This window comes from Thermobia domestica, chromosome 5 (genome assembly GCF_964235325.1).
Source record: "Thermobia domestica chromosome 5, izTheDome1.hap1.1, whole genome shotgun sequence".
In the NCBI taxonomy this organism is placed as follows: Eukaryota; Metazoa; Arthropoda; class Insecta; order Zygentoma; family Lepismatidae; genus Thermobia; species Thermobia domestica.
In genome coordinates this window covers 112,113,426-112,185,514 of record NC_137458.1, presented here as the reverse complement: position 1 = coordinate 112,185,514, position 72,089 = coordinate 112,113,426, and positions in this window count along the sequence as shown.

Here is a 72,089-nt window from a genome sequence, read left to right as displayed (position 1 = left end):
CACCATAACCTACATACCCACTACGACCCACCGACACACTCTGTTTAGTGCATTGTATATAGCACCCTCTGAACAGTGGTGAATTTGTCTACATTTTACTTTTAGAATCTCCATTTTCTTCTTCTTCTTCTTCTTCTTTTGCATTTGTTTCTATTTACTTACCTGAGATGAGTATATCAAACAAGGAAAAAGGAGACTTTGTTAAATGAACATCGGGGCCATCTATCGCGAGGTAGTAGTGCACATTTAAAGTGTTAATATTACAAACTGGGAGAGCGCAACAGCCAGAAATAGCCTAGAGAAACCGTCTTAAAGCTTCGACTCGCCGTATATATGATACGACGCGTAACATTATAAAGTGGCGGTGTGGCAGAGTGTGGAGCATTCACGACTCACGTGTAAAGGGTCCAGCGTTCGATACTCGCTCCAGTCAACTTGTTTTTGCTTTTTACCTATAAAGCAGTCATTTATAACTACAAGTAAAATATTAATTCACCATATGTTCATATATTCTAAACGATAGGAATTTTCAAATCAGTTGTAAAACTTTTCAATGTTTTACGTCAACTAGATACGAAATATAATCTATTTGATAAATATATTGATATCACTAGCTGTATTACGGTTACCACAGTCGTTGTTGAGTTGAGTTGATTTTGAGTTTAACTTCCCGTCCAGCAGCGAGGCTATATGAGACGTGGACCTAACCGCTTAGCCACGGATGAGCTCCACAGTCGTTGTGTCCGAAGTTTCGTGTCCATATCTGTGGAATTCTTGAGCCCAAGCAGAAGACCAACCCGGGTAGTGACCTCAACCGGCTCGGCTCGTTTCAACTTTGCGAACAGCTCGAGTCGGCTCGGTTGGGATGAGCCGTCGGCTCGGCCCAATTGAACCGATGACCTGAGTCGGCTCGGTTGGAACGAGCCATCGACTCGGCTCAATTGAGCCCATGGCTCGAGCTAGCTTGGTTGGTATGGGTCACCAAACATTGGTTTGAGCCACCTAAGTTGAAACTAGTCCATCGGCACGGTTCGACTCAACTAAGCCAATGCCTCGAACCGGCTCGGTTGTTTGAGCTGTCGGCGCGGCTCACTTCTTGGTTCGGTTCGGTAGTGAATGAGCTGTAAGCCGGGCCGCTCGAACCGTTCAGGACCTTAAACCAGGTTCCAGCAGTTTTGAACATGTTTGGCTGATGCCCATAACTTTTAACAATTTTTGGCTCGAGTCCGAATACTTACTCCTCCGGAAGTCAAACCCAGAACGTGACCGATGTCCTTGCCTCCTGAAGTCTTCTTGGCGACCGAGATCGACAGTCAATTAGCTTTTACTATTCAGATACAAACCGCTAATATTTTAATTATTATTATTATTATTATTATTATTATTATTATTATTATTATTATTATTATTATTATTATTATTACCAGCTTACCCGTGCGTATATTTTGCAGAATATAATTTTATTTTAATATGGGAAAATAGATAACGGTAAAATTTCGTTTTTCCAATGACTGTCCTCTGATACATACCCCTGATTAGATTACCTGCTTCCTCGTTTTCATTATTTCACTTCTCTAATAAAAGTCAACGGAATTTTCACCTCATTTTCACTTAACATATTAAACGATCTCATTTACCACCTCTCATGTGCACGACTTATTTGGAGAAGTAATACTCCAGAAGTAGAAACTAAATATACGGTTCTGATTGGTTGGTGTTATCCGTTTCTCGCCATGCAGCCTACGCATAGCAGCAAGGAAATAGTGAGGTCCTCTCGCCCTTCGTAGCTGAGTGTGCTAGTGTGTGCCCTATTGATGAATTTCCCTTTCTTTTAAATTTTCGTAATATTTTTTTTCTTCTCATACTCTCCACGCATACAATAATAATAATAATAATAATAATAATAATAATAATAATAATAATAATAATAATAATAATAATAATAATAATAATAATAATAATAATATACTATTGAACTTGCATGGCGAAATTACTGTATAATACGATATCATTTCTGTAATTTTCCTCCATTGAATGTTATTTAGTTTATTAGTGAGCACCAAATTGTCTGCTGCATTAACCTGAAAGAAGACCAACCTCGATGCTTAGCTTATATTACCCATCTTGCTTGACTCATCGCTCATGCGAATTATTCCTTCTACCATTATTGCACATATATATATCTTCAGCGGCTAAGGACATGAATACCTTCCACTGGGATATTAATGGCACGGAATTTCCTAGTTAAAATACTTTAAAACTAATTCTGTTATACTTGTCATGTATGTATTAGATCGTCTAATTGATGCATTAGGTGGACAATTGTAACAGACTTCCAGTGTGTAGTAAAACTTGTAGTGGAATTTTGTATTACACAAGAGATATTCGTCATGATATGCAATTCGATCAGAATTCTTTGTTTCCTCCAATACCAGGTATTTAAATAACAGTACGTTTTGTTGGTCATCCATGTGATTGGCTTAGGCCTCATTTGATTGACTTAATTGAACATGGATATTGAAGAAATTGAAACTCTGAAGCTAAAATACATTGGATATAATAGTTTATTCTTTTATATAATTTAAACCTTATATTTTGTTTCGTTAGATACCAAGGTGTTATTTCTGGAGCTGTACTTAGTCCAACCGCATTTCCTTATGTTGGATACAAGAGGGATGTGATATTCGGAAAGCTGGAAATATTAGGTAATATACAAACGTTTTTATAGTATACATAATAGTATTATAAGCGAAACAAATTGCAACTGCGTAGTTCTGCTATTCCAAATGCTATGTTTGAAAGAAACATTTCGCTGAGAAAATCAGTGTCGGAGATCTTACCATTCGGAGCCCAAGGTTTCAAGAAAATATTCTTGCGAGTGTGCAAAATCTCAGTGTTGAACTGATAGATGTGTCTGCTATAAAAACAGCAGTCAATGTCACTCCAAATGCCATTCAAGCTTACATTGCGTAAACAAATGGTTTCAGAATGTTTGTTATTTTTGGATCAAAAAATCCAATATATTTAAGGCAAAAATTTTCTTGTAGGCCTCATATCTCGAGAACTACATATAGTGTAGCCAAAATCAAACTATGACTTAACTCAGTATGATGTGCTTATTCCGTAAAAAATACGAAAATTCGGGTTAGGGACCGTTCAAAAATTGTGTGGTCCCTAATCCACAAAATTCAATATATTTCCTTCAAGCAAACATTTTCTTGTACGCCCCATATTTTGAGAACTACATATAATGTAGCCAAACCCAAACTAACACCTTACTCAGTATGATGTCGTTATTCCGAAAATAATCGATTTAGGTGCCATTCAAAATTTTGTGGCCCCTGGTCCAAGAAATCCTATATATTTCATTCAGAAACACATTTTTTTGTACGCCTTATATCTGGAGAACTACATTTAATGTAGCCAAACCCAAAATAAAAATTAACTCACTATGATGTGCTTTCTCCGTAAAAAAATATGAAAACTCGATTTAGGGCCCGTTCAACAATGTTGTGGCCTCTGATCCAAAAAATCCTATATATTTCATTCAGAAACACATTTTCTTGCACACCTTATATCTGGAGAACTACATATAATGTAGCCAAACGCAAAATAACATTTTACTCAGTATGATGTGCGTTTTCCGTAATAAAACTCGATTTAGGGCCCATTCAAAAATGTTGTGGTCCTGATCCACAAAATTCAATATATTTCATTCTATCAAACATTTTCTTGTACGCCCTATATTTTGAGAACTACATATAATGTAGCCAAACCAAAACTAACAATTTACCCAGTATGATATGCATATTCCGTAAAAAGTACGAAAACTCGATTTAGGGCAATTCAAAAATTTTGTGGACTTTCTTCCACAAAATTCAGTACATTTCATTCAATGATTTTTTGGTACACTCCATATTTTAAGAATTACATGCAGTGTAACCAAACCAAAACTAACAATTTTCTCAGTATGACGGGATCATTCCGCAAGAGATACAAAAACTTGATTTACGGGTCATTATAAAATACAATAAATAAAATAAAATACTGACATTCGTTTCTTCGTATAGTGCATTATGTCATGTCACGTGATAGGTGTGAAGTGTGATATCCATAGTATGGAGAGCTGTGAGTATTGTTATGTCTAACTAAATTAATATCCTGAAACCATCTGAAAACAGCTTACGATCCATTAATCGCTTTTTAAGCTGTTATATAAAGTTGTACTAAATTTGCATGAACAAACGTTAGAAATAAATTTGCCAATAAATACGAAAGGTCCAAACTTACAGACACATTTTTCTTCTGTTTATTTTAACTCTGATTAAATCAATTTAAGTACTATGGTAAAATAATACGGAAATATGTCAACTATAAGAAACGAATTTATCATATGATGAAGAATATGTATTATAAAATATTTAAGTATCACTAAGGGAATCATATTCTGTAAAAATGTATTTTATATTGTTATGAAATTTGGTATAAATTCTATAAAATTCCATTAATATAAATCATGTAGAAGAAAAAGTAATGTATAACATAATTCAAGTACGTTCTATGATTACTTAAAATTGCTGTTTTATTACAATATTTGTATATTTCTTTATTTAGAGTGCCATTTGTATTACGTTTACATACTATTTCAGTTGGCAGCAGGCCGGTAGCCAGCCCAAAAACGTTGGGAGGCCTGGATGAAGTTAGAGGAGGTCTATCCGACCATATTATGGTTCATCACCATATTATAGATCATTTGTAAGCCTACCGTGAAAATTTTAGGGGAGCCAGGAAAGATTAAGGGGGACCGTCCCCATAGACCTCCCTGGATACGGGTCTGGTTGGCAGGAAGTTAATGACAAGTAGTAGAACGTTCATTTACAAAGTTGTTATTGTAACGCATGATTCTAAATAAATATTACTTTCATGTTAACGGTCGATTCATGACACTTTAGTGTGTATGTAGCCGCAAGGATAAATAATAAGAGTATGTTTACAGTTTCTCATTTAGGTTACTACTATCCTAACATAACGAACAGGAGTTGGTTGATAGCTAAATAACAGTCAGAACGATATACTAAATCAATTTGAGATTTCAAATAATACAATACGGGACCTACTCTGATTATACCAATAAAATCGACAACTTTTGAATTTCAGTTACTTTTGGAGGTGTCGGAGGATTTTTCTTTGGTGTGAGCATCATATCTATTATGGAGGTGTTTTTCTATCTCGCTGTGGATGTAATACATTTTGTTGCTTGTAAGACAATGGCCGTAAGACAAGAAGCAAGATCATACTACCCTACAAGTTGCAAGGTGCCGTTCTGGAAAAGGATGAGTCTACAAACAAATCTTTGGAAATGTTTACAAATGCGAATTGGAGAAACGACTCGAGTTCAGAAGTTCACTAACCAAGATGTACATAAACGCGAAGAAAAGCAAGTGATGTTTCGTAGAATGTGCACGATGGAAGCTAGGTAAGAAAGTAGATGTTTCATTTGCAAAATAATGTTGAACAGTTTTTAGTTTATCCTTAGGTCGTAAATTTACTTCCCGATTTTAATGACCCAGCAACTTAGCTCTTAGACCGAACCACTTGGGGAAACATTTACCAAGGATCTTACATTTAAGAATAAGGTAGGCCTTTATTTTATGCTCCGTGTTTATTTTACACAAGGTGTCACGTCAGAAGGGCCCGGACAAAAGGGCGAGGACAAAAAGGTCCGAGTCAAAACGGCCCCACGCCAAAAGGGCCCCGGTCATAAGGGTCCGAGTTAAAACGGCCCCACGTCAAAAGGGCCCCGCGTGAAAAGGACCCGAGTCAAAAGGGCCCCGCAACAAAAGGGCCCCGGTCATAAGGGCCCGAGTTAAAAGGGCCCGCAACAAAACCCCCGAGTCTAAAGGACCCCGCGATAAAAGGGCCCACGTCAAAAAAAGCCTGGGATATAGGCTGAAAGCATGAGAAATATAAAAATGCTTATTACATTAAAAGTATTCAGTGGACACCACCTGATTTGTGTTGAGGGAACGTACATGTGGATCTGTATACAGTGTTAGTCAAATTTATTACGACAGCCCAGTTACGATTCATGTAAACAGAGAAAAGTGTTGCAGGTAGGTATTGATCAGTGCCGTGTCGTGGTGCGGGTGAGCGGGGCAACTACCCTGGCTGCCGAAGTAAGGTGGCGCAAAATGCGGGAGTCAGAAATAAAAGGAAAGAATGAAAAAAAAGAGGAAAAATTACTTGGAATATTGTAGATCAACAGCAGATAGTGTTACTCATGTTACGGAAATCTATGTACACCCAACCACAAAATTATCTCCCCCCTAAGTGCTCTAATTCCATAACTTGCGGTCCAGGTAATTTGCAGTTATGAGAACGCCTAGACAGATGGAACCCAATTTACACGTAACGTTTCTCGGCACTGACAACAGTAGGTAGCACTGAGTCCAGTCTTTATGCAAGTAAAATTGTGAGTAAATGACGCACGAAACATTTCCCCATTGTGAGATGAATCTCTCTGGTTCAGAGCGTGTTGTCCAATGAACATCATATGTTAATGTCAATATAGTTATGTACGTAATGTATTATTTCACTATATGCTGTATATTCAAAGAAATAAAAACACTGATCACGCATGAATCAGAAAATGCTTGAAAGTAGACGAAAATATCAAATCTAGAACAACTGCTGGAAATAAGTTAGTAAATGATTGCCTTCATTGAGAGACCTTCTCCAATTCTCCTCATTTCAACATCTTTCTCTTTCTGGAGGAGAGAAAATCTGGCTTGCCACATTGAGTATGTATTGAAATTGAAATTGAAACATTTGAAAAAGTTAGAACCTGACCAGGATTTGAACCCGGGTCCGCCGAATATAAGTTCAATGCGCTAAACACTTACCTACCTCGTCGCTTCATCTTCCGCCTAAACTACTAGCTAGTTAAAAGCATTGCATGTAAGACTATACACAACATACTCGTACTAATACTCGTATAAGGAGACGTTCCTTATGAGTGTTACAATGACTTACTCGAGGTTTCCTTCTTTAACTCAAGAAAATGATATAGACCTTCGTCAATGAGGAAAATATCGCGAAGCGTTCTTCAAGATGAGGCTACCTCATCGTTTTTAACAGGTCCCGATTTACATTAGTGCAATTCTTCCTCACCGTAACATCTAATTTCTGAAGAAGAAAAGCCGACAGACATTATTTCGGCATTCTTTGAGTTGCATCAACACGTGTAGAAATAGTGTGTGCAATGTTTATAACATAGCTACTAGTTTATTTTCTTATTTTTGTGTCAAGTGTGAAAGCAGAGATCTGTCATTTCAGTGACCCGGGTTCGAATCCCAGCGTGACATTTATTTTTTTCTTTATTCGAAGGTATTGTTTACGTAATTGATATTGTAATGTTATTATTATTATTATTATTATTATGCGTATAATTGTATGAATTTCGATGGCCACTGTCGCCGAATATTAGAAAGTGAATATGGGAGAGCTATGAAATAAAGTAAAGAGATGCGCGTAATTATATCATAAAATTATATGGCGAACGAATTTTCTTATCGCAAACGGTTATCGTCGAATATACATGGTTAGAGGAGCACTCTGTTGGTCAAATTAATAGAAGTTGCTAGACAAGTATTGGCCACCGGCAGAAAAAATACAAGTCGAGTACGTACTATTGTACAGGAGCAGGGCCGGCGCTGGCAGTTTTGCCGCCCTGGGCGGTACTATCACATGCCGCCCCTTTAATTATAATTATTCTGCCCCTTATTTTGACTGAAGACGTTCAAGTGTCATGAAAAAGTAAGATACCCCATTTAAAAACATGTATGAAATGGAAAAGTAAATAAAAAAATGAACTACCTCTCTCGAATGCCAGCGTAATATTTAGGACGACTCCGTATATGACACAATATTCAAATATGCTCGATTTCGCTGCATATCTGTGATATACAGAAACTCATACCAAAAACAAAATTTAAAAATATTCTTTAGTCACTAATAAGAGTTTTAATTTTAGAATTATTTTATATCAAAAGGTGTTTCCAATAGAGTAATGCAGCATGAGGATAATATAGTAAATCAGATATTACGTCAAAACTATAGCCTAAGTCTTTTAATGTACTAAAACACAATAGATATACATACATTTAACATACCTTAATTGAAAGAAACTTTTCTTGCTTTGATATGAGCAAATTCATTTATCACATTCGCGTAGTCCAATGTTTCAGTCAATTCGTGTTCTATTGATATTATCGCTAGACCACTCAAGCGTGTTTCAGACATGGAAGAATGCATATAGCTTTTAATAAGCTTAAGTTTCGAAAATCTTCTTTCTCCACTTGCCACTGTTGCTGATAAGGTTAACAAAATCCTAAGTGCAACACTGATATTAGGGACAAAGTCATTTTCCTTAATTAAAGTATATTTTGGTGAAGTTTTAGGCTTAATTATAGCGGATAACACTTTGAGTTCGTCTTTTAAATCACTGGGGTTAATATCTTTCAATTTTTCAAGTGTTAAAATTCTGGCAAGTTTAGTACACTTTTGAGATAAAAGTTCAGGTAGCATATCCTTAAAATTACTTATATAACAAAGAAAATCAAAATACTCGCTGTGATCCTTAAGTTGCTCAAACCTTTCTCCTAAAACTAACACAATCACGTCTAGAACTTTGTAATAAAAATCGATCTTGTATCCAAGGGCGCCAATTTCTCTGTAAATTTGGGAAAGGGAGGGCATTCAGATGCAGAAGGCATATATGAGGATGTTTTGACAAATTATGCATTCAAATTATGCCAAATATTGTATATTCATAAATACAATGCGGGAGCCCACATGAGCTTTGGGGTCCCCTGTCCCCCTGGAATCGGCGCCCTTGCTTGTATCTTGTTTGTGGATCTTCAACAGCTTCATCCTCCGTCTCGTACTGAAACTGTCTCTTCTTCTTTCGACTTCGAGCCTGCACTATAGTACCTATCCGTGGATCATCCATATCTAATGCTGATGCCAACTCCATCGCATCAACTAAGTAAAATTGAAACTTTTCATCATTTCTGCTTCTCTCAAAGTACTCAGATATATTTTCAAGAAACCCGACTGCTTCCAACACATAGGAATCAATGCTTTGGAGACTTTTGCTTACTATGTTTATGTGGAGTAAAAAGTCATACCAGATAACGAGTGAGCAAAGGAAAGTAAAGTCATGCAGCTGGTTTGCTATACAATCAAATCTTGTCGTTACTTATTTGAAGTAAGGCATCATAAACCTCCCCTATTTGTTATCTAAGTGGAGTCCCATAGTTGGAAATCTTATCTACGCTGCTGTAAGAAGAATATTGAACGAGATACCTGTGGCTAGTAGTTTGATAATTGAAAATGAGGGGAAATGCTCTGAATTTCCTGAATATGAGTAAAGTAAGTTCAATTATATTCTCTGGTGAGCGCAATTATATTTTTCCATACGACATATTATGAAGCATTATATTTTGGTAGTATTATTTTCTTTTTCAAATTTTGCCGCCCATTAGACTTGCCGCTCTGGGCGGTGGCACGGTTCGACCCCCCCCTCGCGCCGACCCTGTACAGGAGTATGCTCAAGGACCTTTAGTCAACTATCTTCGTGGTTTGACTCGCAATTTTAATTTTCAATCCACGCAAGCAGTTTCAGACAAATGTCAATCGTATTTGGCATTTGGAAAGTTAAGCAAAAATGATAATAATCTTATGTCCAATATAAGTTGGAAGAATTTGAAAACAGATGAAAGTAGCCAGAATTTTTCAATGTAAGTTCACATACTTTATATATCTGCGACTTGGGACTAAAACGGCTAATGTCAATACTCATATTAACATTTGCTTTTCTTGCAAAAGAAAATATCCATTTATAGGCGTTAAAATTTGACAAAAAAGTGACATTGGCCCTTTCAGACCCAAATCACACACACACACACACACACACACATACACACACACAGACACACACACACACATATATATATATATATATATATATATATATATATATATATATATAATTATATATATATATATATATATATATATATATATATATATATATATATATATATATATATATATATATAATTTAATGGACAAGATATGAAGATTTTTGTTTGCAAGGATTCGTGTTAGTAATGTTTGCCTTTTGTTTTTCAATCTTTTTGTCTTATTGTAAGGCTTTATGCAACATTGGTACTTTTAAAGTATAATGATCATAATGTAATGTTAATCAAAGTCAAGTTGTTCAAAAATATACTCTAATGTAAAATAATTATATACCTATAAAATCTGATCAGATGCAACAGAAAATATAAACAAATGCTATTTGTTTGTAATGTTTGTCATTTGTCTTTCAGCCGTTTTTAAAACCTTATTATAAGGCTTCGTGTTAGGTTAGCACCGTTAACATATTACAATAAGAATAAGGTAATGTTCACCGAAGTCAAGTTGTATTTTATATATATATATATATATATATATATATATATATATACACATTAGGGTGGTCCATAAATATCAATGGTGCCCCAAGCGACCTAAAATTTTGAATCCGATTACAGTACGTAGTATATGGGAATATCTGGAATAAACCCATGTAATTTAGAAACGGCTAAAGGTAATGCAAAGATACCCTGGATAATAGAAATAGAGGAAGAAACATATCTAATTTTGTATAGTACTGCCATTGCGGCCATCTTGAAATCCACCATCTTGGATTCAGGTCAAAATTTTTAAATAGAAAGAGGGTCGTGTGACATTGTTTTGAGGTATCGTTTTACCAGAAGCATAAATCTGGTACTATTTTTAAGATAGCTTTAGTCATGTAAGAATTATTACTGTGAATAGATTTCTCCTTTTCAGATTAATAATTCTTACACGACTAAAAGTAAAGACATGAGTTTGGCGTGAAAAGAACGAAAGGGATATGCACGGCTTGAAGAACGCGAAAGAAAATGCACTTCTGAAAATAATTTGTTTGAACTTTATACCCCAAAAGACATGGAGCAGTTCAAGTAATGAAGAGGAAAACCCAGTTGAGAATGTTAGAGAAATTGTAAATGCGAATGCGTGTGTGCCCGAACCGTCGAAGAGATGTAAAAGGGGGGGGGAACTAATTTTATTACTCAAAGACTGGTGTTGCTCTTAATCGATAAAAGATCACTCATAGAGCGGCAATACATATTCTGACAGCGACGGCAGAGGCATTACATTAGGTTATAATGTAGAGGAACTAGCAATAAATGGGTCTTCCATTCACCGATGCTGAGAGAAAACCTGTACTGAAGTTGCACAGAACTACAAGAAACAATTTCAGAGTGCATCAAGTGCGTTAGTTGTGCATTGGAACGAAAAAATATTGCTGAATTTGACTGGCAGAGAGACTGCAGTCAGGTTATCAATAATTATTACAGGAGATGGTCATGAGAGGCTAATTGGCATTCCCATTTTGTCGTCATCAAGAGAAGAACATATTGATTCTACTATAGTACATTCGCTTGAAGAATGGAACTTGGTAAAGTTCTTGCAGGCAGTTTATTGTGACACTATTACTTGCAATATGGATCTTGTCAACGGTGCTTGCATTCTGATAGAGCAGTAGTTCCAAAGTAACCTTCTATACCTTCCTTGTAGACACCACATGTACGAATTAGTTTTAAAATGTGTATTTGATAACTGTTGTGTTTCGTTTGCATCTGGACTGGACGTTCTCCTATTGAAGTGTTTTCAGAACAAGTGGTCTAGAATAAATTGCACTAACTTTATTCCAGGAATTAATGATGATGATTTAACAAACAATATTTCCAATGTAAGAAATGAAGTGTTGAATATTGTTATCAAACTTGTAGAAGCAGGGCACTGCAGAGAAGATTACAGGGAATTTTTAGCACTGACCATCATATTCTTGTGTGGTATACCCCCTTGAGGAGTTTTCTTTCGTTTGCCTGGAGCAATTCACCATGTAAGGTGGATGGAAAAGCAAGCTACTGTTCAAAATATTTCTCTTTCGCCAACAATTTCGTTTAACGAAGCAAATAGAAACAGGTCTTCGGAGAGTATGCACTATCTGATCCGACTATATGTTCACAGTTGGCTTAAATGTGATCAAACATTTCATTCACCATTACAAGATCTACAATTTTTGAAAGATCTACAATTTGTACAGTTAAAGACAAATAGATGCTGAATTATCTGAAGTGGCTCTTTCTAAATTTTCACGCCGACTCTGGTACTTGACGGAGGAACACATAGCATTGGGTTTTTTTGATAATGGAGTTACCATAATGGTTGAAAGAATTAAAGCTATAAGGGGAAACCGTGTAGCAGCAAAGAGGCTTGACGCAAGAGATGATACCATAAAAATTCTTGTGAAAAGAGAAATCAGTGAATTTGTTACAAGAAACAAATTTTCCTCGAGAGAATTGAAATACCCAAAGGGTTTCTTGAGTGTGATCCGACTTCATGGCCAAATAACAATGACTATCTTCAGGGAAAGACAATAGTTTAATACATCCACGTAACAAACGGTGTGCAGAAAGGGGAGTGTAACTAATAGAAGATTACAACAACGTTCTTTACGAAAAGTGAGGAGCACAAACAGTTTCTTTTGCAGATAATAAAGGCGCACAGACAATATTTTCCTATATGCGACAAAGTGAACTATGTAGCAAATAAGATTCATAACTTACCAAAAGATACTACATAAATAAGGGATATTTCAATTTCTTCCAAGTTATAATTTTTCTTTTTCCTCATAATGGTATATGAATCATCTTGATGGAAAAAACTTATTTGTAGTTCAAAGTGAAACAAACAGTTTGTTTCAGTTTATGTAAAAGACTTCCAAAATTCTTACATATCTGTGTTCCATAACTGCAATAAAATAACATTACATAAAGAATTTTGTTTTTCATACATAATAACTCTTACATGAATATAGGTAACTTGAAAATAATACCAGATTTGTGCATCTGGTGAAATACCACCTCAAAAAGATATGTCACATGACCCTTTTCCTTTTAAAAATTTTGGCCTGAATTCAAGATGGCGGACTTCAAGACGGCTGCCATGATTACGTATACAAGATTAGGTTTCTTTCTTCCTCTAGTTCCATTGTCCAAATTATCTTTTCATTCCCTTGAGCCGTTTCTAAATTACGAGAGTTTATTCCAGCTTTTCCCAATACACTATGTATTGTAAACGCATTCAAAATTTTAGGTCGTTTGGGGCACCATTTAAAATTATTCAATAGATCTAATTTTTCTCCTGGCTTAATTTGGTTCCATATGGAACCATTTTAGGGGGTGAATCTAAAGAAATTCCTAAATTTATTTTTCCCCATATAATTGAGTTGATATTAGTTTAACGTCCCTTTCAGCAGCGAGGCTATATGAGACGTGAACCTACTGATTAACGTGGAATCCGAACCACATGAGCTCCCGCCGGGAATCGAACCCGGGTCTCCCACGCCAAAGGCGCGTACGCTAACCGCTTAGCCACGGAGGAACTCTTTCCCCATATAAATTTGGACCACCCTAATATCACCCTAATATATATATATATATATATATATATATATATATATATATATATATATATATATTGATAAGATTTAATGGAGAAAATATATATAATAGTTTTTACTAAAGATTTTTTGTTTATAATATACTTCTTGTTTCATTATTTTTTATTTGATTCCATGTCAATAAGGCCCAGACAAAGAACGACATGTACAGAAGGGGTTGTCCTCAATGCAATATCATATATCAGTGGCTCCCAATCATGTTTACCTGGCACCCTATTCGCAAGTCCTTAATACTTCACACATTTCTTACCGCTTTTTGGCTACTCGTGCTTTTTCTGATCTTTTACCTGATTTCAGATACACCATTGAATTTTCAATTCGATAATAATAATAATAATAATAATAATAATAATATTTGGTCTAGGAATTAATTCGTGCGGTTGGACAAGAGATGGCGCAACGAACGGAGCGTCCCACAGTTCCGTGTATCCACACATGTGTTGCAAACCCCTGTCGTCGCGTATCGTTCGTAGTATAGTGCAGTGGATTAAAGCGTCAACAACACCAGTTTGTAGTTAAGTGAACATGGCGCAATTTGTGCCTGATAAAGTGTTTTTGCGGGGTGTCCTGTTGCATTACTTTAACATGCAGAAAAGTGCGACTGAAAGTCATCGTATTTTGGTGGAAGTGTATGGTGACCATGCTCTAGCTGAGCGAACGTGTCAGAAGTGGTTTGCACGATTTAGAAGTGGTGATTTCGGCTTGGCAGACCAAGAGCGAGCTGGACAGCCAAAAAATTTCAAGACGAAGAATTGACAGCATTGCTCGAGCAGGATTCGTGTCAAACGCAGGAACAACTTGCAGCAGCATTAGACGTTGATCAAACAACAGTCTCCAAACGCTTGAAAGCCATGGGAATGATTCAAAAGATGTCACATTGGGTTCCACATGAATTGAAAGACAGAGACGTTGAAAGACGAAAAACCATTTGCGAATTGCTGCTTCAACGACAGAGCAGAAAGAGGTTTCTGCATCGAATTATTACGGGTGATGAGAAGTGGATCCATTACGAGAACCCTAAACGAAAAAAGGCCTGGGTGAAACCAGGTGAACCAGGTCCATCACAACCAAAACGAGATATTCACTGTGCAAAGGTTATGCTGTGCATATGGTGGGATATGAAAGGTGTGGTGTACTATGAGCTGCTGCAACCGGGTGAAACTATGAATGGAGAACGTTATCGACAACAATTAATGCGTTTGAAGCAAGCTCTGGCCAGAACACGACCAGAATGGGAGAACAGACATGATAAACTTATTGTTCAACATGATAACGCTCGCCCACATGTCGCAAAACCGGTCAAAACCTATTTAGAAAATGTCGGATGGGAAGTTTTACCCCACCCGCCGTATTCACCAGACGTTGCTCCTTCGGACTACTACTTGTTCGATTGCATGAACAACGATTTGATTGGACACGGTTTACTTCTTCAGAAGATATCGAAACATGGGTCTCTGACTGGATCGCTTCCAAGGATGAGGACTTCTTTCGCCACGGAATCCGTACATTGCTTGACAGATGGGCGAAAGTGGTGGCTAGCGATGGACAATATTTTTCTTAAGATATTTATGTATTTTGTGTTTGTACTACAGCTTCAATGTGTGCGTACCAACCGCACGAATTAATTCCTAGACCAAATAATAATAATAATAATAATATATTTATATTTCCTCTTTGTAGTACAATATTATTATTTACCAGCTATATTCCTAATTAAACCACAGTTCGTATTCAAAAAATATTTTGTATTTCTACTTTTAATTTAACATCTCTCTTATATCATTCGTAATATATCTAATTAAAATTGTAGTTTATTTCTGTCAGTAGCTTCTGCACTTCTGTTCTTGGAAATAACATCCCATCAATGTGGGTTTTCGTTGCTCCAATAGTGATAATTTTTTCGGTTCACCAGACCATATAAGGTAAATATCGCTTCATCAAACAACACCGGAGGGAGGGGCACGGTGGTTCAGTGGTAGAACGCTTAGCTCTGGTGTGTAGGACTACTGATTCGATTCCCGGCCAAGTAAGTTCGTGGTGGACAATATTGTATCCGTGAGTTTTCCAGGCGTACCCTCGTTTCCTTTTGATTTCATCCGTTCTTTCATCGTCATTCACTTGCTTTAATCATCGTCATCCTAAAGGGCATAATGTGGAACGTCAAACTGAAAGTCTGAAAGTTACCAGAGAATACCATGTCATTTACGACAATATTGCTGTCATCGATATTTCATATCATTACTTCGCAAAATTCAATGCGGTGATCAAAGTCGTCTTCCGTTATTTCATGCACTAAACGCATTCTCCTAGGGTTTAAACTTATACCGCCTTATGCAGAGTGGTTTTGACGTATGATTAGCGTCATACTGAAGGTTTCACTACTGCAGGAAACATATGTTAATCGAACTCTTTAGTATGGTACTAATCATGCTTCAGAATGACTTTACATAAAGCCCATATCGTACAAAAATTCATTGTGCTGAACTCTGAGAAACACCTAGCTTGTTACCAACACTGGTTATCAATGAATGTGGAATTTCCACAAAAGATTGTAAATTCAAAGAAACTGCCAAATTGCTATATTATTTCGGCGTTCCTGATCGCATACGGTGCCTTTCTCCAAAACATTGAATGGTCTCTTAGGCAGTTGACTTCGAAATTGGGTTACGTTCGGAAAATGTAGCTTTAAATAACTGTTGTACCTCTGTATATGATCTCTTCCTATCCTATAACCGGTGTCACGTCAGAAGGGCCTGAACAAAAGGGCGAGGACAGAAAGACCGTAGTCAAAATGACCCTGGTCACAAGGGCCTCGGTCAAAAGGGCCCCGTGACAAAAAGGCCCCACGTCAAGAAATGTGAGATATAGCCTGCAAAACTTCAGAAGTATAAAAATACTTATTAGATGAAAAATATTACGTATACATACCTGTTTATTTGTGTTGAAAGAACATACATGTGGAAAAAAATATAGGGTTAGTAAAAATGTTACTAAAGACCAGTAATAACGATATGCGTGGACGAAAAAAAGTAAATATTGCAAATGGGTATTGATGCGAAAACTACATTGAATGGGGTATGGACTTCATGGCAAATACTTTAGATTCTGCGACATTTGATATCACACAATATCTTTTGAATTAAAAGAGGTGGGTTTGACACATCAATTTAGACTAGAATGTTCCCACAGATGAGAAAAAGAACTCTTTTTTTTTTTTTAAAAAAATCTATCTTCATTCGTTTGCGAGATAAGGTGCCACGTTTGACATCTGTATCTAGTAGACCAAAGTACCTGGACAGGCAAACAGATACGTAGACGTAGAAAAGTAAAAGGTTGCATGTGTGTTGATGCGAAAACTGCACTGAGGGCGTGGACATAATGACAGCCATCTTGGATTCCGCCATATTGGATATCACATAATATTTTTAAATGAAAAAGAGTATGTTTAACACATCAATTTAGAATTGAATTTTCCCACAAACGAGAAAATGATTCGTTCTTTACCAATTCGTATTCTTTTACGAGGAATGTGTGCTATGTTTGACATTAGTGTGTAGTAGACAAAAGTATCAGGACAATAAAATAATAATGTGGCGGAGGAAAAGCAAATGTTGCAAGTGTGTGTTGTTGCAAAAACTACATTGAATGGGGTTGTGGACACTGTTGATTACTTAAATATCAGATATTATTAAACAAACTACTATAAAATGTCCTCTAAAACTTTTTTATCCCTCCAAGTTAATACAGTTAGTATTTAATAGCAAACACACAACGATTTATGATTTTATTTAATCATTTCGGCATCGTTGTTTTAATTTTCCTGGTGTAGTTTGGGGAAATATTGTTCCAATCTGTACGTAATGCTTTTCTCAAACATTCTCTCACCGTAACTCGTATATATTGACCTTACGTCGCAATGCGTTCGAAAGATTCTCAATGGGATTAAAGCCGGCACTGTGGGGTGGGGTTTCGCGCACTTTTGGGCAGTTTTAAAGCAGTCTTTTCTTTACAACATATACTTTGTTTGGGATCAATATCTTGATAAAATTAGAAGTCCTAAGAAGGTTAAGATATATTTCTTTTATCAGAATCCCGTCAATACACACTAGCTCTCCAACGTCTGGTGAACATATTTAACCCAAACCATTACACTTCCTTCTCTGTATTTTACAGTAGGCTGGAAGTTCTTGACATTTATTTCTGTATTTACTTGTCGAAAAGCTATTATTCTACCATCATATTCATGCAGGTTTAACTTAAATTCGTCGATAAAACACATTCCCACTAGTTTTTTGGGTTTATTTTCAAAAGCTCCAGAAAATTTAAGTGTCTTATATTTCTTAATTTGGGTAATACATGGTTTCTTTCTAGCAATTCTACCATTAACTCTAGCAATTCCGTATTAACTCTACATGTTTCAATACACTGACCAGAAGAAACATCGTTATCACGCACTACTATTTGAACGAAGTTGTTGAGCTCTTCCAAATATTCGAAACTGCACATTAAAAGCATTCTATTGCTTTATAGTCGTAAAGTAAGAATTAATCACAAATATACTTACTATTAAAATATGTTATACGTATGTGGTAACTTCTCAATATTTTACAAACGCAAGCAAACGAACAGAAACGTTAAGAACACAATGAAGTTCTATTTATTAGTTGCCTGTCTTAATACTTTATTCTACAAGAAACAAATGTCAGACTTAGCACACACTATCGCGTAAATGAATAGAGATCGGTCAAAAGTCGACTCAGTTAGGGATGCGCACGAGACAAGTCAAGACAGAATTTTCCTGAGAAAACTCGAGTCGAGACACAGCTCTTCCAATAGAAAAATGCACATTTTTCGAGTCGAGACATCACATTTACAGCACATTTTTAGACGATACAACTTCAAATTTTGTCTCGTGTACATCCCTAATTCAGATTATCGTTTGTAGCAAGATTCTAGCCTAAATTCATGTGACACAAGTACCTATGTGTATTTGAAAATATTTTATGGTATATAATATGCGGAATTCAAGTTAGGTGCCATGATCATTTAACGCAGTTTTAAGACCAATACCAACCTGTAGCATTTACTTTTCCTTTGTTCATTTGTCTCTTTGTTACTGCCCTGTCATGATACTTTTTTCTATTAGATACATATGTCAAACACCCTGTCTCATAAACAAATGGTAATGTGTCAAAAATGAGTTCACATTCTCATTTGCGGAATAGGACTTGTGAAAACGTGTACTAAATATAGGTTAATGGAATATTACAAAAGAGGAAATAGGTAAATATACGCATATGAGTTACTAGTAACTCACACAACGTGAGAAAACTAATTAAAATAATTATCAAAATAGAAAAGATAAAACAAAAAATACCATGTCCAGACTACACATAGAATAATAAAGCAAGGGAGGTAAAAATTAAAACAGAATGATATCGAGAATACTTACTATTTCAATCTTCTAAGCACATAGGTGCCAAAAGCATGGACATGATTACCTGTTATTAGTTCATCATTGTTTACCGAACAGAAAGGGTTGAATGAAATTCTGGCCGTTTTCATGTGTAGAAATGGTAGAAGAACTTACTTTCAAACTGCTTTTATACAACACATTAAAATATATACACAAGTCATCCGACACTACAAACTTCAGAACTTTCCGGATAGTTGCATTGGAATTTGTGTGTGCCACTTTGCATCTCAGACTTTTCTTATTCAAGTCGTTTTATCTTAGCTGTGAGAAACAGTTTCTCCGTCACTATTCTTCGCAGCCTTTCTCCACCCATAAAGATGTCTGCCTTTTAATTTCGTTTGAAGGTTATCATTAATGTAATTTTCTGAAAGAACTAGTTAACAAAAATATATGAGAAAGCCACCACCGTTAGCAGTTGAACATGAGAGAAGGTCCTTATAGAAATATCCGCCAGATGGTAGTTAATATGAGTCAGCCATGCAACATGATTTCCTCATGTTTTAACAAAATATCTTGTGGAATTACTGTCAGAGCTACTCAGTCTGGGTTAGAAATATATAGCTACGAGCAATATCAATATCTGTCCTTACTTAAGGGTACTACACACTTCGATAAGTCAAGGATCCTATTTCTTATAACTACTGTATTTATTAATGACATATATATTATCGGAACATCTATTGTAGTAAATTTAAACTTTTCAGAAAACGGAGTATTACCAAGTTACTTAACCAATATAATCATATTTATCCCAAATATTTTCAAGATAGTCATATTCACCAGCAAAGTTTCAATCTGATATCTTCGTAAATGAAGATTATGATAATTTTCTGACGAAAACTAAAAGTTGTTATACAAGTTAAATTAGAAACTCTTAAATACTACAGCTTCTAACTGTCCGATTTTCAAAACTCTAACAGCACGCGATTCGTAATTTTTTGAGTAGCCAGATTTTCAATTCGTATTGCGTTTTACATAAGGCTAAGGACATTTTTCTTAAAAATCATTACTTTTATTTAATTTCCAAAAAAAAAAAAAAAACATACTAACGTATATTCTAAAACTTTTAAAGAATATTTCTTTTTGTAAAATCAAAAATAAACCTGTAAAAATTCAAAATCCCGATATATATGTTATGACAATTTGTTTCTAATCTTAGTTGAAAATAAAAAATACTAGCGTATGTAACACAAAATGGTAAACTTTCTACAAAATATCTTTTTTCAAAAATGAACAAATAAAGATTTAAAAATCCATAAATATCCGTTATAATATAGCGCAGTTTTTTATTATCTGATTTGAAAAATTGTATCGGCATTAAATATAAGGTTAAACCGAAGTGTCCTTCACTACATCACAGGTTCATACCGGCAAGGATAATGCTACAAAATTAGATGCATATTATGGCTCTTATAGCTATAAAAACCGTAAAAACGTTCTTAAATGTTTCATATTGCAAGTGAAATCCTTTATTTAATTCGTTCTCTTTTGTAAACAATAATTTCTAAAACTCAGTCCACTGACCTTGGTTCTATGAAAATAAACAGACATGGATATCAAATACAATTTATGTATTATCCTGGACATCTTTAACAATTACATTAAAACTACTTGTAGGCATAAACTTCTTTATTAGGTGCCATACTAATAACTCACTTTTCTTAAAACACTTAGAATTTAAATTTTTCATTGTTAGCTACATTTTTAAAGTATAATTGGTGGATTTTGTATCTATTATTTAATTCTTCTAGCCCTTGATATTTTACAAAGAGCTTCTTCGTTTTTTAAATGTTTAAGAATGATCTCAGTATCTTCAAAATATCTCTGCAGTAATAATGTCTTATATTTTCCATCTAAATGTACTAAAACTCTTTTCCCTGTATATTGTGTTTGAATTCATTTTTATGTTCTTTTGCAAGTTTTACCTTTCACTATATCTTGGAATTTAACAGGTTTTGAAGCATTAATATTATTGTTATCGTTTAAAATAAAATCCATTTCTTATTTGATTATATGGAAAATCTTTCAATAATTTCTTCATTTTCCTTTACACAGAATTCAACAGTTGGATTATTATCCTTTAGTCCTTATATTTAATTCTTAATCTAGCTTTAAGTATCTCGTTAATCATTTTGTCTGATATGTTCTGTAATAAAAGGTGAAATAAATATCTCAATCTACTAATTCAACTAAAATACGCCTACCATCATTAGTCTTTAAGTTTTCTATCTATACAATATCATATTCTGTATTCCAATCTAATTCTTGTAAACTAATAACTTGTTTCTTTTCTAAGTTGTCAAGTTTAATTGAAGATTCAATACAACTGGCATCTTTTGTTTTATAAAAAGGTCTTTAAAAACAACTGTTATGGATAATAATCCATAAAAATGCATACATATAAACACATTACAATGTAACTTACTTAAAATTCTTCAATCACTTTCATTTTTGAATCTTAATTAAATCTTTTGACCAACTAAAACCTTGTAACACCTAGAGCTTTTGTGAAGTTTTTCTTTCATTTACAGATACATTCTTTCTTGTACTGCAATTAACGTAATACATTGATTTATTTTTAATGAATTTATCTGAATAATAGTACATATCCGTATTTCCTTATGTTATTCTCTGAAATGCAATACAATTTACATATATCTTAAAATATTTTTTCTAAGTTCCTATTTTCCTTTGGAAAGATGTGATGAAAATCTGATTTGGACTAATCTTTTTATATATATATATATATATATATATATATATATATATATATATATATATATATATATATATATTCAGGCATATTAAAGTGTCTTAAGCTTAATTCGTCATTTTATCCAACTCAAAGAATGAAGCAGGTACAACATTTTGGATGTGTTGATGCATGTTAAATATATATATATATATATATATATATATATATATATATATATTCCTTTTAATATGTATAGTTTTAATTTACCCTCATAATTAGATTCATATTCTATTATTGGCATTCTTAGCTCCATATTCTTTGTTTGTAATTTATAATCATGAGGAATACTTCAACCTGCTCCTTTCTGCTGTTCACTTACAAAATCATCATTAATATCATTAGCATTTGTAGAGGTAAGTATCAATTCTACTTTCCACATTATGTATTTACAATAACATAAAACTCCTGGTATCAAACTTAATGGAAATAAAATACTAAATTTCTTTCGTGGGAACAGTTTATTATCTGATACAAAGTTAGCTTGTTTCAAGTATGATGCTTCAGGTTTAGATACTCTTGAAGTTCCAATTAGCGTTCAAGTTATTCTTGGTAATTAAATGTTATATATGCTGTGTGTGTTGGTTTTCTCGAGGCTTTAGCGTTTCCTCCCACATTCATCATTCAACAATTTCATTCATTCTCATCTTCACCGTCTCCTGTAGCCTCACTAAATGACAGTGGTACGTAAAACTAGAAGAGTTCATTTCATTTCTATTTTATCTATAAGAACTACATGCTTTCTAATTTCTTTTTGCAAGAAGAATAGAAATAAATTATATATCATGTTGTATTTTTAAACCAATTGTTCCTTCAGCTTTGGCACCCACTTGAAATTTTATATATCAATCTGCTCTGTGAGGGTAACTAAATGTTACTATATTACAAATTCAGCATCCACACCAAAATCAAATTCAATATCTTTGTTATGCCTATTCAAATTATTAAGTGCTCTTCTGTTGCGAAACTTTGCAACTCGTAACTTTCAATAGTCTACACTTATTGTAGAGAAAATCTTTGTAGAATTATGATTGTAGTCGCTTCACCAAAATCAATCAATTATCATCCTCAGCTGTTATAAAATTCAATTTGATCTGTCTTATGTCTTGTTGCAGGAAAACCTAAAGGGCAGATTTCTTATATACAATTTTATGTGCAAATGTTACATTTGCCGTAAATGATTCTAACACGTCTTTCCTTATGCCTATATTAATCATCATTAACAAACATTCCATCTGCTACAATTGCAGTGAATATTAATTATCAGAAGGATGAAATTTTGTATGATTATGATATACTTTTAACTCAGTATTTTGTAATACTTTTCAAAATCAAAAACTTACTTTATCTAATTGTTACATCTTTACAATCTGTTTTTATTTCACTCGATTTTTCAGTTGATTTTCTGATGGTGGTACATTTATAGATTGAAATTTTAAGTCATCATTAAGATCTTTAGAACTGTGTTGTACTTCTGAAATAACGATGTCTATAATCATATTTAAATTAATTTTCACTTCTCTAGTGTTTCGGTTAAATAACTGCTATAAAACATACTATTTTTATACGTAAATCATAATTTTTACGTATTTGGACATGCTTGTGTCATTTCCGCTATGTTAAATTAGGGGTTGGGAACGAATGTTTCTATGTAATCAGTGCTATGTTAAATAGTTGTGTATTCACACCCCCTTTGCTATGTTACATAGGTATTCATTATCTGCTTTGTTTATAGTTAAAAATAGGGGTTGAAAAAATGCTCATAAAAGGGAATGAATACACCCCTGCTATGTTACGTAGTCTTATGTATTATCTGCTATGTTAAAATAGGGGTTGAAAATTGATCATAAAAGGGAACGAATACACCCCTAAAAATGCTCATAAAAGGAAACGAATACATCCCTGCTATGTTTCGCAGTCTTATGTATTATCTGCTATGTACAAATAGAGGTTGGAAACGAATACATCCCTGCTATGTTAAAACAGGGGTTGAAAAAAGTGCTCATAAAAGAGAACGAATACACCCCTAAAATGGGCTCATAAAGGGGAACGAAGTGTTATATAATTTCTATTATGTTAAACTAGGGGTTGGAAAATAAGTCATACTCTTTTACTAGTTTTTCTATGTTTAAATAGGGGTGGAACGAATACACCCCCTTTGCTATGTTACATAGGTATTCATTGTCAGCTATGTTGAAAAAAATACACCCCTGCTATGTTTCGTAGTCTTATGTATTATCTGCTATGTTAAAATAGGGGTTGAAAAATAAGCCATACTCTTGTATTAGCTCTGCTATGTTACATAGTCTTATGTAATATCTGCTATGTTCAAATAGGGGTTGAAAAGGTGATCATAAAAGAGAACGAATACACCCCTAAAAATGCTCATAAAGGGAATGAATACACCCCTGCTATGTTACGTAGTCTTATGTATTATCTGCTCTGCTATGTGTTCGTAGTCTCAGTGTAATTTCTGCTATGGTAAAATAAGGGATGAAACTGCTATGTTACGTAGTCTTATGTATTATCTGCTATGTTCAAATAGGGGTTGAAAAAGTGATCATAAAAGAGAACGATTACACCCCTTAAAGATTATCTATGTGTTCGTGTATTCTCTGCTATGGGGTGGAAAAAGTGACTATAAAAGAGAACGAGTCCACCCCTAAAATGTGCTCATAAAAGAGAACGAGTACACCCCCTAAAAAGTGCTCATAAAAGGGAACAAATACACTCCTAAAATGGAGGTCGTAAAAGACCGTGGGTGGACGGTCCAAGGTGGTCGATTTCCCATATGCCCCCTGTGTCCCCCGGCATAGTGTGTCAGGCGGCACTGGGAAATTCATTGTCTGCTTCAGGAGGGACTGAGAAAGTGGGTAGAAGGTCAGTGGCGCAGAACTGGCATTCTTCTACTACTTCTAGGGTGTACAATAGACGCTCAAGGAATGTGCTTCAGTGAATAAAAAATTCAATGTATAAAGGATCTGCAAACTCCAACAAATTTGAAAGAAACTGGACAAGGTTTAGGGTTATTCAATTGGTTCAGAAAATTCATACCTCGTTTTGCAGAATTAGTTCAGCCTTTATTCTCTACAATTAAAAAGGGAATTCCATGTCAATGAGGTGTTCTACAAGAAAGGAATTTCTACAAACTGAGAGCTTCTATTATGGAAAATATTCGTTTGAATCACCCTAGGGTTGATCGACTTTTTTATATACAATACGACGGATCGTTGTCTGGAATTTCTGGCTTTTTGTAGCAACCTAATCCTACTGTAGATGAACCAGCAGTAATACATTGTGTTAGCTGTGCACCGAAAAATTCAGAGAAAAGGTATACGACCACCGAAATTAAGTTACTTGCGGTACGCATTTCTCTCCAAATGTTTGCTCCTTATGTAAGTGGTCATCATTTTATAGTTTTGACTGAACATAGTTCTTTACTGCGTCTTAAGAAAGTTCAAGGATACAACAGTCGTTTATTGCGAGGGTCACTGGAACTTCAATCTTTTGACTTTTAAGTACAACATAGTAAGGAGTGTAAGTAATGTTCCGGTAGACACGTTTTCAAGATTGTTACCAGACGGTAATCACCGAGTGTTATCTGTAAATGCCTTTAAAATTTTACAGGATGAGATAGCCAAAATATCCATAGATGAATGAAAAGAACATCAAAAGAATTATAATGATTATTCCAAAATCATGTATCATTTAACATCTTGCCCTCAGGATTACGGTTGTACTCGTAATTGGAATTCACTGTATCAAATATCTAATGAAGTACTTTTCATTAAAAATTTCACATTTAAGAGTAGGAAGAAAATTTGTATTCCCCGTCGTTGGTGCCTCGTATATTAAAAGCATTTCATTAAGATTTTGGTCATTTTGGATACTTAATGGTGTATTTATTAATTAGTAAATCATTTTATTAGAAGTCACTTATGGCGAAAGTTAAGTTATATTAATGATTGCGAGGAATGCATGAGAATTAAGCATAATTTCCAATCTATGTACAAACCAATGATGTCAATTGTGCCTGAAAGATCTCACTCTTTCATTGCAATTGATTTGTACGAACCTCTTCTTCAAGCACATACTGGTTGATATTTTTCTTTTGTCTGTCATGGATGTTTTTACAAGATATTTAGTGGCGTACCCTTTACTAAAAACAACTTCTTCTGCAATTGTGCATCGAATTTTGAATGTGAACATACCAGATTGTGGACCAATTGAACATATTTTGTGTGATAATTTGGACAATTTGATAGCAATGCATTCACCCGTGCGGTGAATAATGCCAACATTAAAGTACATTTTGTTACTCCATACCATCCAAGTAGCTCTATTGTTGGAAACGCTTATCGAAATCTTGGTATGTTATATCGACACCCTTGCAAAAATAAACACATAGACTGGATTAAGTACGTCACGGAAATTACTTACTTTTTAAATTATTCAGTTTTCGATACCTTGCGAGTTGCTCCGGTGGATATTCATAATGGTAATGGTTCAATAAAACTATTGAACAGCATTTTAATGTCAACCTTAATGAGAATGATGAATTGGATTATTCACACCTTGTCAGTATGGTACCTCTTCGTAGAACAAGGGAATTTCGCCTGAGGAACGAACAACAGACAGGTAAATCCAAAATTCAAATCAATGATCTGGTTTTTGTGAGGTTACATCCTGAAAGTGATGGGTCGTTGAAGATAATTTATAAGTTCTGTGATGTATATGCTGGACCTCATTTATGTATTAGACAACTTAACCCTAAGGTTTTCAAATTAAAGGATGTAAAGACTGGTAAACTTTTGGGTTTACAAAATATAGACGAACTAAAGTTACAGCGTCCGTCGAAGCTTACCAAAAGTAAACGGATGCAATTAGTAGAAAAGTTAGTGTAGATAATATCAAAGTTTCAGATTAATCCTTAGTGTAATCAATTATTTTTTTGTGATATCAGGTGGTTTTTGTATTGTTTCATTGCTTGAATGCTTTTAGGATTTTATTGCAATTTTTACCTCGTTCATATGCTGTGCATCAATACAAGTATTGTCTATCAAATTTATGCTAACTATGCCCGAAAATACAAATAAGTTATGTTGTATTTTTAACTCAAAGCAACTTTATTGTTAACAAGTATAAATGGCATTCAGTTAAAGAATCTATTTAGGACCTAAAAGTAATCAACAACTTATCCTATTTCTTTGAATATGTCCTTCTCGTCGTTAATTTTATAGAATTAAAATAAAATTGATTATTAAATAAATATAAGAATGATATTGAGATAAAATAAAAAATACTTTTTCTATGAATTGTAATTTTTGTATATACGAAGACTATTCAAAAAGTAGGGTAACTAGGTATAGGAAATGTCTAACGGTCCAGGATTATTTCTTTAATTGTAATCAATTTAAAGAAGTTCCGTAGTTCGAGAGCCATTATACAAAGATAGTGTCTGTTTTTGTATGTACTTACTAAGTATTGCTTATATTTACGGGAAAAGTGCTATTTTAAAGGCACAAGCAATTAAAGAGACGAAGAAAATTGTAAAGAAGTAATTGAAATATTTGTATCATACCTGTATATTTCTTAATTTCATTGCTAAGACAACTCTTTATCAGTTTGATGTCGTTGTTATGGTAACTAGAAGAAGATAATTAGAATGAAGAGCCATCTTGTATAGACTGAATGTATAATATTTTAATCTGACAAGTACGATATATGTTGGAAGTGAATATACATAGTCACAACTTCATAAGTGCGTTGTTTGATTCATGATAACTCGGGAACTATATAAATATATATTTCGAATCAGGGCATGCAACGTAACGAAAGTAAATAGTGTTAGAGAATTTATTCCTAATGATTTAAAAGGTGTAGGTCATATTCTAAAGGTAATAAACACATTAATACCAAGATTTTTGAATAACGAGAAATATGGGAAAGGATCAATTAATAATATTTTAAACATGAAATGAATCCCTGAGTTACATATTCCAGGATTTTAGACAGTGCACCATTTCCAAAGTTATAAGAGAGATTAGAAAAGTAGATAAAGGTATAAATTTACTAGATGAAACTTGCAAAGAACATGATATATATTACAGGGTTAATAAGGATACAAGTTTTAGACTCATTGCAGACAAAAAATTAGAAAGTAAAGCAAGGAATATAGTTTTTGCTAAGGATGCATAATTAATTTTTAAAAAATCACAAGCTTTATGGAGTGCACTAGCGAATGAAAGTCAAAGTAAATTTAGGCATGAGTTAAAAACAGAGTGAAATTTATAAAGATTTTTTTCTATAATAAAAATAGTGTGTGTTCAATTAAAGAATCTACTTTTTATATTCCTCACAACGAGTTAATTAGTTTTAAAATTAATCGCATCTTAACATAGAAGCAACTTAATGATAAAGACAGAAAATCAGAGAAGGCTAAAGAATGAATTTCGTTTTAAATAAATACAAACGATTAATATTGGAAATTCTCAAAAAAATCATATTTCTGGTTTTATATTTTGAATACCAGCTATTGTTGCAGCAGTTGCAGCTTCAGATCTTCTACCGGGAGGAACAGCAAGTGTTGTAAAAACTGTAGATCAAGCGTAAAATAATAAACAAGAATTAGAAGAACAAAAGACAAAAATTAACAATGGATGCAAAACAAGTAGGAGGAAGAAAATAAAAAAAAATCATCAAATAACTTCGACAGATAGGTTTAAACTAATTAAAAATAAAACATTTTAGAGGTGTGTTTATGAGTTATAAATTACATGAAATATTAAAGGTCAAGAATGTTGGTGTTGCAACCTTAGATAATTCTGAAAATATTGGAAAGCATTGGAAATGTTACTGAAAAGATGAAAGTGTTGAGTATATGTTTGAGTTTTGTGGATGTGTTTCAACAAAACCATTAACAAATATTTTGGAAATCAAAATCTCTTTTAAAATGATAATCGTATGCAGTTCTTTAATTCTGTTATTTGTTGTTATCTATGGGTTAAGGCTTTCAAGATAGTGAGTTATGGATAGTCTTTTAGTGATGTAATGTGCATAATAAAATGAATAAAAATATGTGTTCAATTGTTTTTGTGTATAATTACCATGAAAGTTTTTAAAGCGTGGAATATGAGTTTAGTAATCTAATACATTCGGAATCTATTACACATTTGTTCGATGAACGTTGGGCCAAAAGTTAGTTTACGTGATACGAGTAAAGAATTCGTTCTTAAATATCAATAGAAATATATAAATTTAAATTCACTAATATACTGTTATCATAGGAAGTTTTCTGAAGAATATATATTGAAAACTTAAGACAAACAGATATATTTAGTTTCTTCTGCGTAAATAAGCATATGAATAAATTAGTACATATGAATAACTAATATCAAGTTGTTCGGTGAAGACTTAAATCCAATATCCAATATCTAAGGAATTATATTCTGAAGTGTATAAAACTAATGGGAATCATATATTTTGTGTTGAACGCATAACTTGTGGTTAAGAGAATATAATTTTTATGCAATGTGTAGAAAGGCTTAACGTGATTTAACAAATAGAGAATAATGATAACGATCATATAAATACCGTTGAATTAGCTATAAGTGCTACTGATTATGATGTGCGAGAAACCGTTTGCGGAATAATTGAAATCAGCATGAATAAACAAATTTTTTTATTGATTTCTATCAGTTGGAAATATGTTGAAAATGAAATAGTTTTTGCACATGTATTAGTAATTTTGATGAGATCTACGCACAAAAGTCATGAACATATTATGTTCTTAATTTAAAGAAACTAAAATGAAATACATATTTTAAGAGCTTCTTTATAATAAATAAGATAAACTTACTCTAGTCATATTAAGAAAAGTATGTAAAGAGAACCGGATACAAAAGATATTCTCGGCTAAGAAAAGCAGAACTGATTGACTTCTATAAACAGCACGAAGATGAATATTACTATTTTAGAACACTACTTAAATACTTCTTAGCATTTTGAAAAGATGTATTTGAAGAAACAAAATAAAAAAGACATGAACTAAAAGTTAAATTAACACAAGTTTAATTTAAAAATAGATTACGAACACTTAAAAGAACTTTAGAAAATATAAATACTCTACTACGTTGTTAAATGCGAGAGGATGAGTTATTAAAAAATAAAGTTGTTTCAAACTTTTAAATACGCTTAAAATGAATGAGTACTCATTATTGTTGGATTGAAGAATTACGGAAGCTTGTATAACGGTATCCTGGTTCGCGTGTCAAGTAATACGAAAAAACTGGGATTCGAACCAATATGTCACAAAGCAGGAACATAGAGACATGAAGAATATAAGGGTTTATCTCCGTGTACCTGCCGTCACTGAGGAGACCACTCGATATAGTTACGAATGAACATTAAATTTCATTGTCCAATCGTCTTGGTCCGGGTAACGACCATGTCTCTCATAACCTCGGGAGAAATCCACAGAATAAAAACGTATTGAACTTGTTCACTCAATGGTTGTCTAGGAAGTAAGCACAATGTTGTACTATACTACATGAACTGCTCGACACACAAATCAATATAAAGTTCACACAATTATAATAAATTCTTATCTGAAATATTTTTCATTAATAAAACATCATAAACATATTTAAAATAATAAATATAAAATAAATTTCGTATCTAACACACCAACAACACTATTTATACAATTAAATGGATCTGACCTAATTGATTTTTATCGTAAATCTTGACTACAATGGGACCAAAGGAAAATTAACTGATGTAGGAATTATTGATTTATTATAACTCAACCTCAAATATAATTCTGCACTACAAATATGCACTATGTGGGTATTTACAATTATTTATTGACCCAATGATTACGGTCTAGATCCGCGCGCGATTATTATTCCCGGTTGCACTGTCCGCACTCAATAATTTCAGTATTGAGAATCGGTGATTGAAAATGTAAGCACAATTCTCTTATACTTCCATGATGAGAAAGTTAGAATCCTTTCTTCTGTTAAATAGTGTCTCTCTATAGATGACCATGCTGCTACAGAAGGGTTTTGCGACTAAGTAACATTCGTTTTATTTCATATCTTTTATGTGAATTTTGAACTGAAAGTGTATTGTTAAACGGTGCACAGCATCGAATAACATTAAAACACTAATTTTGTAGTATTTTCACTGTGCAAAATGGGTTAGAGTGGAATTAAGCGAAGACACTCATTACGGTCGTCGTTCTCTCATTAGATCGCTTGTCCCACTGTTCGCTCTCTTTTAAAGCGTCACAATTCTCTTTCGAAATGAAGGCGTATGAATACACTATTAGAACAAAAGATAGTTGCCACAAAACGTTAAGTTTTTAAAGAATTGCTTCACTAATAAGAATTGATTGATTAGAAATTGTACTATTTAGAGTGTATTAATTACTTTTAAACAAATGGTATTATGAATAATCAATTTTTATCGCAAAATATGCAAATTATAGAATATAGTCCGGTGCTGTCTTTTAGCCTCGTAATTCAGCTTGTGTAGGAGGGGGAAGAGAACTAAGCTAAATCAAATTCTTCTTCCAAATTAGACCGTACGAAGAGAAAAGTGGATGGGCAACCACAAACAGGTAGGAAGACTAGTGAGCGAGAAACTCCGCACCTTTTTGATTTCCAAGAATTTTGTCCTGCTTCGCGCAGGTTCTAAGAAATCCCGTTGTGTATACGAAGGTTGTCTAAAAGATGTATAACGATTAGTTTGTACTTGTAAGAAATAAAACAAATAAAAATTATCACAAATGATTCTTATGTGAAGGGTGTTTAGCTAATCATTTTGAATCAAGAGCTCCTCCGTGGTTAAGCGGTTAGCGTACGCGCCTTTGAAGTGGAAGACCCGGGTTTGATTCTCGGCGGGAGCTCATGTGGTTCTGATTCCACGTTAATCCGTAGGTCAACGTCTCATATAGCCTCGCTGCTGAACGGGACGTTAAACCCAAAATCAACTCAACTCAACTCATTTTGAATCAAGAAAGTTATTAAAAGAACAGCAAGATATTGTAGTTTCTATATGCTGCTGTTAATGTAACTTTATAAAACGAATAGAATAAAATAATGTAAGACTAATGTTTACAATAATCGCAGATATTGAATCACTACTTAAACAAATCATTACAGTTCAACCAGATCCAGAAAGGCCTTATTCTCACGCGTATCAAATGCATAAACCTAATAATTTTACTTATTACATAAAAAGTAGTGTACACTAATATAAAAACAAATTTATTTAATATACAGGGGGTGATGAAGAAAATGTATTTGTAGAAAAATTAAAACTACAAGCATTTAAAATTTGAAACATTTCTGACATATATTCCTAGAAACTCTCTTACTTCCTTGATTCTCTTTTCTAAACAGCTAATTATAATGTTTAAACTTTCTATTTTCTTTCCTAAACGAGTTACGAATTTCTTCAAATGTTCTTCCAGATATATGACAATTTTCAGCGGATGCATAATACTGTTTTCTTCTTCTCTAAGAGAGTTCATAGGAATATATGTCAAAAAGTTTTTGAAAATATAGTTGCTGTATATGTGTATAACACTAAAACCACTTTTAACAAGCATATTTATATTGGAACATCAATTATAGATACCTAAAATCTGCCTGTACGATTTTTTGGCAATATATTAAAAAATAAAAGCGAGCAAAGTGAAATTATTAAGGATAATTAAGATATTGATTAAGATATTTATTTATTAAGATAATGCTTAAAGATATGAAAGATATGTATAAACATTTAGATACATCTAATTGCAAAGAAAATAATGAATATGGATTGAAAGATGTTAACAAGGAAGTACAAGGAAAGTTTAAAGATGAGCTTAACGGTATTGTAATACAGAAGACTGTAGGTCACAAATACATCATGTATGCTAGAAGAAGAAATGGAGATAGAGAAAATGAAAAAGGAGAGAAAATGGAAGATTAAATAAAAAAAGGCATAAGTAGAGTGGCAACACCTGACACCCGGTAGCTGAAAAATCGCCTTTTTTCCAGGGTCTCCTGAGAAGAAGGACTCAATTTTCCAGTGTCTCACGATACGCTATGACCCACGCACAGTCCATCCATGGTCTTTTACGACCTCCATTTTAGGGGTGTATTTGTTAACTTTTATGAGCACTTTTTAGGGGGTGTACTCGTTCTCTTTTATGAGTACATTTTTAGGGGTGGACTCGTTCTCTTTTATGAGCATATTTTCTAACCCTTATTTTAACATAGCAGAAATTACATAAGAAAACGAACACATAGCAGAGCAGAGAATACATAAGACTACGAAACATGGCAGAGCTCTTTTATGAGCAAAATTACCAACCCCTATTTTAACATAGCAGAAATTACATAAGACTACGAAACATAGCAGGGGTGTACTCGTTCTGTTTTATGAGCATATTTTCCAATCCCTACTTTAACACAGCAGAAATTACACATGGCAGAGCAGAGAATACATAAGACTACAAAACATAGCAGGGATGTACGCGTTCTCTTTTATGAGCATATTTCCAACCCCTATTTTAGGAGACAATGAATACATAAGACTACGAACACACAACTGTATTCGTTCCACCCCTATTTGAACATAGCAGAACTAGTAAAAGAGTAAGGCTTATTTTCCAACTCCTATTTTAACATAGCAGAAATTACATAAGACTACGAAACATAGCAGGGGTATATTCATTCCCTTTTATGAGCATTTTTTCAACCCCTATTTTAGCGGACAATGAATACCTATGTAACATAGCAAAGGGGGTGTACATAAGATTACGAACACACACTGTATTCGTTCAACCCCTATTTTAACAAAGCAGAAATTACACAATCTCCATCTCTATTTTAACGTAGCACAGATTTCGTTCCCAACCCCTAATTTAACATAGCAGAAATGACACAAACATGTCCCCAAACTACGGACCATCGTGAACAAAGGTCAAACTCGTAAACGAAGCCACATTTAGTAATTGATCATCAAAGAGCACATGTCCCAAAAGTGTTGACCGTCGAGCTCAAAGCTACAAGTTCCAATATTAATGACCAACGAGGTCAAAGGTCAAAATCGAAAACGGAGCTACGTATTGAGGTGCTGTTATAACCGCCACCAGGTTATAGAAGGATTGTTTGTGGACACTTGTATATTTCGTAAAGACAGTGATCTTTATCTTCGATTTATACTTTATTCTGCAACGCACATAAGTTCTTTCTCTGGTGGGAATTGCTTCTTTGCCACACAATTGGACAAAGAAGTCTTTCATCGTTTTTTTCATATATATATTTAAAACGTTGCTTTTTTGTGAGAACATTTCAGCGAATGAGTAATTATTTCAGTGTTTCTTCCTGACTTATTATATACACAGTATATATTCTATAGTTATTGGGAACTGAATTAAGTGCTTTCTTTAATCGCTTATGGAAACATTATAATAGATTAGAGAAATACGGGCTGACCAGATGTTCAGCAACCAAAGTGGCACCAACTGCGTTGTTTCGTACTCGTTATCTGTACTTTCTCACACCAAAGGTATCGCCGTGTCTACTGCATTATGGGCAGTTGATTAAAATTAACATGAATTGTTTTCCGTGTTCTGTTTGTATATGCATACAGTTGAGTTAACTGAGTGATTTTTAAAATGAACTGCCAACACTTTCAGTTGACCATTGCAACCCGTTCCTTGAGTTTTGATGCTCAGGGAGTTTGACTCCAGGTCTGGAAGCCGTAACCACGCATCTCGCGTCGAGCTTCAAGTCTGACTTTTTGTTAAGGGGCACAAGCTATTTAGCCGGTGAAGGACATTTTTTACGGCTAGCCCCAACTAGTGAAGTCCAGTGTCCGCAGACCTTGTGCGTTTAAAGTGTTATACACGCGCCCTCCAACATCAGCATTCCACTTTGGAGACTATCTTGTTTAATTTGCTGAAGATTCATCTTTACGCTGCAGAATCGTTAGCGCAGCGACTGGATTCATCGTGGGACGATCCAGACAACTTTTCCCCAGTGCTTATCCCCCAAGTGTGTGAATGGTGTGAGAGAGGCATTTACAGTGAAATCTGAATTATAATCTTATATATTTAAAGGGCTATCGCGCACTGAAAAGGCAAAGTGTGATTTCAATGACAGAAAATTATTTTACATATTTAGTGTTCAGTGTTGTGTTTATTCCTCTTCGCTATTTTATTTTTTATATATATAATAGTGTTCTAATAAATAAGTATAGTGTCATTTAATCCAGTGTGTTTTCTTTGTTTGTATGAGTGATGTTTGTGTGCGTTATGGTCTGGATGAACGTCTGATCGTCCGTGAGGTTTTCGAGACGAGACACCCGAACCTCTCGGCGCCTAATGCTCATCTAATTATTGAGACCGTCGAGCGATTTGGGAACAGTTTGTAACTCTTCTTGGAGAGGTCCTTCATGGTCCTGTCCAGGTAAGTTCCAGTCTCAGGAGAATACTTATTGGTAGAACCACGAACCACGAACAACGACTCGAACTACCGGTTGGTTACAAATAAATGGCCGCCCGAACAGCGACACGAACTCAAACGGTTATACTGTTTCCACCCTCGGAGCAGACTACGTGCAACGAGTAGGTCGTAAAAGACTATGAGCTATTTTTCATTCTCTAAATAACATAGTATACACAGTTGTTTTGCGTATCCCAAATCCAATTTAGTAGAAATAATACGCATGCGCAGAAACATTTACATTTTCGATTCGATATGCCCTTTGAACCGATTTGGATAAAACTAGACATATGGGAGTTTTCGGACATGCTGATCACGAATACCATTTCTATTTTTACCTGGGTCTTATAGTTTATGTGGGATACGGCCTTTCTATGACAATTTTAACCAATTTGGATGAAACTCGGCTTATGGGGGTTTCCGGACATGCTGATCACGAATACCATTTCTATTTTTATCTGGGTCTTATAGTTTATGTGATATACGCCCTTTGTATGACACTTAAAACCCAATCACTCGTAAACGAAGCAACATATTGAGGTGGTGTTTCCACATTTAGTAATTGGTCATCAACTACTACAAGTTCCAAAAATAATGGCCATCGAAGTCAAAGGTCAAAATACTTAAAACCTAATAACTCGGAAACGTAGCCACATAGCGATATGGTGTTTCCACATTTAGTGATTGGTCATCAACTACTACAAGTTCAAAAAATAATTACCATCGAGGTCAAAGATCAAAATACTTAAAACCTATTAACTCGAAAACGGAGCCACATATTGAGATGGTGTTTCCACACTTAATAATTGGTCATCAACTACTACAAGTTCCAAAAACAATGACCACGAGGTCAAAGGTCAAAATACTTAAAACCTAATAACTCGAAAACGGAGCCACATATTGAGGTGCTGTTTCCACATTTAGTAATTGGTCATCAACTACTACAAGTTCCAAAACTAATGACCATCGAGGTCAAAGGTCAAACTCGTAAACGAAGCCACATATTGACATGACGTTTCCTCATTTAGTAACAGATCATCAGCTACTAGTTACAAAAATAATGACCATCGAGGTCAAAAGTTCAAATAACTCGTAACAGAGCAACGGATAAATTTGTGTGATCTATTCAATTTGGTACCAAGCAGAAGAAAAGCGAAGAAGGAATAAATTTTATTTGCTTATTTACTTTTGTATTAATGAGAAACAAATAAAAAAAAACACAATTTTAACTAGCGCAAAATTTCTGTGCCTTTTTGGGCTACTCAAATAAACGCAAAAAATAATTTTGATGGAGTATTTATTTTCTACTAACAAGAAAGAAAGCAAAGGTATGCCATTTTAACTAGCTGAGAATTTTATATCATCTCGTACTATTTAAACAAACGAAGGGATAAATGTAAGTGATCTATTCCATTTTGTACCAAGGAGAAATGCCCTTTTAACTAGCTCAGAATTTATGTATCTTTATGTGCTAACCTAAAAAAAAGCGAAGAAGGTTGTTGCGAAGAACCACAACATACATAATTCAGTGCAACATGCAAACCTATACCTCGGTGGACCAACCCTAGGTCCTACCTTCAAAATTTTTTTTCCAAGGAGGAACCACTGGACAACTCCACCGAAATACAAGTTTACTTTGGACTACGAGTAATGGAGCAATTTCTACTTTCCAAAAATATTACTATAATTCCTTTACCTTATTTCAAAAAAATGCTTTTTTCTGAATATCAAATCAGTGAGGTAAGGATCTAATCTACTTCCTGAAATTGTGAATTCCCAAAAATTTCAAGGTAGTTAACAATTTATTGTAACAAAATATGTATAGAAACAACAATAATAAATATATATCAAACAATTTAAGGTCCGTATTTGAAAATTGGTAACTTGAAAACTTTTATAGAACAAACAAATCCAGCCTTGAACTGGATACTTATTTCAATCAAATCAAAAGGTAGTTTTAGCACAATTTCTTACTTTTTTCACAAAAAATATTTAACAACTCCTTTCCCTGTTGTTTTATGAAATCCTCCTTCAAGGTTCCGATCAAAGAGAGGGCAAGTATGAATTCTATAAACTTAACCTGCCTTTTTTTTCAACTTTTAAAACTGACATGAAGCTTACCTTGAGAGAAACAGTGAACAGAGTCAGTGACTGAATCCTCTATAAATTTAGAATAAAAATGCCAAAAAGGATTGACATAGAGGATCCTTTCATTAACTCTCCCACCTCCTCTGTAAGTCACACATAATAGATCGACTTATGAAACTTTCAAAGATGGCAATAACTTACTCAAAATGATTTAAACAAATACTTGTTATTTTCACCTTCATTTGCAATATTTCAATCTTCCGAAGCCATAGTTTCAACCAGAAGTAATTCTCATAATCAAAAGTCACTGTAAATTACGTCCCACGTTCCCATTTCTTAAAAATACACAGAACTCTATTGTTCTACAGTACTATTACCATGTTTAGCAGTCAACAGGAAGCAGCCTCTCGTTTTGCACGTAGAGGAAGCCTTCCCAATGACGTCAGCTACTCCCTCGCGCAGCCTGACTCGGGAGCGAGGCATTACGCAGTAGCTTGACAAGGCAGGGTTGCCAGCCTACTTTGACGGAAACGTTGAAAGGGGGTTTCATTTACAATTAGATAACACAATAATAATAATTAATAGTAACATATATAGTTCCCTGGGGTCAGAGGGATAAATTTTCAAACCAAAACAAAGATTAATTATTAGAATTGTACATTACCCCAATTTCCATTTTTTTCCAAACCTCATGGTCGTTCCTTCTTTACAATTCATTCCCGTTCTCAGGAGTACATGCAGTTAACAGTGACGATTACAAAACAAGGACAAGCACAATGATGATGGATGATACTCTTTTCCTGCAGGAATAGAATGAGACAGAAAACACCAAAAGTTCCAACAATTATTTTTCAATTACATAAAATATTATTACTTAACACTTTAGTTGCTATTACTACCTATTTCTACATTTTCAGCTAGGACATACTTTTTACAAAACCTAACATGTCGTTTTATTCTTATTTGTGGGTTCTCAATGTTCTCTAACCGAACAGTATTGGGTGTTGGCTTGCTCAGGACACGGTAAGGCCCGCCATAAATTGGCGCAATTTTTGGATTAAAATGCTTTTCAGCAGACAACTTTAACATCTGTTTAACCAAAACTGAATCACCGATTCCAAGGTTTACTGGTACATGTTTTTGCGAATAAACTGTTCCACTATGTTTCCAGGATCTCTCAATGTTCTTACAGATATTTTGGAATTTCTGTTCTTTATTTTGATCTTCGTCTAAAATCTCAAGATCCATCAACCATTTAGCATCCAAAGGATGAAAAACCTTCCGTCCCATAAAAGCTTAACAAGGTGCGACTGCAATACTCTCACTTTGGCTCATGTTGATAATAAATGCTATTTTCGATAGTAAATGGGCCCAATTCCTTTGACTCTTATCAGCATATGCGTTGAGCAAATTTTTCACCGAACGCACCGTTCTCTCTGATTGATTCGGAGAAGGGTTATATGGAGAGGTCTTTATACCCTGAATACCACACGTATATAAGAATTGGCTGAAGTATTCTGAGGCAAAATAGGAAGCATTATCATGAAGAACCTTCCCTGGACACCCGTAGCGCAAAAACAGTTCAAGTAATTTAGAACTAATAATTTTAGACGTTAAACGCCTCAAACGTTCTAACATAACAAATCTACTGAAAGAATCAGTTACTACTAAGATATATTCGTAACCTGAGCTTTTAGGAAGACGCCCCGCCGTGTCAATATGCCAGACATAATTTGGATGTTTAATTTTCCTGGAGTAATAAATTCCCATTGTTTTGAACCACTTTCTTTACAGGTTTGGCAAATATGGCACTTTTTTATATATTCTTTTATATGTTCAACGATATTAGGCCATGTATAACGAGAAGATACCTTCGCTATAGTTTTTGTTACACCCATATGACCACCATTAAATAAGGGCTGGTGAGCATACTCAATTATGGAATTTATTAAATTTGGAGGAATAACAACTCGAAAACCATTTCCACCTTTCCCTTTTGTTTTCTTCAACAGAATATTTTGTTGAAGTTTATATTGGCTTACCTCTTCCTTTCGTTTTAGCTTATCAATAATCTCTTTCAGATGTGGATCTTTTCGCTGTTGTTCTGCTAAAGGTTCACTGAAATTAGGATACTTCCAGAAATTTAAAAATGAAACATTTACATTTTTCCCTCGATCATTTACCACTTCTACTACATTTTCATCTTTTGTATATAACTCTAAATGATTTCCAACCTTGGACAGAAAATCTGCTACTGAGTTTATCATACTCCTTAAGTGAACAATTAGGAATTTAAATCGAGCTATTTTCTCGAGTAATGTTCCATAACGTCTCTGGCGCTTATGATTGGTTAAAAGCCAAGTTAAACTTTTAGAGTCAGAATAAACTATAAAAGGATTATGCAAATAGTATTCAAATTTTTCCAAACAAAGACACAAAGATTTCATCTCCAATTTGTATATGTTCTTACTCCAGTCTGATGGAGGAATAGCTTTTGAAAACAAGAAAACTGGTCGTAAGTTTCCATTTTCATCATATTGTGAAAGGACCCCAGAAAAATGACGAAGACTAGAATCGCATAAATTACGAAACTAGAGTTCATATCAGGGACTCTTAATATCACATGCTCACAAAAGGCTTGCTTTAAATTTTGAAGAGCTTGATCATGAATCTTTGTCCATTTAAAAGGATGTTTAGTGGATTTAAGTTCTTGTAGTGGTGCTATTCATTCTGAATACTTATATATAAATTTAGAAAAGAAATTAAAGAATGAACAAATTCTATTGACTCCTTTGCGATTCCTTGGCCGTGGTATATCTTGTATCACCTTCATTCGCTCAGGATCTATACTCATATTACCGTTTTCAAAACGGAAGCCCAAATACTTAATGCTAGTTTGAAACAAATGCGTTTTCTTGGGAGAAATTGTAATACCCCATTTCCTAAGGCGAGATAATACATCTTCAACCAGTTTTTTATGGGTTTCTAGATCCGAACTGAACAATAAAATGTCATCAAAAAATATTTCAAGATTTTTACCAACAAGATCATGGAACACCTTATTCATTATATTACTTAGAACGAATGGAGAAACTGTCAAACCCATGGGACAAGGTGTAAAACGATAAGCCTTATTCTTGGTTATAAAGCAGTATAATTTCTGCATTTCTTAGACAAGGATAACTGATAGAAGCTACTTCGAATATCAAAAATTGAAAACATCGAATGATTTGAAATGCTAGAAATCACATTTTCCATATTCGGAGACGGAAAGCTCTGTGCAATTATTCTCTTATTGATTTCCCCATACGCCACAAAGAGTCTCCTACTCTTATCAGCATTTGTAACCAAGAAACAGGGAGGTGTAAAAGGGGAATAATTAATTTCTTCTACAATTCCCTCTTTAACTAAATTCTGAATATATTCCTCAAGTTCCTTTTGTTTATTGGTGGGTATTTGGTACGGCTCTTGACGTATAGGAGTGTTATCTGACAATTCAACATTATATGTAAAGTTTTTCACTCTCCCTATATTCGTTGTAATAACATCATTATAACTTTCCACTAAGTTATCAACATATTTTTGTAATTCAGGGTTTTTCTGTAAAAGTTCTGATGAAACAGTGTAATTACCTTTTCTTTCTTCCCTTTCGGACGCCTTCGGATGTAAAACTGAATGGTCAAACTGTACCTCCAATTCCGGATCAAAGGAAACTCCAACTGCGGCATCTCTCCTACAGACACCTGGAGCCACAGATGTCGGAAGAGTAGACGTTGACATCCCAATCGTGCTCGAAAAATTTTGAGTAAGCCTAGGGCAAGGTAAAGTTTTCGGCGAACCAAAGGAGCGTACTGGTTGCTGTCCACTGGCCTCTTCCCTAGAAGTAGATAGGGAAGAGGGAGGAGTAACTGCTAATAACGAAGTCTCTCGAATAGGAACAACTAATTTTCGAGATTGGACCTTATACACTCCATTGGAGATGTCAATAACGGCATTAAATTTAGAATGAAAACAGTTCCCTAGCAAAATGTGAAAGTCCGTGGCTTCAACTATGTAAAAGTTTTCTGAGAATTGTTGTCTTCCCATTTTAAAGTAGATTCGAACACGTTGATTTACTGATACTTGGATGTTTCCTAATCCAGTAGTCTGAACACTAACATTTTCCACTTTAATTTTGCACTGTTTTTTCAATTGCTCAAAATACCGCTTACTAATGTAATTGCAAGTACTACCAGTGTCTACTAAGCAATCTACACACTTCCCTTTTATATAAACCGGTACAGTGATTAGTTTTTGAGAAAAGGGGGTATTTTTCAGTAAGTTCTCACTCTCCCTTGACCAATCACAGGGTGGAACACAATCCTTTACATATGTCTAACTATTCCCACCAATATGACCAACATTCTTACTTAATAATTGAGGGGGGTTATAATAACACCTCTGAGTGGGTTGCCTTGATTGCATAATTACTTGATCTCTAGTATTTTTAACATCGACCATAGCAGATGATTTCCGGGATGGTACCATATCCCGATTTCCCCTAACAGGTGTTCGCAGTTTATAATAATCAGCCTTATACTCATGCAACATATCATACCTAGCTGACAAAGACATTAATTGCTCAAACGTATGAGGCATCCCATGTTCTACCAAAAACATATGGGCAGAAGGACAGACCATGTTACATATAAGATCACAAACAGAATTTTCGCTAAAGGACATGTCAAGGATGTTAATAATGCTTAATTTAAAATCTGAAAATTCAAAAAGCGTTTGATCTTCACTCTGCATTTTGTAAAAATATTTTGCCATGAACTGGGTACGAGCAACAGTAGAGATAAATCTGAGCATAATTCTCCTACAAATAGTTTGCTACGAATAAGAACCACCGATAAGGACCTGTATCATTTCCTGAACTTCACCTCTAGAACGTGAAAGACAGGCAATGAGAACCAAATCTAAGGGTAAATTCTTACTTCTCACAATACTATCCAATTTCAGTAGAAATTTAAATATTAGTTCCGTATTAGAACTATCTATAATAGGAAGTGAATTTATTTCATTAATTAGAGCTCGATAAACACCATCCGAAGCTGGTTTACTGAAATTTAGAGTCAAATTATTTGAAAAGGAAGTATTTTGGATAGTACTCCTATTTTCATTACAGCCTCTGGCTCCGCCACTGAAATTTGGTTGGGTTAGTGGTTGACTAAATCCACCCCCATGTTCAAATATTGGGTTTTCAAATTCATATGAGTACCCCAAAAACTCATCACTACTTGTACTAGAGATTTCTCCCTCATTATTACGTCCCGAAGGAAAATTTAAATCTCTAACCCTCCTATCGTAATTCTGTGCCTTATTGCTAACGTCCTTCACAAGACAAAAATATATTAATAATACTAGAATAGTACAAAATGACCCCAATGTTAGGCGCATAAAATAGTTTTGCCTCTAACCAGCTGAATTCCAAACGTTACACAAAATGGGGGGGGGGCAATTCTTACAAGATCCTTCCCACATACAAAATTTTTGGAAAGTACCCTGTTGACTGCTAAACTTTTAAATTATATATGTTGCGCAGAACCACAACATACATAATTCAGTGCAACATGCAAACCTATACCTCGGTGGACCAACCCCAGCTCCTACCTTCAAAACTGTTTTTTCCAAGGAGGAACCACTGGACAACTCCACCGAAATACAAGTTTACTTTTGCACTACGAGTAATGGAGCAATTTCTACTTTCCAAAAATATTACTATAATTCCTTTACCTTATTTAAAAAAACAACAATAATAAATATATATTAGCAGTCCTGTTTAGCAGTCAACAGGAAGCAGCCTCTCGTTTTGCACGTAGAGGAAGCCTTCTAGATGACGTCAGCTACTCCCACGCGCAGCCTGACTCGGGAGCGAGGCATTACGCAGTAGCTTGACAAGGAAGGGTTGCCAGCCTGCTTTGACGGAAACATTGAATGGGGGTTTCATTTACAATCAGATAATAACACAATGAAAATAATTAATAGTAACAAGGCCCATTTTAACTAACTGAAAACTTATTATCATTTTGTACTATTTAAGTAAACGAAGGCATGTATTTGAGTGGTCTATTCAATTTTATACCAATGAGAAATGCCATTTTTATCTAGCTCAGAATTTCTAGTGCATGTTGTATTATTTAAACAAACGAAGGGATAAATTTGTACTAACCAGAAAAAGCGAAAACGGACTCAGAATTTATGTATAACCTTTGTACTGCTCAAATAAACGAACGAATAAAAAACGAAAAGTGCCAGTTTAACTAACTCAGCAGTTTATACCATTTTGAAATTTTTAATAAACATAGGTCCATTTTAACAAGCTCAATATTTTATACCTTTTGTGCCATTTAAAAAATGAATAAATGTATTGGAGTTTCATATTTCTTTTGTACCAACGAGAAAAAAAGCTTAGAAAAGCCACTTTTAACTGTCTTAGAATCTTATTCCTTTTGTAAAATTTGTACCAAACTGAAAAAAGCAAAGAAATACCATTTAACTAACTAATAATTTTTGTGCTACACAAATAAACATAGGAGTAAATTTGTACTAAGCAGAAAAAAGCGAGGACAGACCATTTTAGATAGCTCAGCATGTTATACATTTTTGTACTACTCAAACAAACGAAGCAATAAATTTGAGTGGTTTATTTAATTTCGTACGAACGAGAAATGACATTTTAACTATCTCAGAATTTTATAAATTTTGTATTACGCAATTAAAGAAAGGAATAAATTTATACCAACCAGAAAAAGTGAAGAAGGACCATTTTAACTAGCTGAGTATTTTATACCATTTTGTAATCCTCAAATAAACGAAGGAGCTAATTTGAGTGATCTATTCAATTTTGTACCCATCAGAAGAAAAGCAAAGAAGGGCAATTTTAACTAGCTGAGTATTTTTGTGCTAAACAAATCAACAAATGAATAAATTTGTTTCTAAGCAAAAAAACCGAATTTAGTTTTGGACCAACCACGAGAAAAAGCGAAGAAGGCCCATTTTAACTAGCTCAATTTTTTTGTCCTACTCAAGTAAACGAAAGAATACATTTGAGTGACCTATTCAATTTGGTACCAACGAGAAATGCCATTTTAACTAACAGCATTTTATACCTTTTTGTCCTATTTAAATAAACGAAGAAGGTGAAGAGGGGTCATTTTTAACTGGCTTAAAATTTTATACCATTTTGTAATATTTAATCAAACGAAGGGTTAAATTTCTGTGACCTACTTCGTTTTGTACCAAACAGAAAAAGCTACACAAGTAAACAAAGGAATCAATTTGTACTAACTAGAAAAAGCGAAGAAATGCCATTTTCAACTAGCTCAGAATTTCTAGACCATGTTGTACTATTTAAACAAATGAAGGGATAAATTTGAGTGGTTATTCAATTTTGTAGCAAAAAGAAAAAAGCGAAGAAGGGCATTTTAACTAACTCAGAAATTTATATAAATTTTGTAATACTCAGATAAACGAAGAAATAAATTTAGATGGAGTATTAGGTTTTGTGCCAAGCAGAAAAAGGAAAGAATTAATCAAGTAAACAAAGGAATAAATTTGTACTGACCAGAAAAGACGAAGAAGGATCGTTTTAACTAAATCAGCATTTTATACCTTTTTGTGCTATTCTAATAATAGAAGGAATAAATTTGAGTGATCTATTGAATTTTGTACCAATCAGAAGAAAAGCAAACAAGGGCCATTTTAATCAACAAATGAATAAATTTGTACTAAGCAAAAAAAGCTAATGTAGTTTTGTACCAACCACGAAAGAAGCGAAGAAGGTCCATTTTAACAAGCTTAATATTTCTGTACCGTTTTGTGCTACTCAAATAAACGAAAGAATAAATTTGAGTGACCTATTCAATTTGGTACCAACGAGAAATGCGATTTGAACTAACTAAGCATTTTATACCTTTTTGGGCTATTTAAATGAAGAAAGCGAAGAAGGACCATTTTAACTAACTCAGAATTTTATCTTTTATAGTTCTCAAATAAACGAAGGAATAAATTTGTGTGATCTATTCAGTTTTGTAGCTAGCAGAAAAAGGAAGGAATTTCCATTTTGTACTAATCATTTAAACGAAGGAATAAATTTGGGTGTCTCATTTAGTTTTATACCAACCAAGAAAAGAAGCGTAGAAAGTCCATTTCTATACCATTTTTGCTACTCAAATAAACGACGGACATTTGGGTGGCTCATTTATTTTTGTACCAATCAGAAGAAAAGCAAAGAAGTTTCTTTTTTTTCTGGCTTGAGAGGAAAGCGAAAACATTTATTCTTGCGTATGAATACGAGTTTCTTCTTTTTCTGATTAGTACAAAAATAAATGCAATTATAAAATAATATAGTTAACAGTTCAATTTTCTGTAACCATTTGTAATTTCTCAACTTACATCAAAGTATTTATCCCTAATATATATATGAGGATAAATATGTTCTTCTATTCATACACAATCAAATGAATATGCTACAGTGTCTCAGTCTTCATTTACAGAATTAAATAATTGTTTATCTTTCTCTAAAAACATTTCTACTATTTCTTTGATATAACAATCACACTCTGTAATGTATTCGTATACCAGATTAAATTTTTTCTCCAAAGTATAAGTGTTCTTAATACTACAACCTTTAAAATGCCTCTTTAAATAGAGTTTATATATTTTTTCTCTCATTTCATGTTTAATTAAGATCGTCCACACCTTTTGTAATAATTCGTAATCCTACTGCAGCAAACAGTTGTGATCTTTTTCATTTTCATTATGTTCAGAACATGCTTCACATAATAATACTGAATTTGGTGTGTACTCATTAAATAATTGTATAACACATGTATCACTAATACTTTCCCTAGTACACTCGCACTCATTAGCTTCCACTTCAAAACAGTTAATATTTAAAACACTGTCATCATCACTTTCCGGGAGTATTTCATCATTATATCTATTATAGAGTCTAAAATAATACACTTCTTCTATTTGTTGTGATCGATATATGATTCTCACTTTATCACGTAATTCATCTGGCAAATTGGGGTCAGACGGGTGAATTAACAGTATAGGTTTTTCGTTTTCACGCTGAATTTCTTTTTCTCTAGGTGAAACGTAAACAATCTCCATGCTAGTCATTTTTCTGATCCTCAGCAAAAACAAATCAAATAAATAATTTTTTCAAGTGTGATACATCTATTTATCTACCTACAATAAAAGCTTCTGCGCATGTGTAAAATACATTTTCCCCTACATTTAATAAAGTGTTCTATGCATTTTCCGTTTTATATTACAATCAAATAATATTTTATTCGAATTCTCTGTTTAATAACACTTTTGAAGGTAATACAAAATAAATCTTTTCCTAGAAACAATTGTTAATATAACATCATGATGTATGTTCTATTATTTTTAAAAAAATACTCTATATACTTATATTCCATTATAATAAAATACATAAATGCAAAAATATATATTTGTCTTATATTTACTATAATAAACGAACGAACTATCTAGTTGAATTATAGGTGGGCGATACAGGTTTGGATGAAACGTTTATCTGTTGTTTTTTGAACACAAGATGTGTGCGAGTGATTCAATTTTATTTAACTTTTAATATTAGAGATTATTTTATACAACCATTCAATATTCATTATTTCTTATACATATTCACTTTCATCATTTGTCCATTGTAATGTTAGTAGAAAAAATGTTTTATTCAACAACATGAGCACGAAAACCTACGAGAAAAATGTTAGACAACATTCTTAATTATCACTGTACGGAATACTTTTTTTTGAAGGGAAACAGTTTGATCCATTACTAGAGTGCACACATTTGGCACGAGAATCCCTTAGTTCAAAGCCAGATCATCACAATTTGTGATGAACAACACCCTATGAATTTTCTCAGGGTTCTCCATTTCCTGCCACTTTCTTCATATTGAACATTTTTACAATCATTAGCTATTCAATGTTGCTTATGTATAAAATATCTCAAGTAGATGAGTATATAAGACTCATGCCAGAATAAGTGTTTTCGATTTGTTCTCAAGATAGAAAAAAAAGAAACTCGAATCCATATGCCAGAATAAATGTTTTTTCTTTCCTCTCAAGCCAGAGAAAAGAAGAAACTCGCTGAGCTAGTTAAAATGGAACTTCTTTGCTTTTCTTCTGATTGGTACAAAAATAAATGAGCTACCCAAATTTCCTTCCTTTATTTGAGTTGCACAAAATGGTATAGAAATGGACCTTCTACGCTTTTTTCTTGGTTGGTACAAAATTAAATTTGCTTTTTGCTTAGTACAAGTTTATTCATTTGTTGATTAAAACGGTCCTTCTTTGCTTTTTTTCTGATTGTTACAAAATTGAATAGATCACTCAAATTTATACCTTCGATTATTTGAATAGCACAAAAAGGTATAAAATGCTGATTTAGTTAAATTGATCCTTCTCCGACTTTTCTGGTCAGTACAAATTTATTCCTTTGTTTACTTGATTATTGGCACAAAACCTAACACTCCATCCAAATTTATTACTTCGTTTATTTGAGTACTACAAAATTTATGTAAAATTCTGAGTTACTTAAAATGATCCTTCTTTGCTTTTTTCTTCTTCCTACAAAATTGAATAAGCACTCAAATTTATCCCTTCGTTCGATTAAATAGTACAACATGGTCTAGAAATTCTGAGCTAGTTGGCAATGGCATTTCTTCGCTTTTTCTAGTTAGTACAAATTGATTCCTTTGTTTACTTGTGTAGCTTTTTCTGTTTGGTACAAAACGAAATAGGTCACAGAAATTTAACCCTTCGTTTGATTAAATATTACAAAATGGTATAAAATTCTAAGCCAGTTAAAATGACCCTTCTTCGCTTTCTTCGTTTATTTAAATAGCACAAAAAGTTATAAAATGCTGAGTTAGTTAAAATGGCATTTCTCGTTGGTACCAAATTGAATAGGTCACTCAAATGTATTCTTTCGTTTACTTGAGTAGCACAGAAATATTGAGCTAGTTAAAATGGGCCTTCTTCGCTTTTTTTCGTGGTTGGTCCAAAACTAAATTCGGTTTTTTTGCTTAGTACAAATTTATTCATTTGTTGATTTGTGTAGCACAAAAATACTCAGCTAGTTAAAATTGCCCTTCTTTGCTTTTCTTCTGATGGGTACAAAATTGAATAGATCACTCAAATTAGCTCCTTCGTTTATTTGAGGATTACAAAATGGTATAAAATACTCAGCTAGTTAAAATGGTCCTTCTTAGTTTTTTTCTGGTTTGATACAAAAACAGAACATTCAAATTTGTTCTTTTGTTTATTTGAGTAGTACAAAAGGTACATAAATACTAAGCTAATTAAAATTGTCATTTTTCTTTTGTTTAAATAGTACATAATTATATAAAATTCGGCCAACATAACCAGGATAGTTGAATTGGGTCTTCTTTACTTTTCCAGTTGGTACAAAAGAGAATAGACCTCCCAAATTTTATTCATTCATTACTTCTTTTTTCTGGTTGGTACAAAACTAAATACTCTATCCAAATGTATTCTTTCGTTTATTTGAATGGCATAAAAGGGTACAAAATTCTTAATTTGTTAAAATGCTATTTCTTTGCTTTTCCTTGGTGTACAAATTTATTCCTATGTTTATTTAAATAGTACAAAATGTTATAACAATACTCAGCTAGTTAATATGGTCTTGCTTCGGTCTTTTTTCTAGTTGGTACAAAACTGAATACTTCATTCAAATTTATTACTTCGTTTATTGGAGCAGTACAACATGGAATAAAAGTCTGGTTTAGTTAAAATGGTCCTTCTTCGCTTTCTTCGTTTATTTTAGTAGTACAAAATGATATAAAATTCTGAGTTAATTAAAATGGGCCCTTTCGCTTTTCTTAGGTAAGTACAAATTTATTCCTTCGTTTATTTGAGTAGTACAAAATGATATAAAATTCTGAGCTAATTAAAAATTGCATTCCTCGTTGGTACAATTTTGAATAGTCACTCAAATTTATCTTTTTTGTTTGAATCGTACAAGATTATATGCCATTTTAACTAGCTGAGAATTTTGTATCTTTGGTTGATTTCTCGTTAGTACAATAGCAAATAAGCCCACTCAAATTTATTCATTCTTCACTTTTTTCTGCCTGGTACAAAACTGAATAGTTCACACAAATTTAATCGACGCGCTGTTTACAAGTTATTAAGGCTTAAATATTTGACCTTTGACCTCGATGGTCAGTAAATTTTAACATGTACTAGTTGATGACCTATTACTATATTTGGAAACACCACCTCAATACTTTGCTCCGTTTAAGAGTTATTCGCGTTTAAGTATTTTGACCTTTGTCCTCGATGGTCATTAGTTTTGGAACTTGTAGTAGTTGATGACCAATTACTAAATGTGGAAACACCACCTCAATACGTTGCTCCGTTTAAGAGTTATACGCGTTTAAGTATTTTGACCTTTGACCTCGATTGTCATTATTTTTCTAACTTGTAGTAGTTGATGACCAATTACTAAATGTGGAAACACCACATCAATACGTTGCTTCGTTTAAGAGTTATTAGGTTTTAAGTATTTCTTCCTTTGACCTCGATGGTCATTATTTTGAAACTTGTAGTAGTTGATGACCAATTATTAAATGTGGAAACACCATCTCAATATGTGGCTCCGTTTTCGAGTTATTAGGTTTTAAGTATTTTGACCTTTGACTCCGATGGTCATTACTTTTGGAACTTGTAGAAGTTGATGACCAATTACTAAATTTGGAAACACAATCTCAATATGTGGCTCCATTTTCGAGTTATTAGGTTTTAAGTATTTTGACCTTTGACCTCGATGGTCATTATTTTTTGAACTTGTAGTAGTTGATGACCAATTACTAAATGTGGAAACACCATCTCAATGTGGCTTCGTTTTCGAGTTATTAGGTTTTAAGTATTTTGACTTTTGACCTCGATGGTCATTGTTTTTGGGACATGTGGTCTTTTATGACCTATTACTAAATGTGGCTCCGTTTTTTAGTTTGACCTCTCTTCTCGATGGTCTGTAGTTTGGGGACATGCTTGTGTCATTTCCGCTATGTTAAATTAGGGGTTGGGACGGAATGTTTTTATGTAATCAGTGCTATGTTAAATAGTTGTGTGTTCATACCCCTTTTGCTATGTTACATAGGTATTCATTGTCTGTTATGTTTATAGTTAAAAATAGGGGTTGAAAAATAATCATAAAAGGGAATGAATCTTATATATTATCTGCTCTGCTATGTGTTAGTAGTCTTATGTAATATGTGCTATGTTAAAATAGGGGTTTAAAAAATTGGTCATACTCTTGTATTAGGTCTGCTTTGTTACATAGTCTTATGTAATATGTACTATGTTACATAGGCCGTTGGATGACGTGTTATCGATCTGCTATGTTAAAATAGGGGTTGGAAAAAGTGCTCATAAAAGAGAACGAATACACCCCTTAAATGGGCTCATAAAAGGGAACGAAATGTTATAAAATTTCTATTATGTTAAAATAGGTGTTGGAAAATAAGACATACTCTTTTACTAGTTTTGCTATGTTTAAATAGGGGTGGAACGAACGTTCGTAGTCTTATGTACACCCCCTTTGCTATGTTACATAGGTATTCATTGTTTGGGATTGAAAAATGCTCATAAAAGGGAATGAGTCTTATGTATTATCCGCTCTGCTATGTGTTCGTAGTCTTATGTAATATGTGCTATGTTAAAATAGGGGTTGGAAAATATGCTCATAAAAGAGAATGAATACATCCCGTTAAAAAGTGCTCATAAAAGGGAACAAATACACCCCTAAATTGGAGGTCGTAAAAGACCGTGGATGGAGGGTGCCTGGGTCATAGCGTATCGTGAGACACTGGAAAATGGAGTCCTTGCTCTCAGGGGACCCTGGAAAAATGGCGATTTTTTAGCTACCGGGTGTAAGGTGCCGCCACTCTAACTAACTAACTAACTAACTAACTAACTCTATGGCCTATGGAACCCGGAGGTTCAGTGCCGCGTTCACGAAAGCTCTCCACTTACTTCTATCCTTAGCTAATTGGATCCAGTTTCTACTTTGTATTCCTAACTCTGCGAGATCCATCTTAATATTATCCTCCCATCTGCGCCTAGGTCTTCCTAATGGTCGTTTTCCTATGGGTCTACCAGTCAAGACTTTGAAAGCGTTTCTACTTTCTTCCATTCTAGCTACATGACCTGCCCACCTAAGCCTCCTAGACTTGACGACCCTAACAATGTTGGGTAAACCGTATAAACTATGTAGTTCCTCGTTATGAAGCTTCCGCCATTCCCCATTCTCGTTCCACTTGGGTCCGAATATTCTTCTCAGGATCCTGTTCTCAAATACTTTCAGTCTATGTTCTTCCCTCAGAGTAAGCGACCATGTTTCGCAACCATACAGAACAACAGGCATGATTATCGTTTTATATATTTTAAGCTTCAAATTCCTCGACAGAATTCGCGACGACAAGAGATTTTGAATCGAATAGTAACACGAATTCCCTGCTTTTAGTCGACATTTAATTTCTTCGTGAATATGATTTTCCTCTGCTAATATTGATCCTAAATATTTGAAAGTATCCACTTTATCAAAAGTATTATTTAATATTTTAGCGCCTCCACAATTTGCCGTATTACGGTCCCGACGCACTTCCATGTATTTAGTTTTCTCTGCATTTACTTCTAAACCCATGTCCCTGCAAGCGTTTAATAATATCTCTGCATTTATTTCTACTGTTCTCCTATCATCCCCTATTAAATTTACATCATCAGCATATGCCATAACCTGGTGAATGCCGTTCAACTCTAGGCCCTGGTTGCTATCTTTGATTTTCCTTATGGCGTATTCCAGCACAAAGTTAAATAATAATGGCGACAACGCATCTCCTTGTTTCAGGCCATTTTCGACGTGGAAGCTCGTGGACAAAAATTTTCCTACCCGGACTTTACTTTGGGATTCACTTAAACATATCTTAATTAATCTAATTAGCTTTCTCGGTATTCCAAGCTCTGTAAGAACGTTGTATAATGTTTCTCTCCTAACCGAGTCGTAAGCCTTTCTAAAATCAATAAATAGTTGATGTACCGGGGTATTGTATTCCCACTTTTTTTCGAGTATTTGGCGAATGGTAAATATTTGGTCGATAGTTGATCGATTTCGTCTAAATCCGCACTGATAATCTCCAATAATTTCATCTGCGTATGGGGTCAATCTTGCTAACAGAATATTTGAGGATTTTATAGGATGTTGACAGAAGAGAAATGCCTCGATAATTATTACAGTCAGTTTTGTCGCCTTTCTTGTGAATTGGAACAATGATTGACTCTTTCCACTCTTGTGGCAATTCTTCCTTGTTCCAGATAAGGAGAATGAGTTTGTGTATCTTGTTCCACAATTTTTCGCCTCCAGCTAAAATTAACTCAGCCGGAATTTCATCTACACCCGGAGATTTGTGTTTCTTTAATTTCTTTATAGCGGCTTCCACTTCTATTCGATTGGGTTCTGGAATATACGGTTCTGCGGTGTGTATCTCCTTTTCTCCACGCACATTAGTTTTTGGCTGCGTGTTCAGCAAATCGTCAAAGAAATCTTTCCATCTATTTAAGAGGCTATCCGTATCAGTGAGAACTGTTCCGTCAGATTTCTTTAATACACTGCTCCACAAAACTTAAGCAACTCGAAGAAAGTGGCAGAAAATAAAACGACACGATCACTGCACCAAGTATAATGAACAAGCAGACGGTCCAGATGCACAATGCAACACAAGTGAAGACGAACAATACAGTTAGGATGTACAGGGTGACCAAAAAGTGCAGCACTACGATCCCTCAACAGGTGACGCTGGGTTGTGCGAGGGCACAGGCAGTCAATATGGCATGTAACCACCACGAACAGCTATACAGGCACGACATCTGGCCTCCATGCTGCAAATCAGAGTGTTGATCAAGTCTTGCGGCAGATGGCGCCACTTCTCGAGGAGAGCTGTTTGCAGGTAAGGGAGAGTGTGTGCTGGTGAACTGCGCTGCGCTATTCGCCTCCCAAGAGCATCCCACACATACTCGATGAGATTCAAGTCCGGCAAATATGCAGACCATGAAATACGCGTAATGCCTTCGCTCTCCAGATACTCGGACACACGATGTGCACGGTATGGGTGGGCATTGTCATCCATGAACAGGAAGTCTGGGCCAAATGCTCCGCGGAAATTGCACATATGTGTATTGAGAATTTCATCCAGATACCGTTGTGCTGTCAAAGTGCCATGCTGCACAATATGGAGGTCCGTTTTCCCGTCCAGCATAATTCCACCTCACACCATAATGGAACCACCGCCATAGGAGGGCCGTTTAGCAATGAAGTTTGGATGATAGCGTGCTCCTGGCTCTCTCCACACTAAAGTTCGATCAGAATCTGACGACAGGCTGAATCTCGACTCATTGGAGAACATGACACGCGCCCACTGGTGTTCCCCCCATACAACATGTTCCTGACACCATGTGTAACGCGCACGTTTGTGCTCCAGTTTCATGGCACACACAGCGCAGGCCTTTTTGCATACAGTCCTGCTCTATTGAGTCGCCGACGAACAGTTTCACGACTCACGCGTTGTCCTGTAGCGTGAAACAACTCATTGGCCAGGTGAGAGCATGAAGCTTGACGGTTACGTTTGACAGAAATTGTGAGAAATCGGTCCTCGACGGCCGACATCTTCTTCGGACGGCCTCCTCCATGACGTCTACTGACTTCACCTCCATTTTGAAAGCGATTGCACAGCCTCGACACAACACGTTTGTTCACGTTGAATTCCTGCGCCACTTCCACTTGCGATCGGCCGAATTCCACGCCCAATTGTTTGCCCGCGGTCAAAGTCACTCAAATGTCGTCTACCAGCCATTGCAAGGTGTGTACCCCACACAAGAACCACTAACTCAATGCTTGGAGCCTCGGACACTACTAGGCTGTGGTGTACGGCTCATGGCATAAGTTGTTCACCGCGCTTGCAACGATGCTGCTTATGCGATAGAGTGGGTGCTCGACTTGCCTGTGTGTCTCTCTGTATGTGCATGCCACTAACCAGTGTTAAATGGGCCCCACACGTCACTTATACCACGTTCTCTCGGGTTGCTTAAGTTTTGTGGAGCAGTGTATATAAGCACGAGGTTGATAGCCTTTCTTAAATTCGCTGATCCCCTTATACATGTCCCGAATATTTTTATTTTTACTATTATCTTCAAGTTCCTTAATTTTAGCTTTCAAAAAATCCCGTTTCTTTGTTCTAAAAGTTTTGGAAGTTTCCCGTCTGATATCTGAGAAATTTTGTGTAGTTATTTCATTCGGATTTTGTAGCCACCGTAATTTTGCCTGTTTTCTCTTCTCTACTAGTTTAATGCATTCTTGGTCGAACCATGGTTTGTTCCTACGTATTTCCGCGTGTCCCAGTTTTTCTATTGCTGAACTTTTAATGCTATCTCTAATTTCAATCCAAGTATCCTCAACACTAGTGCACTCCGAGTCTTCTAAAACCGAGAATCTATTCGAAACTTCAATCTGGTATTCCTCTCTTACCTGGCTCTCTTCTAATTTCTTTAAATTAAATCTCTCCGTTTTCGGACATTGAGTATTACCTTTATTCAACGATAATCTCTCCCGTATTATCGCTGCTACTAGGTAGTGATCAGTGTCACAATCAGCCCCTCTAAACGACCGGACGTCAGTTATGCTAGATTGTCTTCTTCTATCTACTAAAACGTGATCAATTTGATTATGTGTTTTTCCGTCTGGTGATGTCCAAGTGTATTCATGAACGTCGCGATGTGGGAATTTTGTACTCTTCACGATTAGCTTTTTGGATGTTGCAAAGTTCACGAGTCTAACACCGTTGTCATTACTTTCCTTATGCAAACTTTCGTTCCCTATAATCGGTTTGAAAATATCCTCTCGTCCTACCTTCGCATTGAAATCCCCTAATAGAATCTTCATATGGTATCGCGGGAGTTGGTCAAATATCCGTTCCACTTCTTCGTAAAAACTATCTTTTATATCGTCACCCTTATCTTCAGTTGGAGCATGTACATTTAAAACAATAAATCACACCACCGTCCCTTAAGAGTAATAAAAGAAAGTCTGTCAGTAACAAATTCAACCCGTTTAATTGCTGGTAATATTCGTTTGTGAACGAAAAACCCTGTTCCTAACTGGTGATTTTTATTTCCTTCCCCGTAAAAGAACGTAAATTTTCAGGAATTCTCAGATCCATTTCCTTCCCACCTAACTTCCTGAACTCCTACTAAGTCCATCCTGTATTTCTCTAACTCACTCGTTACAGATTTTAACGCGCCTGCCCTATAAAGACTTCTAATATTCCATGTTCCAAATCTCATGTCCATTTTCTTTTGCTGATGTCGTGCCAAGTTATCAGTCCTTGTCCGAGGCTTTTGTGAATGTTTCTGAACAAGTACCTTTTTTACAGGATGAGGGTGTTAGCCTTACCCAAACCCCCAAGGTGGAGGACCACTCCTAGTCGTCTGTCCGCGACTGCTTATTCAGTATATTCGCAGCTAACCTCTATATCTAGAGGCCTTCTCCTCGATCCGCAACCTGAGGACGCGCCATGCTGTGGTGACAGGAACCCACGTTAAATTAAATATCTAATACATAAAATTGAAAATCATTTTGTTTGTGACTTCGTACCTCTTGAACCACCCGACCGATCTCGATCAAATTTTCGACAGTGATGAGGTTCGGATCTTGAATAGTTTTTATCTTTTCACTTGATGGTAGAACTTAGGGTGGGGGAGGACAGGAGGAGATATATAAACATAAAGTAAACTTAATAACCGTTGAACCACTCGACCGATCTCGATCAAATTTTCAACATAGATGAGGTTCGGGCCTGGGAAGATTTTTTAAAAAATAATTTGACATTGACAGTAGAACTTAGAAGAAGGGGAGGGGAGGAGAGGGTAAGATATATAAAATAAATAAAAGTTAATAACCACCCGACAGATTTCGATCAAATTTTCAGTATATATGAGGTTCGGGCCTAGGATATTTTTTATCATTTCAGTTTGATGGTGCAACTTAGGGGAGGGGCGGAGATATTTTAAAATGATCGAAAATGACCGATATTAGTGTCGAATCTATAGTTTTCGAGGTCTCCGAGATGAGCAGTGACACTTCCAATGCCATTTAAATCCAAATTTAGCCTTGCAACTTGGAACACAAGCAAAATCAAATATTGTTAAATCAGAAATATTTTTCAATGATTATGAGGATTGTGTCTTGAAAGATAAAGAATAATATAAAGTACAGAACGCAGTTCAAAGTAAAAAGCATAATATGTATTCAGAAGAAGAAATAAAATTACCATAAGCTCTTTCGATGATGGAAGACCCGTATTAGAAGGCTTTATATGTACTATAGCTTGTGGACATTATAAGTTAAGTTTAAAGAAAGAAGAATTACTAATAAATTGTAGGAATTAGAACACGGATAGAAGTTGAAAAGAGAAGAAAAATCAGAGAATAGAAGAGTTAAAGATGTATGTGATTAGTTTGAAAATAAATGTACGTGTTTCATAGTTCAAAGCTATAAAGTTGTAATTAACTAATTCAGCTTCTGGAAACGCGTTTGAGTTATGTTTTATATACTTTATGCAATAGTTATGTAATACCATATGCTGTATATATATGCTGGGCTGAATAATGTTGATCCAAGTGAAATTGCGGTTCAATTTCCTTATATTTACGTCATCGTAATATCGATTGTCAAAAATCAAGCTAATGTTTCAAGTTTGCGCTATGGTGCCTTAATGTAGTAATTTTAGTAAATATATTTACCTAGTTTTGTAAAGAAAAGAAAAAACTGAAATGTCGCTAAAACTGCTTTCAAACTGATATTTATACTACTGAAACTTTCGAGCACTGTTTCATAGTTTTAAATAGAAATTTCTAAAATATAAAGAATAAATAATTTTTGGAATTGGTATGAAGTGATTCGCATTTCTTTTTCGCATTACAGAGGTGGTCGCAAGAGAGGTTTCAATCAGCATCAATTTCACTATAATTTCACTTCTTTTCACTTAGCTCATAAAAATAAGTAAAACCACTGATAAGAACAAACTTTTTGTTAAACGGTATATTAAGGGAAACTTCTAATGCCACGTCCAATTATCGAGCCATAACACGATTCATTTCACTTAACACCACTACTACAGACAAACGGAAGAACAACCATGCCAAACAACAGCACAAAGACGTTCCCTCCTGAAGTCTAACCACGTGTTTATCTGAAGGGAACAGTTACAGTACCATGACCAGAGATAGGGTTGCCAGCTCTCAATTACGTAATACTCGTTCATTCTTTCCCTTTTCTTTTTTTAATCAACTTCTTCAAAAGTTAATTTTAAGGATCTTCTACTTCAAATTTTACGACATATTCTACCTCTAATTGCAAAGGCAATATTTCACTTATTTAGTACATAAATCTATATCCATAAAGCTTAATTTAACAAATTCTTTAATCTTAATCATCATACTACTTCATAAACAACATTGAGGGTAAGATACAGTGTTCTATGGTACATCTGTTGCAATATTTTCCATCATAGTTTGTGAGATTGTCGACATGGTCAAGATCTAATGTAACATATAGAGGTAACAATTTGAGAATAAACTAAATAAAAAACACAAACATCAGTAACCCAATTAAAAAACCCTAAATTACTGTAAAATATTAGGTCGTTACAATATTGTGTGTTTGGCCAAAGTACACGTTCAACTATACTGTTACTGCAATATTTCACAATTCTTACCTCATTAACTATGATCTTTTAGAATATGTATTGTAATTATTAACGAGAGAACAGAAGTGTAAATTATTTAGTAAGTAACAATATACTTGGATCCATATAACTGCCTCTATTAACTTTCACCTTCAGTTTCCTTCGATTAAGCTGAAATATATCTAATGCAATTATCAGTGAACCGTTCATATTTAACGATCATTACCCACAATGTCCGTCGTTCATGCATGTACAAAGTCCACCAAAATGAAGGCTACTACTGTACTCAGTCACATACATTCAGCAGGATAATAAATTTGGCAAAAATATAGAATATTAGGTTTTGATACGCTTAATAAGTTTTCAGTATACTCTATAATAGTTGTGGTAGGTCGAGATACACGTGTTACTTTATAATGGAATTACATTTAATGTACGTGTATTTTCAGACTGAAATCAACGAAGATATGCAATCTATTCTTTGCTTCTTTAGAGGAATTCAGGAAGCTCAGCACATTAGATGGACTGAAGACTATCGGAGAAACAGCTCTTCATTGGTTTGCACGGTAAATATCATTTACTAGAATTTCGTTCCTATGTAGTCAAGATATCACATTAGAATTAAAACTTTATGTGCGTATCGAGTATTACAGATATACTTATCCAAACAATATTGAAAATAGTTGTATCATTGTTTGTAATAATTGTGCAGGTCAAGTATAGATACACAAATTCAAAATAATTGTTGAAAAATCAAAATAATTTTACTAATTCACTTCTTAGCTTCCTCCAAAAGATTTGGGTTGGGGGACTTGATAATTCCCCAAGACAGCATGGACAAATTTTAGCAGACCGCGAAAATTAATTGTTGAAAAATGACAACTCTTTCATGCTAAATACAACGTTCGGACATATGACAAAAAATTGCAGTACTAAAACACAGAGCAACCTGCGCTTCGTGGTCACTAAAAGCGAGGATGCTCTCTACCCGAGTGAGACCAGAGCGATTCTGGCGGTCTACTGTTAAAGTGCATCGAAGGCAGCATCTGCATGAGCGACAGTTGATATGCATGTAAATAAAGATACGAAATACGTTAATTTTAGCAGTGACATCACTCCTACAGGACTTGTGATGGTTCAGCACTAGTAACGCTGCCCTTGTAAACAAAATATGTAGCTTTTATACACTGTACAGGATTATTCTGCAAGTGGAGAGTAGTATACAACTATTAAGTATATTAACCTTTAATATGTACTTATTTTAACCAACGTAAAGCACTTTTAATGATTTTGCACCAACGATCTACATCTGTACACATAAAAAGCAGCTGTATTACTTATTTTTTAATTCTGCCGCTTGTAAAAGTTGGTTCCCTTAAAAGATATCTTTTCATGTACAGTAATGTATTGAATTTTATCTGTAATTTTGCAAAAAGTAATATGACTAAACTTAACCTTCGCCATGATACTATCAAAAGATGGTTCATTTAACTATCTAGACTTCAATGTCGTATTGTTTACATGATTTGTTTACAATTTTTGTTCGTTTTGCGAGTAATAAACAGAAACGAACGTTTGGGAATCACATTTGGGTGTTCACGTATAAGCAAAATTGTGAATTATGGATTAGAAAGGAAGTGTTTAATATCCTTTTCTTTATTTGCATATTTGAGCTCTAAGGTGCTAAGACTACGATCTGAAAATATCCTAATCGAAGATCATTTTACAGAACTTAATCTAGTATATTGAACACGATCGTCGTCTATAAGATGATGCAGAAAACTTCATTTCCGTTTCCAGTTTAGGTATCTAGATATAAACAAAAGTTTAACTCGGTAGCTTAGGTTAGTTTCTTAGGCATAACCGAGAAGTGAAATCAAATTATTTAAAATATTAATGTGATATATAGTGCATATTTGTGCTATTAGTAACATCTGAGACTTTGAAAATGATTTTTTTATTTGCATGTAGTCATAATACTTTAGCAGAAACTTGAAAATACAGTTTCCTTTCATATTAAAGGTACTTCCTTGCCGCGGAAATTAAACAATTTTGTAAAATATAAAAGATAAAAAAGCAAAAAGAAGACCAATTTATTTTGTAATTATCAATAACGTGCGCGAACAAATGTCAATTGCTTGTATACCTTGTTTCTCTCTTGTTATTCAGCAGCTGTTAACAGATTTTTACATGAATCAATAGATAGATACTAAGTAAGAATACGGGATTGCCTCTTGGAAACTTTAGAGGCAAAATCTATTATTTTAGAAAGTAAGACAATCAACTTCCTTATGTAGGCATCAAGCCTGTAACTTATTTGTTAACACAGACATAATGCTAAAAATCATAGTTTATTACTAACTAATTATAGTGCAATAAAGTAGTTCAAATTAAAAGCTTAGGTAATATTGGTGAATTTGTACCATCTATATTCCTCTAGGTGCATTATCTTCTCTTACGTGCTCCTCCTCTGGTTGAGACGTATCGCCATACAGCATTTCCAGCTTCGCGCCTACAAAGGCTTCTAATGCATGCGGTGCAAGAGTGTAGTCATTACTAGCACAGGATGGTGTGTGCTTTTCGCACTTGTTTTCTTTTGCGTAAATTGCACTTCCCGCTAGCTCTTGTCAAAATATTCGTTTTCATGGAATAGTAGTCGAATGATCGGTTTTCGATAGGGGAGAGTTTTCGTCACTTCAGACAGGATACTAATGTATGCAACTAATATTCTATATAAGTTGTAATATACAAACATACTCCTCTTCTCATTATAAATAGGACAATGATTTTCGAGAAATTTGAGGTAAGTGTGCGCTTAATCTTAATTGTAATTTGATATTCCGAGTTTAATCTCCCTAACTTGAGAGGCTCTTGAAAAACTCTTTTAGACATACAATTTCACCTCATTTTGCCTCCACCCAATGAAGATACGAATTTTAATGATAATGAGATGATAAAAAAGAAGAGGAAAAGACAGCTCGAACCAATTGATATATTCAGTTTTATTTCACATTGTTCAATAATTTATTTCTTATCATGACGACATGATAAATGCTGTTGTTTAATTTTTATTTAGAAAGATAAGCTTGGAAGGATATAATAGATCTCTACGCAGTTGGTGGACAGGTGCCAAGAAAATAGAATTATATACGGTATCAGGATACTATTTCCATGAATAGACGTGATACATTCGTATTGACAATGTAGATGAGTTAGTATATAAAATAAAATTGTTTCTTATTACGGTAAATGCCCACTACTAGTTAAATCAGATCATTTTACTTATTAATATTGTTTAGAATTATTAATGACAACTTTATTATTCTCCAATACTTATCTGCTTGTTTGAAGTTCAACTTAGAAAATATTATTGTAGCTATCTTTTCAATTGTAACCAAGATGGATGCACCCACTGAAAATTAACACTATACAACTATCACAGTACAAAACTCATTAAGAAGCACGATATGTAATCAGTGTATGTATGCTAGTAAATAAAAACAGACTAGACTGTCTACCGAAGACTAAGTTGAAAAGGTTGACCCTAGATAATTATGTCCCTCGTGTCTGTTTACAAGGGAAATCTATTTTCCCTTTATGCTGATAGGAGCAACATGTGTATTCCTTAATGAAATTAGACCATCTGGATATTGCTCCCAAATAAATATATAAGTATCATGTAGAAAATAATCATAAAATATGGAGAGATGAAGGTAAAAACACTGACATACTGTATGATGCCAGATTCAAGGCTATGAAGAGTAGACAGTCAACTGAACAGTAACAGATACAAACCAGAGAGGAATCAGTCATGAGATTTGTTGTAATGGATATCGTCATGGAACTGTGTGCTACTGTTCATTTTGACGGGTTCGAATCCTGTAGACAAAATACTTTGAGTTTTATAGATAATTTTGTTACAAAGGATAATCCATATACGAATGTAAGAAATTTACAGCACAGCTATGTAATATAGTATATTAAAATATAATGTTAATCAAAATATGAACTTCTTCCCTATGCATTTAATATAGTCTTTAACATAGTGCAATGTGGAAACATGTTCATCTTAGAAACTAATTCTTTAGCATCTCTCGCATGAAGAATCACTGAAGAACAAACTAAAAACCCATTAAGTTCTACCAATATTATCACAAGTGTCCATTTGAGTAAGAAAATAATAATATATAATAAATATAAAGCGGAAATTTTGAATATTGTAGAAATTGTTAATTTTTCCCTTAAGATTCGAAATTTTCGTAAACGTTGAACTACGCATTTTCAATGCACATATTGTGTACCTAACGTCATACGGCCAACTTAAACGAATCCCGATGTTGTGCACTTTATGGTTAAAGAATGGTGATTTTGAATGATTTAGAAGTTTCCTTTTTTTTTCTTTAGGATCAGGCTGCTCGAAAAAGCTGAAACACACATTAATTTATTTTTAATTAATAGTTTATACGCCGAATTCAAGACCTTCAAAAATAGAATTATCTAAAATATGAGTGTGTTTCGTGTTAATCTGAGCGATCTTGCAAGTAGTTTAATAGAGAAAAGAAGTTAAGTATCTTGCATATTAATCTCAGAAAGGTGGGTAACATGATTTCTCCTACATTGGTGTTTGATACCTAGAAGGATAGAAGGATCAACAGAGTTCTCACTGATTCCTGAATTATTTATTTAGCTATGGTAGTCATATTTGCAGGAGTATATCTACTCTATTCTTTAAGTAGAGGCGGATATTTTGAGGATAATACTGTGTAAACAAATCTTGAGATATATTAATAATAACCAACTCGTTTGGTTTAACAGAGGATAGTATTGAATACAGAGATTTTACTTTTGTTGCGATACAGTAAAGCTAGGATTATGCGAGTTAATGTGGACCTGACTAATCTCGTATAATAAGGGATCAAATAATACACTTTCAGCAAAATAAGGGCAGCACTGTATTGCCTGTCACATAAGAAAATGCCTGTTTTTTTGTGGGATAGTATCTCTTGCTCATTTCGCTTAACAATGCAATTGACCTTAAAAAGCTTTTAAAGCTCTGGATCCTTGCAAACAACAAATATATTACGTTTCCTAATGCAATTTACACAATAAATAACATGAATAGTGTGACAAGCAGGGAAAGCAGAGAAACCGTTATATGATAAGACAACAGAAACAAAAATCACAACCTGAATGTTTAATGTGTATAGGAAGGAAACAAGCAGCTGAGTATGTGGTGTAGTGGGTAACGTTCTAATCTACTGATCCATGTTCGAATCTTTGTCAGTACTTTTTCTTTTCGGCGAAGGAACAGGCGAGTACCTGTAGTATTTACTTTTTACGTTTCGGCAAATAACAGCCATTATTTGTAGTATTTAGTTCTTTATTTTCCTAAAAGGAACAGCCATTATCTGTAGTATTAGAGTTCTACAATGGTTTCATTGTGTGTTATTTTTTCTTATTCTTGTCTAAGGTACAAATATAAGTCGGGAAGTCTGATTCTATCTAGGTAGATCAAAAGTAAGGGTGTTCTAGATTTATTTCCGTTAATAAAATATATAAATAAGCTTATATTCGAAATTAAATATACAACCAATGAAATGAAAGTAGCAAGTTGATGAGTCACAACTGGCCAACTTCAGGCTCTTTCAAGTGACTGTCTTTTCTATGTCCTAACTGTGAACTTTAACACACCTTTCTTTAAACACAATATTATCAATGAAATACTGGTCTGTGTGAAAACTTCAAGAGGAGAGGAAAGAAACAATATTAGTATATTTTGATTTTATCATTAGATATTTCAGTACGTTGAAAAAAGAGATCATGTTCATTATTTAATGAGAATATGATTAGTGTTCATGAAGAGCGGAAAGACAGCATGTACTCTGGAAGGACATATTCAATTTGGGAATACTCACGTGAGATGAAAAGAATGTAACATTCATGGAATTAATCATATTAAGAAATTGATTCCTGATGGGTGTTCATTTAACTTATTATCCCAAGTTAAGTTGTAGAAACATGTCTCATACAGTCTTGATGCTGAAAGAAATGTAACACTCGCAATGAACAAACAGATCAGTCGTAGAACTATCAGTTTGAGAAAAGATGATTGGTTTGTGAACTGTGAAGTTTCTCTATTAATCTACAAGCTATGCATGGAACAATTTCCACATAACCGAAAATAGATTAAAGTCACAAATCTGAATACAAAAGTTGATCGATCGCTGAACTAATGTGATCCATAGATAAACTTGATTTTTAGCTTCCTAAACTATGCTTCTAGGTTGCTAATACGGGTTCAAAAGACTCGTAAATATATTCTAAAAATAAAAAAATAGGATACACAATTCGTTTAAAAATAGAGGCTTGAGCAATTTTTAAAGGTTATTCACAAACTAGTTGAATTGCCCGTTCTTCGAATGAGCTTATGGAAATATTTTTTTGGGAAATATTAACACCTCTTTCCCTATAGAATAGCATATCAATAGAAGTGAAATGAAACCATCCAAGTGAATGAAACTGATAAATATCTTCTAGACTGATGTTAAACAGCTAATATGTCAACTCACTTTGGCCAGTTTATCTACACAAAATGGGAAATTAAGATATTGTAGCAGTTGCCTTTCTTTCTTTGCTAGAGTTGGAGTTTTCAAAAACGATGGATTGTGTGGTCATAGATTTGTAAGGAGGAGTTTAAATACCGAGTTTCATCTTCCTATGTTGAGAGATTCACTCTCCCGTTTGGAGTATATTTTTAGTACTCCTTTCCTCGGTTAGAACATGTCTTGTATGAAATAACATGAAAAAAGCCCGACCAGAATTAATTAACAATGGGAAAGCAGACTTTGGTAAATGAACTTCGCGGTTATCCTTCGCGAAGCAGTATTTCACATTTAAAGTGTTAATGTTACAAACTGGTACAGCACAATAGCTAGATATAGTGCGGGAAAAGCGTCTTAAAGATTCCAACTCTCCGCATGTAAAGTTATCAAGTAATGGTGTGGCAGAGGTAAGAGGATCCACGTCTACCGTGCAAAGGATCCTGGGTTCTATTTCTGCTCGAGTCTTTTTGTTTTTTTGCTTTAACCAATAAAGTTGTCACTTATAACTACAAGGAAAATATTAATTCATCATATGTTTATAATACAAGAAACAATAGAAATATTCAAATCAGTTGTAAAAAAACTTTCAATATTCCATGTTAACTAGCAATAAAATGTAGCCTACTCTGCGTTATATATTGATACCACGGGTTATATTATGGTTAGCACAGTCGTTGTGCAAAAATGTTCTTGATGATTCGTGCCTCTATCTGTAAACAGTGTGCCCATTGACCTGACTTTTGCAAGGGGGAATGAATTTTGCTTCTGACGTCAATAGCAAGGCAGTTGTAGCCAGGTGCGTCATTTAGGGAGAGCAGGAGGGGCAATGCCATTGAAGAGTTTGACGAACATATATACTTTAATCGATTGTCTACTAATATACTAGTACAAAACGTGACAGTCTTATGTTGGTGTTGCTCTTGCCCCTCTCAAGTGAAGTCTGAAATGAAGCCGCTGGTTATACTATAAATCCAGTGCTACCGCACTCTCCTTGTAATTCGCAACAACGCCCACATATATAGACACAAAGCGTCAAGAACATTTCTTTCACAACTGTGCTAACCATTATATAACACGTATTATCAATATACAACGCAGAATAGGTTACATTTTATTGCTAGTTAACATGGAACACTGAAAGATTTTATAATTGATTTGAACGTTTCTATTGTTTTCTGCATTATAAGCATATGGTGAATTAATATTTTATAGCTTCTTTATTGGTTAAAACAAAAGAAAAGTTGACTCGAGCGATAATCCAATCCGGGACACTTTGCACGGGGGTTGTAGATGCTCCTAACTCTGACACGCCATCACTTGATAACTTTACGCGTGGTATCATATACGCACGAGTCAGATGCTTTAAGATGCTTTTTCTCAACTATTACTGTCTATTGTCCTCTCTCAGTTTGTAATATAAAATGTGAACATGCACTATTACCTCACGAAGGATGAACCCTAAGTTCATTTACCAAAGTCTCCTTTCCCCTTGTAAGCAATGACCACCTGCGCCCGATGGCGAACTTTTAGAGAATGATCAATTATGCCTGAATGAAAAAAAATCAGGTAAACATACACATGAGGAGAAGTTATTATAATTGAAATGAAGTTTAGTAATGAAACTCAATACAAAACAAATTTCTCTGAAGCCGCAATCAGTCAGCACCAATTGATAGCGCAACTAAACACTTCAGGCAGAGTAAGAAATAGTCGATCCGTTGGAGTAAATAATCTATTAATCAAGGCTTATAAAAAGTTATGTTTTTTCGTTTGCACGCAACACACTCAGTTTTTCAATGACTTCGGATTCTAAACTTAAATCCGCTATTACTTCTTCCCTCGTGTTCACTTCCATCTGAAATGTTATACTTAGGCAAATTGACCATCCTGTAATTGTATCGTAGTTTTGCCAAGTTTCCAGTAGCCGTCAGCAAACCATTTTCTTCCAAGTAATAAATGTATTAAAATATTTATTCCAAACGGTTCGTTCAATTTTTTGTGATGATTGGACAATCACGATATCACTTTTACACATTGACTGCGTAATTAGAACTTTCCCCTTTTCCCCTCAAAGTCGGATTTTTAAGGAGAACGGAAGATGATATCATATAATTTAATATAAGGTACTTATGTCCATCTCTTCCTCTTATGATACGTGTTCATTAATTATAGAAATCCGACTGGACAAAATGCTAAATACAGTATCTTAAAAAGATAATTTTCAGTGCTTCATCCGTTATGCTTTGATGACAAGACACAATCTCGATGTCACCGATGAGCAAAAAGTGATACAAATTAGCCATATTTCGCACGTAATACCAACATTTCTCGTGCGCACTGGCACAGTTGTTTTAAATAAGGTTGTTTATATTTCAAGTTTCATGTCACAAACGTTAGATATTCTATTTTTAGCATAAGTTTTTAACCCTTTCTCCTCTGTTAGGATAAGCAATTTAATAAAAATGGCGTTACAACAACCCTGTCCGAGGTGTTAACTATGTTAATAAGATTTATTTCAAACGGTTCAGCCATTTTTCGTTATGATAGATAACGTATTTTTCATTTATATACTATGTAGATATAAATTAACAGTATTTTTACTATCTTGTTATTTACTTACAGAAATTATTTATTGACATAAACTGAGGTGTTATGTTTAATGTTTAACAATACATTCTTTATGTTATGAACAGTGAAGTATCGAATTTTGTGTGTAATAATTGTATTACATTGAATTAATGTGTCACTCTAGTAGCAAAGTAACCATGAATGCTAAAACATTGTTGTTCAGTTTCAAAGAGATTTTCTTTCCTGTGTTTTCTATTATTTTTTCAATAGATTACAAAACACTGACACCCAACTTTTGCATGTATTGTCTTTAACAATCTTTTTCATATACTTTTCTAAACGTTTAAGTCCTTTAGCCTAAAGGAGACCGATGACTAATGAAAATAAATTCCAGTTAAAGTAAAATTTTAATTGACATTTAACGGGAATCGAACATGAGACTACAAGAACCAAAAACGCAAATGTAACCACTAGACCAGCAGAAAGCATATAAGTTTTACTAACAGTATCATATAAATCTCCGTGTGTACGATGACGTTTCGTCTTCCCCAGGTCTGTTCCGGTAATAGCGGAACATGAGTCTGACTGCTTTCAGGTCGCTAAATTCTTAATCAATTTCATCACTGCTTTCGAATACTAGTATAATAATAAGGTATGTTGTAACCCCAACGAGTAAGAACTGACTGTGGTCAGATACGTTTTTCTAAAAAGCGGAGTTCGATTCTCCGCGGGAGCTCATGTGTTTCGTATCCCACGCTAACCCGTAAGTCCCTGTCTTATATACCCTCGCTGGTAATTCGACGCTAAAATTAAATCAACTACTACAACAAATAACAGACATTTTAGAAAGAGCTCTTCGAACCATTTTCTTCATAACAAGCTTTTTCTCTTTCGTACAAACAGAACAAACATATATGTATAATAACAAGCATAAAGGAATGACGCATTAAGGAATCCACCAAAAATTGGTCCTAGCAAGCAAACTAGGCTACTGTTGGCGTTATTAAATTTGATCAGTTGCTACGTTTGTTAAAGAAACGTTGACGTTATGTGTTCTCTATGAAATATATGCAAAGAAAAAATATCCTTTGTCCAAAAATCCGGCGTTAGATACGTTAATTTATATTTAAAAAAACGGAAAGTAGGAGCTGGTTCAGTGAGCTGCTCCCTGTATTTGTCGCTAGTCAGTCAGTTTGTAACGACACTATTGTAAGCATGGGACGTCAAACTTGTGTTGCGTTCTTCAAGATTTAAAGTTCTTAACATATTTCACATTCTATCGAGAGTCAAATTCATGGTGTATATATTTCAAGGTGAAGTTTCCCTATCTATTCAAGAAACTTGTATTTCAGCATATAAGGGCAAATATTTTTTCTAACTTCAAAAACCCTGCATTTCATTGCAATTTATTTTATTGTAAACCGTTGCTTAATTTTTTTATAGAATTGTTCATAATATTTGTCATATTATCTTGGACGTAAATGTATTATTTTCTCATTTCTTTATGCACTGTTCTCTGTTTCGTTAAGAACTAAAGGTGAGTATTTTATACCTAAAAGAAAAGTAAAATTATATACATTTAGTTCCGGAAATAAAGATGATGGAAACCAATGTGCTGACCACACACAAGACAACTGAAATCCATCTCCTTGACCATACTTAATTATAGAATACAATTGAAGAGAATTCAATTTATTTTTGAGTTGTAAACTTATTCATACTTTTTATTAATAATCAAATTTAGAACAGTTTTATGCATGTAAAATTCTACTTCATCTTGTTCCCTTCACAGTAGATATATAAATAAATACTAACATAATATCGAATAACACCTTAAACTGTAACCATATGCTTGTTTTTACTCGAGTCTTACCTGACGAATGAAAAAAAAATAAAAATAAACAATTGTAAATTTGATGTTGATTTCCTGTGTTATCTGATCCAATTTATTATCTATTCGCTGAGTCATAACCTGTGTAATTTTTCAAATCTAGTATCTATTTGTTGAAATTGAGTATCCATTTGCTGAATTTTTTTGTTCAACTTTAATGTCCATTTGTTGGGTTAGTTGATGTGTTATGAATAGAGTTATTTGGTGGGACATTTGATCTAGCTGTGTATCTATTCTTTGCTGTTGCTGTGATATTTGCTGACCAAGCTGTTCTTAAGATCAGCCACGTTCGTTGATGAATTCGTACCTGATAGCTCTACATCACCACCTTCTTCATGAATATTTTCATTTCCATAAACACTCATTTTTATGTTTCTATAAATTCTTTTCCCAGTTATGAGCAAGGTATACTACATGATGATCAATATGCTGAGACTGCTTTACTATACTTCAAAGTAATGTCAAGGTCTTGGTTGGTAAACCACCATCTAAAATTTAACGTCCTGGGCAAGTTTCGCCATCTACAAATGTAACGTATATTGGACACTACTATTTAATATGTAATAATTAATTTGTATTATTCATATATTTTACGTTACATTTCAGCCCAGTCCTTGTAAATTTTAAAAAAGTGTCAAAATGATCCAATCACATTAAATTAGGCACAACAAATTGTATCACTATTACCTTTGTTCTTTAAAACTTAATTAATTATACTTTTCTTTTTCGATTGTCAATGCAACGTTTTAAAGAAGTAACTGCTGTTATGATACTTATAAATGTAGATTACCTATAAAACCAACATATACTTTAACTATTGTGATTAAATCTTATTTCTTTCTATTTAGAATCAACAACATATATATATATATATATATATATATATATATATATATATATATATATATTCTTTTTTCATCTTCTTCTACACGACAGGGGGCGTGGTGGCTCAGTGGTAGAGCGTTCACATCCGGTGCCTGGGGTCCCTGGTTCGATCCCAGCTCGCGCCGTGTGGCCTTTTTGGTGGACAAATACCGTGCTCGTGCGTTTTCTCGGGGTCTTCCGTTTTCTCCCAATTTCTTCATTCCATTTCATTCATTTCTCATAATCACCGTCTCCTTTAGTCTAACCGGCATAATTGTGGGACATAAAAGTTAAAGATTTCATTTCATTTCATTTCTTCTACACGACGGATTGTGTACTTTTATGTACCGTTGCCCAAAATCAAGATATAAAAATAGAAGAAATTACAAAATAGATATACAATATCTATGTTCTCTTCTGAGCTGTTTATACAAGGATCCACAAAAAATCATTTCTTTGTCCTGAAAGTTTCTTTTGCCATTCGTACCCTTACTTTCATTTCACGTTCGCACTTCATATAATCACTAATGATACTACCCAGGTATCGAAAACTAGTCACCTGTTCTATTGCCTACCCTCAAACTTCTGTAGCTGATACCGACTGCTTCACCATGGTTTTTGCCTTTCTAATATATATTTTCATCCTATATTCTTCACCACCCTTCCTCAAATTTCTTAAGATCTTATTGATCTTCTTTTCAGTTACCGAAAAGAGCGGCATATCACCTCCAAACCGTATACATCCAATCAATCTACGTCCTTCCGAAATATGGTTTTCATTATGTAGGCTACCTTACAATATAACTCCCAAATAAATATTTAAAAAATGTTGAGAGATATATTGAACTTCTATTCCAATTACACTCTCGTGTCATTTCACCCCCTATTCTAACACTTACTAGTTATTTCATATGTAAGTTTCTCGTAACTCTTCGATTTTTCCACTTGAACAACGATTTCCAATTTACGCAGTTAAAAGCCTTTCTACTTCAACAAGTAATACTTACATGATTTTTTCTTCAGCAAACATTTCATAGTTTACCCCTATTATTACAATTGCATCTCTCGTGACCTTACCTCTCCCGACCTCGAACTATTTCTCCTCAAGTTTTTCATTTGTTCTTTCATACAACCTTGTTTTCAGAAGTCGAAGGAAGCTTTTTCTGTATGAGATATGACACTAAAAGTTCTATTATCCTCATAACTCTCTGATTATCTTGAGGAAGTTTTTCGGCTACTCTCTTGTTTCATATAATTCATTAAAGAGTCGGAACAATTCTTTCTTACCTTTCTGTCTTATATTACTAATGAATCGATTGGTATATTATCTATCTCGTTTTCCTTTCCATACCTAATCTCGTATATAATATTTTCAAACTCATCCCTAAAATTACTTAACCTTTTATCATCCTCACCTATTTCATTTTCTACTTGAGCATCTATGCCACACAGTGTAAAGCTACTAGTCCTCAACATAATCTATCTTCCTAAGACTTCACTTCTTTTGCTGACTATCTTCCCATTCTTATATTTTACTGCCATCGTAATACCTCTTGTCTTTTTCCTCTTAAGTTCCATAAATTTCATCTCTTGTTATATTTTCTCATATTTCTCTACTTTTTGCGAATTCTCCTATGTTTTCGCATCCCCTTTTGTAAAACTCTTCTTTTGCCCTGTTTTACTTCGTAACTCGTTGTTTAACTTCCTGTATATCTTTATCTCCTCATCTGTATGAACATGTTACCCCGTCTTTCTTTCTCTTATTTCCTGCAACATATGTTCTGTAACCCGTGGTTTCTTAGCCGTTATGTGTCCGTGGTAACCTACTACTTATTTTGCAGCCTGCGATATACAGTGTTTAATATACTCCCTCCGTCTGTCACTAC